This window comes from Chiloscyllium punctatum, chromosome 51 (genome assembly GCF_047496795.1).
Source record: "Chiloscyllium punctatum isolate Juve2018m chromosome 51, sChiPun1.3, whole genome shotgun sequence".
NCBI classification, from domain to species: domain Eukaryota; kingdom Metazoa; phylum Chordata; class Chondrichthyes; order Orectolobiformes; family Hemiscylliidae; genus Chiloscyllium; species Chiloscyllium punctatum.
In genome coordinates, this window is record NC_092789.1 from 23,140,018 (window position 1) to 23,212,106 (window position 72,089).

Sequence of the window (72,089 nt, forward strand, 5' to 3'; positions counted from 1 at the left end):
CCTATTAACACAGGTTTTCTTGCTGGAGACATGCTGCACTGCATAGCACACATACACCACCCTGACGAATCATATGAGAAGGATGGGTTTAGGAGATTGGTTAAACCAGGGCAGTTATTATTGTGCGAATGTTATTGGAGTGATCACAGTTGTGCAGTAAGAGTAAAATTGTCTAAAGTATTTGTGACGGCAGTATAGACCCTACCTTTTCGATGTGGAAGGCTCTTTTCGTCTCGTGTCACTGGCAAAGGCATGCAGCGACAGGTGGCAGGATTTGTGACCATGGTTTGTAAAGCCACAAAGAATGAAATGTTTGCATTCAGGAATGAAGTGGGCATCTGGTTCAATGCAGATATGTGGATATATAGGAAGAGACTAAATTGGCTAACTCAGGCAGATGGGACAGTCCAGGTAAACCCGCTAGCCCTGAAAAGCCTCGGAGGGTAGCCTGGCGTTTCCCTCAGATAGAAGTCTTGGACCCAAGATCAAATTGGTCCCTACTGAGTTGTGGGCAAAAGGCAAACATGATGTGGGGCTCATACGAAACTGTGAATCTATAAGAATAACCCCGAAGTCTGAGTATCCTCCGTGCAGAGCTCAATACCCGTTAAAATCCGAGGCCATAGAAGGAATTACTCCAGTCTTTGAATCCCTCATAAAGGTTGGAGTAATAATCTGCTGTGAAAACTCACCAGTGAGAACCCACATTTTTCTGGTCAAAAGGCAAACATTCCAGGTGAATCGGAGGAGTGGATGTTCGTTCAAGACCTGCAGGAAGTCAATAACGCTGTTGTTCCCAACCCCAATACTATATTAGTTCAAATTCCACCGGACAGTAAATGATTCTATGTTGGGGATTTAGCAAATGCCTTTTCTAGTGTACCATACACACAGATAGTCAATTCCCGTTCGCTTTTTCATTCAAAGGGAAATCATATATTTCACGCAACTTTTCCAGGTTACTATGAGTTCCCCACCACATATAATGAGGTTCGACGCAGGAGTCTGTGTTTTGTTTTAAACACAGAGTCAGCGCTTCTGCAAAATGTAGACGATTGTTTAATAGCAGCAGCGACAGAGGGACAATGTGAGAAGGATACCCTTGAGTTGCTCTGCTATCTCGCGAGGGAGGGGCAGAAAGCTCGTCTCGCAAAGCTACAATTTGTGTAACAACCTGGTGAAGTTCTTAGGTCACTGAATATCAGAACATGGGAAGGCCATTGGTCAAGATAGATTTCAATTAATCCAGCAAATTGCAAAGCCTCACACGAAGCAACAATTGTTACCCTTTTTGAGCATGTGCTCCTACTGTAGAATGCTTATCCCACATTACACAACCATTGAGGCGCCCCGAAGTGGCATAGACCACGGCAAAGGTTTGCAGAACCAATGTCCGTTGCATCTCGACCTCAGAGGCCGAGACTGCCTTTGTTAAATTGAAAATGGCACACCAAACTACACCTGCACTAGGGATTCCGAATCCACCAAGCCTTTTGCACAAATGGTAGATAGGAAGTGTGGCTGCATGACATCTGTGCTGTTGCAGGATCATGGGGCAAAATTGAGGCTGGAAGTATATTTTTCAGCTGATATAAACCCCGTCGCGGCAGGATTGCCTAAATGCCTGCGAGCCGTGGCTGTCACTGAAAAGTCTGTTGCAGCATCAAGGGATATCGTCAGCTGTGCTGGATTAACCCTATTGCTCCGACATGCAATATCCTTACTGCTTTCTGAGCAAAAGACCGCACATATGTTGGCAGCACGTTGGCTCAGATACAACACTGTGTTATTGGAGATGCCTAACGTTACAATAAAGCGATGTAATTTCCTTAACCCTGTTAGCCTTCTCCCCAGGGAAGGAGACGGAGACCCACATGATTGTGTCGCTGTAACTGATGAAATTTGCAGATTCACCGCTTCGGAATCTAGATATAGAGTTCTGGGTGGATGGGACATCATTCAGGAGCAAGGAGACAGGCTAATATTGTGTTAGGTATTGCTGTAGTCACTACCCACGAGGTAGTCAAAGCGGGATCGCTCCCTTCTCATCTGTCAGCAGAAGCAGCGGAGCTAATTGCCTTGACTGAGGCATGTAAACTGGCCGAGGAAGAGACAGTGAATATTTACACCGATAGCAGATGCACATTTGGGATTGTGCGTGATTTTGGAATCCTATGGAAACACAGGTGTTTCTTGATCTCCACTGGAAAGCCCATCACACATCGTGGCCATTTGGAAGAGGTCCTATTGCCTAAATCAATCGCTGTGTGTAAATATGAAGCCCCCATGAAAAATAACGGTTATATTTCTCAAGGCAATGCGAGGCCAGTCTCACTAGCAAGGACAGCCGCCAAGCAGCCACCAAGTGATCAGCTTGACATGTATATGACAAAAATATGTATCCCAACAGCAGACGTGCGGGAGTTACAGTCACAGGCTGCGCCAGAAGAGAAGGGAGAGTGGACAAGGGCAAGGTGCAGTGTGTGGGAATGGGTATGGTGTGGCTCCAATGGTAAACCTTGTCAACCACGATCATTATTCGCATTCTATGCCAAACTGACACACGGTACGAACCATCAAAAAGGGGGATATATGATAGCATTTCGGCACACTGGTATACTAACGGATTTATTCATTACTCCCAGAAATAATGTGAATCATGTGTTATCTTTGCCAATAAGAGCGTTGCGGGGTGGGGGAGAGATGCAGATGAGTCAGGCTGCACACCCTCAACCCCAAAGACCTTTTGAAAATGTACAGGCTGTCTGCTTGCAAAACTCAGCAAAGTCGGGCAGTCTGCATAAATATTTAGCAAACTATTAAATTTAGCAAAGTATTCTCTTTCCGATTTCGCAGTAAATGTTAATTTTGTTAATTTTCCACCACACTTCCTCATTTTTTAATCATTTTATGACAAGGATAACTGCTGGGTTGCTGTTGGCACAGAGGGCAAACGGACTCGCAATTACAGTCTTCGTTCTTGGCGATGCACAGTGCAGGCTTCCAGGAGCACCAGCGGTGGATTGCATGAACCATGCTTGTTGATCAGTGGGAAGGGAAGCAGGATGGGCGTCAGACATTGGGAAGACTGCATTGAACCGTGGAGAAGTCGTGATCCAACAGCAGAATGGGCCCATATGTTTCGGCATACCAATGCACTTGTTTGGTCAGGAAGTGCAAAATGGAGTCTGAGTTTAAAGATCCCAACATGGGCCAGCACGATAAGTGAAGAACTGCCAGTCAGACTGGCTCACTCAGCACTCAGCCATTTTTGCATCCTGGCAGCATATTTCCATGTGGATTTGTTGGGCCGAAGGGTCTGTTATTTCCACAAACTAAGTAATCTAATGTAATCTATTGTAATCGAATCTAAATCCACTACTATCAATAAAAATTTACTGGCTTACCAGCTGCCGACTATCATCCATTCTGGTCCTAGATATCTATGCATTTTCGAGGTAGAGGGTTCAGAGACGTGTAGTGTTCGTCATTGAGAGTGATGTTGATGTGTTAACAAACACATCATTATTTCTGTGATAGAAACATGGGTCGTGGTCAGGGTGGAAATGGGGAGCTCTTTAATCAATGCATCGCTTCGACTGACTTTGACTCACCAGGACCAAGATGTAGACTGATCTTACATTTCCATCGTCTGTGTGTGTACGTTTGGCGGTTGGGATATTCACGCAACAAATCTGACAATGGAATTAAGATTGTACAAAACAGCATTAGGCCCAAAGTTCATACTGAGCCCTATAATTCCCTGGATGGACGAGTACGCTCACACATGAATTGAAAATGGTAAATTCCATGCTGCAGCTGAGATGGAGTAATCGCAAGATTTCTACTGTATCTCGTCAAAGTGAGAAAGGTTTAGCTCCTGGCCGAAAGGAAAATCCATGAACCACATATATGACTCCAAATCTTTCACAGTTCTGGAAAATTGTGAAATTTATTGCTTGTCACAATTTGAGGTCTGAGGACATTATTTCCCTAATGGGATCGAAAATTTCCAGACACGGAGAAATATTTAATATTGTACTGGATGGAAATGGCGCCTGAGGCCTACATTTCCCTGCATGGAATAGAACATACACACTCGAGCAGAAAATGATAAATTCAGTGCGAGACGTGAGATGGAGATATTGCATGTTTCCTACTGTGTCTAAAATAAAAGTGAGTGAGTTTTTGCTCCTGGTCAGAAACAATAATAATAGGGATGAGCAGACCCCAAAAAGCACTGCCAGTGAGAGATTATTTTCAACAGTACCACGAAGGAGGAGGTCTCATGCAATAATCAGATTGACCATTGTAATATCTCTAAAGGGTCCCATTCACGGTTTCCATATCAACATCTGCCAAACATTAGCCAATGCGTACCAATATTCACGGTGAACATGTGCACCGTTCTGCACATACCCGCCTTCCAAACCCAGGGATACAATACTTTAGATGCACTGCCCTTTGCCCCAGGACCAGACGTAACGCTGCTTTAGACAGACTGCCCTTTCCCCTGCTGATCATGTTTCACAGTGTATTAGATACACTGTCCATAATACCATTCATGTCTGGCAGTCATAGTGGAAGACAGGATAATGAAGCAGAAAGTGAGACAGATGTAGGAGGCAGTTTTGCTGCAGACAATTTATTCAGTCAATTTATTCATTGTGGGATTTAACAATGGATAGACTTTCATGGCGAGAAGGAATGAAATGCAAAGTGACAATTGCAGTTGATGTGACTTAATGGCATGGTAGTCCCATAAGTCGGTGCAACATTGAGCACCAAAGGGTTTCAACTATGTTATAATATTCCATGTAGAATGCACGATTTACTTCCAGCTGGCGAGCAAATAAAGACTGTAAAACCCAGTGTTGAACATGGTAGCCATCGTTATATCCGGTTCACCGGCGTCCTGCACGCTGAGATTATTATATGTTCATTCTCTGTGCTCACTGCCCCAGTTTCTGTCAGTCCCAGATCTCATTGTCCTAGCCTGTCAATCCTGGAAATCACTATCACCGTTGCTGCCTGGACAAGAGTTCATTGTCCCAGCCCCTGTCAGCCTGAAAGCTCAATGCCCAAATCTCCATCAGTACCAACACTTCCTGCCACAGTCATGGTGAATCGCAGAATCATAGCATTAGGCAGAATGGAAACAGCCCCTTGTGTCCAACACTTCCATGACGAAAAAGGAATCCAAGTTAAACTAGTCAAATTCGTTTGCATTTGGAATATATCTCTATAAGCCTTTTCTGTCTTTTAAACTCTGTAATTGCACCAGCCTACTCCACTTCCTCCAGCACCTCATTCCCTGAATATACCGTACTCTGTGAGATAAAGTAGCCCCTCAGATCCCTTCAACTTTAAATCTATGCGCGCCAGCTCCATATTGCACGACATGAGGGAAATACCTTGAGTCTTGTGACGATCTGATTCTTTAACAAGATTATTTTATCCTTGGGTTTGTTTCAAGAGAGGTCATAAATGCAGAGGTGCAGAAATGTCTGAGTAAGAGCCGAGTCTAACAATGGCAGAGTAGTGGCCATTTCTCTCACTTCAAGATTTTTTCAGTTTCAATTCGGAGTAACAGTGAGTAACAAAGCTTCAATTGGCATCTTTCTCTGAATACCTTCTGCCTATAAAAACATATGTTTCAAGTCACTTTTTGCCAAAGCATATGTGTATGGAATGTTTCACTTATTGGAAAATGTCCCCAGCCAATATGCAGCATCAAATCAGTTGGGCATTAAAATAATTAAGTCATTCTAAATTCTTTTTTGTTTCTGTTTGCATTTCAACTGTAGCTGAAATGAACACTTTTTTCCACTAAAAACAACGTGCTTTGTCGAATTGCATCACATCTGGAATATACATTCACTGTTTTGTTTACAGTCAGAAAAGTTCGAGTTTGGGTGACCGTCTTAACATACTTTGAGAGAGTCTGGTCTTATGCATAATGCTATTCAGCAAACAGATTCCCCACAAGATTTATTCAGCATCTATAAGGTCATACATCAGCTTCCGACACTTCATGAGAATAAGATTATGGCGACCCACATTCCCTGATCACGGGAGAGACTGCATTGTGCGTGTTTATCAGTAAACTGTGGGAGAGAGAAGGTTTACAGAAGCACAAATGTATCACCGACACCGTGACGAAGACAGTGTGAATCGACTGTGTGTATCACTGACGTTGGGGAGACAGCAGACTGACCTCACTTGATATGTATCACTGGCACTGGTGTAAAAAGCATCCTCCCTAATATGCGTGTGCTACAGACCTGGAGGGAGATCAATGTGCCTCCACTCTGTATGCGTCAATAACTCCGATGAGAGAGCAGACTGGCACCACTATGTTTGCATCGGTGACTCTCGGGAGAAGAGCAGACTGACAAACTCTGCCTGCTTATCAAAGGCTGATGCATGTTCCTTGACTGTTTCAGCCTCTGGCTTTGACCGTATGGGAATATGAACTGCAGTGATCCTGAATTGGAAGTGTCAATTGGAATGTGTCATCTTCAAATGATGTTTAATTTTCAGGTTTTGTTTCCTTTCTCAACTTTACCTACAGACAATAGCGATCCTGTCTCACGCTAAGTGTGGTTTCGTCAAATATGTGAACAATATAACTTGTGGACAAGGCAATGGTGGGACCTTTGGTCACTAACCGTGACATCTATTTCTTTTTAAATAACTGTTTATCATTGTTCAAGCAATTTTAATAAGTTTAATTGGATGATTCAACATAGTCTTCATTTGATCCCTGAACTTATTCAACATCACAGTGTAAATACAAACATTTGTGCAGCAACTCGTGAGCTGGCAGATGTATCCAATTTCTTGTACAAAATAATGTAGGAACATTCCCGTCTTCACCATCCGCCAAACTCTTCTTGATATTACAAAGAGAGTAATGACGGCCCATGACAGGACGAAGTTGGTCGAAATGAGAAAAAGTAAAATCATGGATTTTCTTCGACTTTTAATTTTTGCATCTGTGGCATTCTTCCCCTTCCTCAGAGTCTGGAATCTCATGCGGGCACTGTTGGCCATTAGGATTTGTCTGACACATAAAGCATTAAACATCACAGTTAAAAGAATTGCTACACAAGGAGTAAGAAGATAATGAATGACTTCGACTGTTGCCCAGAACTGAGATAATGCAATATTCCATCTCAGCTGACAAACCCAAGGAATATTCTGAAGCAAATACTGACCAGTTAACATAACATACCAAAACATATTCTTTGAAAGGCTCAGTATTGTCACTGTTCCCAATATCACAAATGCAATTTTCACATTACAATATTTGCGTTTCAGTTTCTGGTGGCTGATGGCCACAAATCGATCAATTGTGAAAGCAACAATGTACCACACAGAACAGTCTGTGACTGCATTCACAAGGATGGCATGGATATTACATACAGGGATGGATTTCACGAACTGAAAATTTCTCTTATAAACAATTGCAATGTGCCTCAGTATCAGGTCAAGGCTATTGACCAGTAGATCTGCCACTGCCATGGCCACCAGATACAGGGACACACATTTGGATACACCACATTTATTTCGAGATAGGATTGCAATCGCCAATACGTTAACTGTGAAAAACAAAACAAAACCTAAAGTTATAAATCAGTTGAAGGTCAAGCGTTCCATTTCAGAGCAGAAAAGGAGCACAGTCATTACTATGAGGGAGCCATTTAATAAAGAGATGAGGATTGACTGTTTCTCTCCGAGTGTTGTATGTCGTTGAAATACTTCCTATGGAGCATTCTGAGCGTGGAAATACTTGCGTATATTTCAGTCATAGTGGGCTCAATATTTTAACCATTTTCCTTTTTTCAAAGATGTTCTCCTGGAGAACAGCCATTCTGAATTCAAAGCGCAACTCGACAAGGTCAATGCAGGAAGGATATTCCAGATGACCGCTGGAATTCAGAACGGGAAATACGGGATGTAGGTGAGGGACGTTTGTTGGTTGTGTCACAGTCATTAAATGGTGTCATTAAATGTGAACTCTATTTTTTCTCTCTTGCTTGCCAAAGATTCTGTCAGGCGAAAGTGAGGCCTACAGATGCTGGAGATCACAGTCCAGAATATAGCGGTGCTGGAAATTCACAGCTGGTCAGGCAACATCCGAGGAGCAGGAAAATCGACGTTTCAGACAAAAGCCTTTCATCGGATTCTGCCATACCTGCTGAACATCTCGAAGGTCTCTCCTAACGGTGGAAGATAACACAGGAACGTTGAAGACAGTGCATTCGCTGTGTTGAAAAAAAAAAATCACCAGTTAAGTAGGTAGTTCCTGACACCTTTGTATTCATTCCCAAAGTTGGGATTGATTTTGGATATGTCATGTTGACGGAATCCAAACAAAGATAATAAAGTCATGAGATGCTGCTGACTGAAGTAAATGCTGATGAATAGTTCATTTTGCTTCTTGGAACACTGGTAGGAATTCAGAAGAGGGATCGATTGTTCCAACGCCGTCCGTCGCTCCTGGTTTCATTGTCTGCCGTTATTTATAACTGTATTTGGCAAAATGTCATTTCTTATATATCATGTGTTGCTTTGGGATAACACAATTCTGTCAATCGTATACACCTCGCGAAGTTCGAATCATTAGTCCTTGATTGCTGTCTCTTTGCCAAGTCTACAATTCGTATTCCTCCATTTGCTTGATCCTGATCTTGGCAAGCTCTTTGGACATGTATTTTTCACATGGTTTAGGTCCTCCTTTGAGTCCAATAATCGAATGAGGGTTCATTATTTCCGCGTTCACCTTCAGAAGTCCCCTTTGGTGCTTTCATGTTTCACCCCTGATTCTTCGAAATTATAATTGATTGCCATCTTTTCTTAAACTTGTTTATTTATTTCGTATAAAAGAACATGTACCATCACTTATACACACAATGTGTGTCTGTTTGTTCCCAGTCTCCCTAAGACTGTGAAATCAAAGCAATTAACGACTGGAAATCCGAGACGAAAGCAGAAATGTTTGAAGAAATGCAGCAGTCTGGCAGCATCCGTGGCCGCCACTCCCGTTTCAAACAAGAGCACGACGCTGGCAGTGTTTCTGTCTCTGCTGTTGCTGTGAGGACCCAGTGGACTGCCTTACGAGTTTTATGCTCAAGTGGGCAAAGCCTCCTGCCTCTTAAGTGGACTGGGCAAAAGAGGAAGAATCATAAATCCCGCACAGTATTTGTGGAGTGAGGATAGTTGTGTGAGAGTGTTACATTTCACATTTTCGAGACAGCGACTGCAATCATTCATTGACACATTTAGTGTACGCGCCTTTGGCTGACTGCAAAGTTTATACTGAGTTATCATTCACACTGATCTGAACGATTCTCATAAATAGATGAGCTACAAAACGCTGGGAATGTTGCAACAAGTCGCTCAACGTATGACTTCCTCCAAAACCAGTCTGCTATTGAAAATGCACAAATCAGATGTGTGATGGAATACTCTTCACTTAACAGAATGAGTGCAGCTCCAACAACACTCAACAACCTGACGCCTTGCAGAACAAATCAATCAGCTTAGTGGGCAACACATCCGTAAACATCCTCTGCCAACGTTTAGTAGTAGAAGTATGCATAATCTACAGAATGTACTGCAGAACTTCATCAACGATCCTCAGACTGCACCTTCCAAACTCTTCCAGAAGGACAAAGTCAGCTGATACATAGAAAGCGAATTCCTGAAAGTGACTTCGGAAAAGCATTTTATTAAAAAAACATGACAGAGATAAGTACTATAATGGCATGGATAATCAGCACATTACCAACTTCCAGAAAGGAGGTTTGATAGCCGTGCTGAAACTCATGCTGGTATTCAGTGGATTTCAATTGCAATGGAGTGAGCTGAGCGAAACATTAGATCTGGGAATTGAACGACCTCCCCTCGTGTTCGGTTGCTGAATAAAATAGTTATCCAGTCAATCAAACCGACCAACGTCAGCTAACATTCAATATAAACATTTAATGTGCTCGATCGCTCGCTATTGACAGACCTCGCCTCAACTTCGGTTAAGGGACTAAATTCACTTAATAGAAGTACTTACCAACGACACAAACAACAGCAAGGAAGGGATAGTAAATAAGCTCAAAGAGCTGGAGTACATGTCGTATTCGATCGTAGACCGGCATCCAATGTTGATTTCTAATGTAATAGGCAAAATGGGAAGAGACTTTACAGTTTATCTTTGTGAACCTCTGGTCTGCTGTATACGGATTCTGTTCCATTGTTATAAAGGTCCAGTGTGTCCTTCTCGAATTGTGGTTGCTCGTCTACTTCTGTCAGAAATGCCGAACCCTGTTCATCACAGAACTGAGGCGACTCTCTGAGACAATGAGATCACAACTGGAAAAAATTGCATTATGAAGAATACAGGAGATCTCTCCAGCGACTTAACTAGGATCCCTAGAGATTGACATTAATCACAGACTCTGAACAAACAGGTTCAACTGATATCTCTCAAATCTAACATTCTTAGTATTTGGAGCGGCAGGAGCACTTTCTGTCTGCGGTCAGAGAGAGCAGCAAGGAGGCTAAGTGGTTAGTCCTGCAACATTACAGAGCTGGCTGTGTCGGCTGTGTAGTTTGTGCGTTCTCCCCGTGCCTTAATGGATTTGTTCTGGAATCCTCCTACAATACAAAGATGTGCATACGAGATGAATTAGCCATGTTAATTTTACATTCGTGTAAATGTTCAGCAGTTGAAGAATGGGCCCGGGTGGGATGTTTGTAAAGTCAGTGTGGACTTACTATGTTGAAGTGATTATTTCCACATTCGCTGAATTACAAACAAGGTTTTGATCAAAACGCAACGAACACTGGAACTCTAAAATGCCTTCTGGTTTGTTTTACCTTGATTTATGTCAGAGATGCTTTTGCAGAACTGCAACACATAAGCAGATAATTGGAGACCTAAGCCATGTATGTGCAGAATGTAGCGGGGGATGGAATTTTCTTAATCAAATAAAACACACTATTCTGCATTGCACAGAACATGGAGGCAGACAACATTGTAGCAGGACATTTGGCCCAATATATCTAAGCCAGCAAACAAAAACACTATATTAATCCCTTTTACCTGCATTTGGTGGACAACCTATTGTGTCCCCACATGGTAAATTTTCATCCAAGTTTCGGGCGTATGTGACTCATCAAAGTCTTACTGCACATCATCTCTCAACGACTTTCTCCACATGTTAACCTGATGGTCGAATGTCTCAGACATAGCTGCCATCGGTTGACAACAATGGATGTGCTCCAGATTTTTCAGAACATAACAGAGAATATTGGATAGAGGTTATGGTTACATTTGATGAAACAAGTATAAGTATAAGTAATGTGTGGTAAGAACGGTGCAGTACAATGGAGTGCTTTGGAATGAAGGGGTAATCACAACAGCGATGCGACTGACGTGAGCTGAACGACTCGCAGTAAATACACCTCGATAGATATGTTGTCAGATTGACTGGAGAGCAGACGTGTTGCGACCAATGTGTTTTTTTTTAATGACCTGGTCAGGAGCATGGGGCCCAGGAGGACAATCTTGAGATGAACAAAATGCACTAAATAATTACCGGGCGGATAATACTGTCTCAGGAAACCTTAATGTATTGGGCAGCTCAGAGTCAGGTCTAATGAAATGGAAAATATTGAATGTAAACAGGCCACACACTGAAGAAGCAGAATGCTGTAAATAGGATTGGTGAGATACAGTGGCAGATGTTTGAAACACCACACTACACCCACCACTCCCAAAACACCACCCTCCCGACAAACAAGAAGTGTAATGTCGTTGGTACATTAAAGTGTGGGTCTAAAGAAGAGAGGACCGGTTGTGACATTTCCTGATTACATAGTGTTTACGAGAAATAAGGAAATTGATGATAGTAAACCGTACAATGGTTGCAGAGAGAGAGGCAATGAGGAAGGTAGAGAGGCGTTGGAGAGAGCGAAGGACATATAAACAGAGAGAAAGAGGACGTCACGTACACAAATGGGACTGGGACCATGCATTAGCAGCAGGTCATTGTGGCGGATTAGGATTGTTGTATTTTAATGTTGAATTCAGGAAAAGACAGCACAGGGTGGGGAAAATAAACAGGATAATTTCAAGATGAACTCTGTGGGACAGACATCTCATCCCAAGAAACTGCATTCACCATCTGTATGCCTAAAGTGAACAATTTATCATTTCCCATGCTGCGTTCCAGCTGCCGGGTTTTTGTCCACTAACTCAACCTATCTCTGTACATCTGCAACCTGCTGTTTGTACGTTCCCCACATTAGTTGTCACTGCCGACCTTGGTGTTATCTGCAAGTATCACTGCACACATTTTCTCTCATGATGTTGAACTATGTTTCAATATTCCTATCCTTTGTTTCCATCTGTTTTGCAGTTGCCCATATACCTACTCCTTCTGTTATCACTTTGTAAAACTATTTATGTACGTGTCAAACATTTTGGAGCACCATTTAGATGTGACCTGCCGATCTTTTTCTCTAAATTCCTCTTCGGTTCCCTGCTATGTTTCTCCCCTGCATTTTCATACCTTGACCTCCCATTTTTTTTTCCAGACCATGTCACAGAACATCAAATTCCTGCATTGTCTAAACAGGCCATACTGCCCACGAACCCATATCAACATGCCGAAGTGCAACCCAGCCAGCATCACTGTAACTCTGCATTTTCCATATCCAATGCACACATCCCTGGACTCTACGCGGAAAATTAACAAGACCAACTCACCCAACCCGCACAGCTTTGAACTGTAGGAGGCAACACAAGCAGACACGGGAAATTTTGACGCTGCACACAGCAGTCATTAGAGGAGAGAAACGAAATCTGTTCCCTCGCAATTTGAGGCAGCAGTGATAATTGCTGAGCCATCGTGCCGTCCAGATGTGGCTTTGTCTTTCACACACCTGTCATGAAAATATTTCTTCAGCGTTCGTTCAGCTCCTTTGTCAAACACGTTGCCCTGTCTTTGTTTGTTCTCCCTTTCCAGCGTGCAGAAGAGAGACTTCGTTGCATGGAGATCATCTCCACTTTGAATTTCGCCCATTTCTTACTTGCAATCTCTCACACCAAACTCTCATTACCGTCTCTCTGGCTCTGCTTCTGTCCTTCTTCTATTGACGTTCTCTCTCTGCCAAATCTTACTCTGGGTTGAGCATTGTTCTTCTTCACCATCATCTCCATTTTCTAATAAATGGATCGTCGTCTGCCAAATACGTTTCCACTCGATCTGATGGACTCACCACATTTCAAATAGCCAGATCTACAACATAAAAGTTACATTTGAATTGGACATGTACTGATGCAATGATTTCTTCTGCATGGAATCGAAGGACACTTTCCTCTCGATGCCTTTTGTCATATAGTTGTTCCAATCAATACTGGATAACTATTATTCTGGATGCCATGAATCCTGACTCAAGCTCATTAATGCTAATTGCGCTGGACCCAACAACTTCGCCACTCCTGAAGCTTAGATTGGGCATTCTCCAGAAATATCTCGCCAAAGATGGGAGTCCTATTCTGTGCCTAACAACGTTGTCATTGCTGCAATTACGCACGTCGCCATCGTCTGCCCTAACCTCAACAACATCACCATGACTGAGGCAAACATTTATCATTCATCGCAGCAAGGCGTACTGCACTGGGCACACCAATGCCGGCATTGGAACGGCTGCTGGCTTTGGGGGCAGACCAACGTCTCTGCCATGGAACCAAATGTCGCCACTTTCTAGTGCCAATTATTGCCCCTTGATACCACTGCTGCCATGACTGCATGCTGGGCTCAACTCGCCGATGCCTCTGTATTGCGTCATTTTCCACTGCAATTAGTGTTGCCAATGGACACTTTTGAAAAAAAACTAAATAAAAACGTAAGGAAAATACACTCAAAGTAAGAACACCCTGGAACATCCTCACTCCCGAGAACGAAAATTCTCCCGTTCATTACTTTTACCACCTTTCCTCCTTTCTTGCAATCTTTGATGAACTCCTTGAACCTAGGAATATTTAATAACAGGTCGATGAGTCCTCCCCAACTCGAAGAGTCCCTCTTAGATTGTCCGCTTTTTCCCTCAGTCTGTCAGTTTCTCTTTCATTTTAACTCATTCTCTTGCTATCACTGTGTGTCTTTCTACCTCCCTCTCTCTCTATCTCTTTCATCTTTCTCCGTTCCAGTTTTCCCTACTGAACGTGTATCTCTCTCCCCACTGTCTTTCTTTGTCTATCCTTCTTTGAGTTTTTCATTGTTTCTATCTACGTTCTCTCAGTCTCTGTCTCAGAAACTCTCTCTCGCTCTGCGTCAATCATTTAGGTTTTTGTCTCGTTCTCACATCTCCATGTTATTGTTATCTGCAAAATCATCACACGTTATTTTACAATATTGAGGATTTAACCTGATGACCGGATATTCACCAATTCAGATTTTTGCATTGTCCCGACAGACAGAAAGTGAACTGCTGCATCACGATCTGTGACAGATCATTCCATACAACCTATGGAAAAGCTGAGTGATTACTGGCGAGAAGGTACAGCCATTTTAAAGAATATATTCAAAAACTAACACAGAATCAACACTGTTTAACAATTTGGACAAATGAATCATGCAGCGTGAGAGGGAGATGCATAGAGATAGCGTGAGGCAGGAGGTAGATGGTGAGGGAAGAACGAGGACAAAGTGGCAATAGCGCAAACAATTGGAATGATATCAAGAGAAAAGAGCAGTAGAACACATGTAGAGATGGTGGTGGAAAGAGACAGACGAAAAGCAGAGAGTGGGAGACAAGAGCAAGGAGGTGAAATCAAGTAAGGCAGAGCTTCAGACTGAGTGGTAGAAACAGAGGCATTTAGGAAGGAGAAGAACAAAGAGAGAAAGGAGGGAAGTGAGAGAAAGATAGAGAGAATAATGACAACGTTTGGGACAGAAGGAAATGAAAGTAATGATGAGAGGCCGAGATTTAATCACAGAATGGAAACAAAATGCAGGACAGAAGAGGCCGTTTGGAAGGTGGAATCTGCACTGTCTAAAATATGGCGACAGTCGGAATGGTACATCGAGACAGCTCAACCAAACTTGGTGGATGAACATAGGCTGAAATCATTTCCAATCTCACTTTCGCAGTTTCTGTGCAGGCAACGAATTCTTGTTGAAGTACTGTTAATTTTCCAAGCCTGCACTGTCATTGTCCATCTCTCTCTCTCTCTCTCTCTCTTTCTGTCTGTATATTTCCCTTTCCTGAAAGCTCTGTAAACTGAACAGATGGGGGAAATTTATGACCTCTTGCTGCATTCCAAGAATCGATGCACATTTATTCTAGCACTTAAGGAAATTCGGTGGTGTTCTCGATGTTGATAAAAAGTCTTTGCAAACAAAACGAACAACTCCAAACCCGGGAATCCATGGAACACTGTGGACCAAGAAAAATTGAAAATGAGACGGCAGTGGTACTAGAATTTAGCTCACTGCCAACTTGTCAAAGACAGCTAGTGCTGGGCAAAGAATGCCCGCGCCCCACAGGGACAGAGGTCGAGCCAATGAAAGAAAAACTAAAATGAACTTTACGTTATTGATAACCTCACGGTCTGGGGTATTTCCTTCAATATCTAATTCACATCGACAGTGTTTAAATGAAGAGGATATCAAACACCCAGCGCACCTCAGAAAAGAGCACCGCTCTTGCTGAATATATAATAAAGAAATACATACAATCTAAATAGTGGGAGCAGCACAGGCACGTGAAACAATGCACGGAAGTAGGTGCTACATCATCCCACACCCACCGTATCAGATCTCCAGTCCTAACATCTAGTTGTGGGAGAAAGTGAGGACAGCAGATGCTCGAGAGTGTGGTGCTGGAAAACAGAACAGGTCAAACAGCAGCCGAGTAGCAGGGGAATCGACAATTTGGGTGTAGGTCCTTCATGATGAGTGAGGCATGTTGGCCAAGGGGCTGAGAGACAAATAGGAGTGGTGTGTGGCTGGGGGGAAAGGTAGTTTAGATGCAACAGGCAGATGAAGGTTTTGAATCGGTATGAGAGGAGGGCGGAGTGGATAGCTCGGAATGATTGTGGACAGATCAAGGTGATGGTGCTGAGTCGGAGGCTTGGGACTGCGACAAGGTGGGTGGGGGAAAGCAGAAATGAGGAAACTGGTGAAATCCATATTAAACACGTGTGGCCGCAGTGTCGCAAGTTGAATGACGAGGGTTTCTTTCCTCCATACATTGGATGATCAGGGTTTGGGGAAATCTGAGGCTCTGAAGAGTTTTATAATCAAAAACCACAACCAGTTGTTGACAGTGTGGTGTTGGAAAGGCACAGTAGGTCAGGCAGCATCAGAGGAGCTAAAGATCCGATGTGTGCAAATTTCTGCAACATCTGGAAAATGTCCAGACTTGGCTGGGCGATGGAAAATCATATTTATGCCAAACGAACGTCAAACGCTGACAATCTGCAGCAAGAAAGAACCAAACTATCATCACTTGACATTCAATGGCATCACAATCACTGAGTCCCATACTGCCAAAATAGGTTGCTGGGTAGGGAGTGCAGGGGAGTAACTTTGATCAGAAAATCACAGCATTCAATGTAGTGGCACGTCAGAGACTCGGAATCCTACAGTGAGTAGGCCACCTCCTGATGCGCTATATCCTGTCGACCATCAACAAGTCAAACTTCGAGAGTCTGATGGAATGGTTTACAAATGCCTGGATAAGTACAGTTCCAATAACACTCGAGACGTTCGAAGCCATCCAAGGAAAAACATTCCACTTGATTGCCATCACATTAACAATCATTCACTCCGCCCCAACAGATGCTCAGCAGGACCAATTTTTGTTGACTTCAGATGTTCAAGAAATATCATTAAACATCACATTCGAAAAGCATAACCATGGCATTCTAGAAAGACAAGAGTGCAAACTTTGGATAAAAGGAAGACGTTTTAGAGCAGAAATAAGGTAAAACGTCTTCAGTCATAGAGTGGTGAATCTATGGAAATCACTGCTGCAAATGTCAATGAGGCCAGTTCATTCAAAATGCTATCGATTAAGTTAGCTAGGTTCTTGACACTAAAAAGGATCAAGGATTACTGGCAGAAAACCCGAGAATGGGGTTGAGAAACTTATCAGTCATGTATAATGCTTGTAGTTGTGAAAGATTGAATACGGTCGTCTTTGAGCTTAAAAGAAGTATTGTTCTGTGATTATTGAAACGATTTGGCCATTATTACTCCGCTGTTTCTTTGATCAAATATCTGAATTTGACGACACAATAAGAGCATAGATTCACAGCAGCTTCATAAAGAGGGTCAGGCAGGCTGGAGACGAGCTCCTCTTTGGAAGTAAACACTGACAAAAAACCAACAGCAAGTCATAAGACTCCTGTAACCATTCGAAGAGAATGGCTACTGGATTGACCTGATCTTCATCATACTTCAGGAAATGGGAAGGATTTTGAAGGTGGGACCTGCCTTTGTATGAATAGAGAGGCAATGTCAGATAAAGTCAATTGAAATGAATATGACAAATCGTGTATAATCTGGGAAGTGGTGACGTTATTCATTTGGCAAGGGAATCGAACTTTCATTGAAATGTGACCACCTTTCACAGATGCACCAGACAAAGCATTTTGTCTGGATGCATCGCACCTTGATATGGCAGCTGCTCAGCCGAAGACTGGAAGAAAGTATAGAAAGCTGTGATCACTGTCTAGATCAACAAACAAGCCAAGCTTCAAACCATTGACTCATCGACACTTCTTGTTGCCGTGGAAAGGCAGGCAACATTATTAAAGGCTCAACCGCCCCCCCCCCCCCCCAACCATTATAATATCTTCCAACTACTCAGAGTCATATAAAGTCATGGAGTCGTACAGGACAATGACAGGCCCTTTGGCCAAATATGATCTGTGCCGACCAGACTGTCCATCCACGCATGCATTTATTTGCGCTTATTGAATATCCTTCAAAATCTTTCCTATCCGTGTGTTTGTACAAATGCGTACTTCCAATGACAACGTATTCCATATGCGCACTACCTGCTGTGTAAACCAGTTGCTCTCAGGTTCCTTTTTATGCTATCGCCTCTAAGCTTAAACTAATGCCCTCTCATCCTCGATTCCCCAACATTGAGGAACAAAACTGAATGCATTCAATCTATTCTGTCAGACAGAAGGTATAACCAATTAAAGACACATACTGAAAGATTCATCTTATTCACCGCTGGTATCAGACTTCAGAATGGACAAATCAAATTTGAAATCTCAAGTTGAAGTTGCTTTCTGTACATTATTGCACCTGAAACTTTATAATGCTCACTCTGCTTAATCACCCTTGTGTCTTTGTGTGTTATGATGTGCCATACTGCAGGCAACACGAAGCGTTTCGTTGTACTTAGACTCATGTGAAAATAATAAGTCAAAATAAATCAAATTCATTTCGTCCACTGCTGTGCACCAAGAGCTGCAAAATCAATGCAATAGGAATTAAAGAAATGTGGGAGCTGAAAAGACTTTTGCAGGTAGTGATACATAAAAATAGACAAGATACGCACAAGGGAAGATGACTGGCAAACAGAAATGGAGACAGTGAGAAACAGAAGGACAAAGAAAATGAGATAGAGAGAGAAAACAAAGGGAGACTCAGACAGAATAATCAGGTAGAGGCTATTGAATTAAAACAATAAAAGGAAACATAAAGGGAGAGTGAGGGTGGGGTGGGACAGAGGGAGCAGAGTGAGCTGCTGGGAAATAAATAGACTGGGAAAGGTGCTGAATTGTAATAAATAACTGGCAATACTTTCCAGAATCCATGACGTCTCAGTGTGGTGGACACACATGCACTGACTATTGCCTGCTGTCAATGTTTTGTGCGGAGGGCACAAGGCAATCAGTTTGCACACAAGAAGTTCCATTGTTACCAACAACGTAACGTCTGGTCTGGTGAAGGGATATATCTTGGTGCCAGTTCACGGGGGGCAGTGGAAGCTCGTGGGGAAAACTTCAAGGTCGTTTCCGTTAAATATTTGAGGTTGGGAAGCTTCAGGAACCGGTAGAAGTATTCCAATTTGAACTGTGCGAATGCCGAGTTGAACAAAAAGATAGATTGCTTCCAAGGTTGAATAATAGCAACCTGCAATGCAAAACGGAATAGAAGCAGACATGCCATGACGCTTTGGAAGTAAGTAGATTTTGGAATGGAAAGTTGTAACAGAACTTTATGAAAAAGAGAAGTGGTGATTTACACATAATCTCCCAGCCTCTTTGAAAAACTCAAACGCATCATTTTTACCCATTTGAAATGGGTTTAAGTACAGACTCAGTCTGTTATTGCTTTTACACATGCCATTCCTGGCATCAGCAAACAAAAACCATACTTTAATCTTAAAATTACATTGGCATGACTTCAAAGTTGTTTTTGTGTGCCCTCGGATCAATGTGGAGGTAAGGTATATGAACTTAGACCTCCTGAATAAAAGGTCAGAAGATCAGAAATCATGTTTCTTTCAATCCACAAGAACTCTCAGTACTTTGCCTGTTAGCGTTGGCTCTTTGTGACAAAACCTTTGGTTAGGAACCAGTTGTAGATTAATTTCAACTCATGTTGACAAAACCAGGTTAAAAACCAGAATGCCAAAACAATTGGTAGAAATATTTCTTTGTCAGGAATGCAAGGGGAACAATCTCTGATTATTTTGGACACTCGGTCCGTCTATTAAATATTTGCTTCTTAGACGGATCTCACCGGTCACAAGACTTCATTCAGTCTCTGAGGGCACCACAAAGGCTGCAATGTTCCACTGTCAAGACTGGAAAGTATCCAGCATCTCATTATGTGTTCGATACACAGGCTTCACCCAGTTGAATGCCAAAGTACGAAATCCACACACTGCAGACATTACAACACTGCAGGCAATGTGCACGTTGATAAATGATGATTTACCAAATATCAGGGCTCCCACATTGTAGACAATGCATTACCGTAAACAATACAGACTCTGCAAGTGCCGTATGTTGAAATGACAGTCATCTCACAATGTCTACATTGCTTGACTATAGACAACACAGGTTGAACGATGATGAGTGTCCAAATATCAGAGGGAAGCACAGAAGATGTCGTATCACTGTTGGTGTTGTTTTAGTTTGTTCAATGTGAAATAACCAAGCCAAACAGTAGACATTGCATTACTGCCACCATATTTTGAAGATGCCGGTTTTCGACTGTGGTGGACACAGTTAAATATCATGCAATACTAGGTTATAGTCAAACTGGTTTATTTGGGAGCAATCGCTTCCAGAGCGCGGCTACTTAATCAGGTGGTTGCGGAGTTTAAGATCATAAGACACAGAATTTGCAGCATATGTTTGCAATGCGATGTAAATGAAATAATACATTGAGAAAAGTGAGGATTATTTGTTAAGGTTAGATTCCCTACAGTCTGTAAACAGCGCCTTCGGCCAAACAAGTACACACCACCCCACTGAAGAGCATTCCCCAACGTTTAACATGCTAATACCCCGAATACTACGGGGAATGTAGCATGGCCACTGTTTGCCCGCCTTTGGATTGTAGAAGGAAACGGGAGCACCCGCGCAGACACTGGAAGAATGTGCAAACTCCTCACAGATAGTTGCCCAAGACAGGTATTGAACACGGGGCTCCGACGCAGTGAGACAGCATTGCTAACCACTGAGCCAAAGTGGTGCCCAATAGTCTCCCATCTTTTGTAATGAACGTGTTGGTTTCAGATCTTTCGTATGTAAATCGCAGAACTGCTTTAAAGACACATTCCAAAGAGAACTTTACCAATTGGTAACATCTCGGGCCAGGAAATGCATTTGTGCTGTCAGGTGCCTTTTGCGAGATTGTGTGAGCCAGAAAGTTCAGACTGATTCTAATCTTAAAAAAAAGATTGCCAGAATCGTACATGGATTCATGCAGTTTTGGAGCAGAAGCAAATGTAATTTTCCAAGTGCATATTCACCCCACAAACTTATATGTGTGTCTGTGTAAATGTGCATGTGTCTGTTAGTGGTGTTGATGAGTGTCTGTGAGAGAGTGTGTCTGTGTGTGTGTGAGTGCGACGGTGTATGAGTCTGTGAGAGGGTACATGTTTGAGTATGAATATACGAGTGTAAATGTGAGCGTATGAGAGAGAACATGTGTATGAGAAAAGGGCTGTCTGTGTGTATGCGTCTGCAGGAGTGTGCGTGCGCACAGGAGTGTCATTGTGTATGAATTCGTGTATATTTGTGTGCCTCTCGTGGAGTGTGCGTCCGTCTCTGTGTTCGTCTGTTTGTGAGCGGGTGTCTGTCATCGTGTGTGTTTGTGTGTCTGTGTGAGAGAGAGACTCTCTGTTTCTATGTCTGTCTGTGTCTTTGTGTGTGCAGTGCAGTCGGGTGCAGTGAAGTGTTTGGCATGTAGTATAAAGAGGTTCTGCGATTTACATATGAAAGAACTGAAACCACCATGTTCATTCTAAAAGCTGAGAGACTGAACCAACAATTTGGTATTTTTCAATATATACTTTCAATTACAACACAATGTAAGCGATTTCTATAAATTATGTGTCTAACGATCTTATAATCCACAACCAACTGATGAAGGAGCACACTCCGAAAGCGAGTGATCCCAAATATCTCTGTTGGACTATTAACTGGTTTTGTGTGGCTTTTATCTTTGTAATACTGCAGGCATCACACAGCGTACTCACTTTTGGGTGTCTACGTATCTATTCTATTATACAGTAAACGTTGTATTTCCGTAGATGCTATGTACATTGCACACTGCTGATTGACGTGTCTCAGTTAGCCTAGACGTTTCCCTTGCAGTAATGTGCACAATACACTGTCTGAATAATACAGAGTACCAGAATATCAGTCCTCCCACACTGTCGACATTGTATTACCGTATCTTTTGTCTCCTTCTGTGTCTGAGATATGATATATTTATGCATGTTAATATGAGGGTGTGGGGATGCATGCGTTTGTGAGAGAGTGTGTGCCTGTGTTGTATGTAAGTGTGTAATTTTGTGCGTTTGTCTGCATTTGCAAGATGGGACTGTGCTTGTATGATTGTGAGTGAAAACATGTTTGCGCGAGTGTGTATGACTTTGTGTGTGTAGCCATGCATGTGTATGTGTGCGTTTCTGTATGTGTTCGTCCGTGTGTGTGTGTGTGTGTGTGTGTACAAAACTACGTGAGAGTGCATGTCACTGTGTGTGTCTCTTTGGATGAGAGTGTTTCTGTGCGGTAAGACGTTCATTACCGAGTCCACGTGCTTTTTTTTCCTGCAGACGTCTCGCTGGGTGAAAATGTCAGTGTGCCTCCGGTGAATTGTTTCTGGTTTGTCTTAAATGGAATTTATGTGTCTGTGTTTTCGGGCGCTTCCATTTCTGCATATGATTGGCTTTTATATTGGACTAAGTTCAATGCATTTATTTATTCAGTTCCAACTGGGGTGCAGACTTCAATGAATTCTGATGGGTGACTCTATTTTGCCTGAAGTCGGATGTTATGTTGTGCCATTTGAATTTGCGTCCTTCATTTTATGTGTGGTTGGAAATGAGAGACAGTACTGGTGGTGAATGACAATGGAGAGCAAACTTATTATTTGATTAGTACCTGGATGTATGATGATATTGTTATTAATGAAACTTGGTTGAGGGAAGGGCATGATTGGCAACAAAATATCGCCCGACACAAGTGGTTCAGGTGGGATAGAGATGAAGGTAAAAGGGGAGGAGGGCTTGCATTACTAATCAAAGAGGATATCACAGCTGTGCTGAAAGACAGCATACCAAAGATTCAAACAGTAACGCAAACAAACAGAGCTCAGAAATAGGAAGGGTGTGGTAACAATGCTGGGGTTATACTACAGGCCTCCCAACAGCAAGTGTGAGATAGAGTTTCAAATATGTAAACAGATTATGGAAAGATGCAGCAGCAACAAGGAGATGGTGATAGAAGATTTTATCTTCCCCAACATTGACTGGGATTCACTTAATGTGCGAAGTATAGAAGGAATGGAATTTGTAAGGAGTATCCAGGAGGGTTTGTGGAGAGCTGTATGTAAATTGTGCAACTCTGGAAGGATACATACTGGTTCACGGTGCTTTGGAATGAACCTGGTGATGTGGTTGAATTTTCAGTAGTGGAGTACATTTGGAATAGTGATAACAATTGGCAAGTTTTGGAAAAAGACTAGAATTGTTGAAAAGGAAAAGTGCTAAACGGGAGGGAAGCTAACTAAACCAAATGCAGCAGGAGCTGGTGAACGTTGATTGGGTTCAGCGGTTTAAAGGCAAATCCACAATTGATTAGTGGGAGGTGGATTAGCGTTCAGGATTTTTTTTTCCCATTTGAAAACCATGGATGACAGGTTAACTTGCGAGACGAGCTAAGTCGAAAAAGGAAGCGTACGTAAGGTATAGTGTACGAGTAATCTGAAACGTGTCATTCAGCGGGTTGAAAGTGGTCATGACATACCTCTAGCAAACAGGGTTAAGGACAATCCCAGAGCTTTTTCTTTCCTGTGCAAGGAACATGAGGATAACTAGAGAAAGGGTTGACCCACTCAAGGACAAAGGAGGACAATTATGCATGAAGTCAGGGAAAATGTGTGACATCCTTAATGAATATTTGCATTAGTATTCACTGGGGAGAGGGATGTGGTGGATTTTGTGGTTAGAGACAGATGTTAGATTACTCTCGGTCAATTCAGCATGAGGGAGGAATTGCTGAGTATTCTCAAAGCCATCAAGGTGGACAAGTCCCCAGATCCGGGCAGGATATATGACAGTTTTCTGTGGGAAGCAAGAAAGGAAATTGTTGGGGCCATTAAAAAAGGTATCATTGCAGCATCCTTGAACATTGTCCCGAAAGACAGGAAAATTGCTAATGTTGTCCGCTGTGAAAGAAGGATAGCAGAGATAATAGAGATAATTATAGACCAGTAAGCCTGATATCAGAAGTACGAAAGCAGCTGGGGAAGATACTGAAGCCTAGGAAGAAAATGAACTTACCAGTGATCGGCGACATGGATTTGTCTATCCAAGTTCATTTCTTACCAGCTTAATACAATTATTTGAGGAAATGGCAAAGTTGATCGATGAGGGAAGCGCTATAGATGTAGATACATGGACTTTTGTAAGGCATTGTATAAGTTCCACATGGTAGGCTGATAGAGGCGGTAAAGTCGCATGGGGTCCAAAGTATACTAGCTAGATGGATAGAGAACTGGCTGGACAACAGGAGACAGGGGGAAGCGAGTTTCTCAAAATGGAGACCTGTGACTCATGGTGTGCTGCAGAGATCCGTGCTGGGACCACTGTTGTTTGTGATAGACATAAATGTTTTGCAGGAAGGTAACGGTAGTCAGATTAGCAATTTGCACATGACACTAAGATTGTTGGAGCAACAGATATTGAAAGGGGCTGTCAGAAAATACAGCAGAATGTAGACTGATTTGGAGAATTGGGCAGATAAATAGCAGGCTGCGATCAATTCGGGAAATTGAAGGTGATGCATTTCGAAAATCCAATTCAAAATTGTTCTACACAGTGTATCTGAAAATCCTGAGGAATATTGATGTACAGAGAAATCTCGGTGTTCAGGTCTATTGTTCTGTGAATGTGGCAAAGCGGGGTAATAGAATGGTTGAGATGCCTTACGGCATGATTTATTTCATCAGACGGTGTATTGAGTACAAGAATTGGCCAGTCATGTTGCAGATGTATGCAACTTTGGATCGACCACAGTTGAAAATCTGCGTGCAGTTCTGGTTGCCACATTACGAAAGGATGTGGACTTTTTTGGAGAGAATGCAGAGGAGGTTCACCAGGATGTTGATGGGTATGGAGGACGTTAGTTATGAAGAGTTTGAGGAAATCAAGATTATTTTCATCTGAAAGAAGGAGATTGTGGGAGGAACTGATTGAGGTCTCCAAAAGCATGAGAAATATCGACAGGTAGGACAGGAAGAAGCTTTTTTTCCAAGAGTGGAGGCAACCAAATTACGAGGATTTACCAGTTCAAAGTGAGAGGGCAGACATTCAGGAGAGATATGCGTGGAAAATTCTTCACACAAAGGGTGGTGGGTAACTGGAACACTTTGTCGTGGAGGTGGTGGAGACGGCACAATATCACCATTTCAGATCTATCTCGACAGGTATGTGAATGGGCAAGAAGCAAAGCGATACAGACCCTTAAGAAACGGGAGACAGGTCGAGATCGAAAATCTGGATTAGAGCAGGCTTGGATATCCGAAGGATTTGTTCCTGTGTTGTAATTTTCTATGTTCTTTATTCTTTGATCGAAACAAAAACTATTAAAAGTCTGCGTCCCCTTGTTTTAACTAACCACTATTTAATCCCAACTCTTTAAAAATGCTGCTCCAATAGCACAATTATTAAACATTAAATCCAATTAATCTCCCCAAGTCCATATAATCTCTTACCCTGAATTCATTCTACTCTTCCGAATTTGTTACTTCCGTATTTCCTTCTGATTCTGTTGTCTTCTTCCCAGGACCTTTTTCCTCCTTTTTACTGTTTTTACTGGAAAGGTTAGTTTTAATAGATAAACCCTTCTGATATTTCTTTTAGAGACAGCATTTCAGATGACGTATACTCGCGTATGTGATGTTAGTTGCTCTGACCAATTTTTAAACTGCCAATGATGAAACGTGAAATTCTTGTAGACTGCTTTCCTTCTGGCTGTCGAGTACATCACATTTTAAATTTGATTGACTTTGAAGAGTTGAGCCTTTGTTTTAAATGAAGTGGTCAAATTTGAATTTTTGTAAAAATAGCAAACTAAACTCACATGTCCATTTATCAACAATTTGTTACATTTTTCTGTTTTGGACCATCTGATTCAGCTAGCTATTCTCTATACGGACAGAGACTCTTGCACATGAAACTCAGGGAAGCACTTTCTGTTAAAACTGACCATACACTCTTTGGGGAGAAAGTAAGGACTCCAGATGCTGGAGATCATTCCTGAAACTGTGTTGCTGGAAAAGCGCAGCAGGTTAGGAAGCATCCAAGGAGCACAAGAATCGACGTTTCGGGCATGACTCATGCCCGAAACGTCCATCTCCTGCTCCTTGGATGCTGCCTGACCTGCTGCGCTTTTCCAGCAACACATATTCAGCATACACTCTTTGGACTTGGTAACCTAGGGTACTAAGGAAGTTTAAGGAGGAGATACAAACATTTTCAATTCTTAACAAGTTGAAGGAAACAGACAGGAAGGTGGAGGCAGAGGTAACATCAACAATGATCGAATTGAATGGCAGAATAGTCATCAGGAGCCGAACGGCCACTCCTGCTCCTTGTTCATACATATTTAGTGAAGAAAGGATGTGAGTGTGTCTCTGCTAGAAATTTCGTGCATGGATACCTGCGATGAGTGGGTTGTTTTCTGAAGAACCAGCTCGAGATTTGAAGAGTGGGAGAAGGTGGGGTGGCTGACTTGATTGATGCGCATGATATGTTAAACAGTGTGGACAAGTGGACGTGAGAGGGGCTGTATACTGGTGTAGGGCAGTATAGACCGAGAGGGCAATGATTTACAATGGCTATGGTGGTGGGTGGAGTGTGAAAGTTCGGGAGGGGCTTAATGTGGGAAGGATTTAGCGGTTTTGAGCAATGGAACTTTATTGGAGGCAGAAGCAAAGTGAAATTAGAAAGAGAATTGAATCAGCCAAGATCTTATTGAATGGAAGTGCACGGGTGTGAGAGGGGTTGAAAAATTGCAATCTGCTCCTACCTGGAATGTTTACATAACTCTTAACTGCGATCAAATGTGCTATTCCTTAACCACATCCCGTTTTGTGGCCTTTGATTTTCAAAGACAACACTTACAGTTTTTTTTTCGTTAATATTCCTCCCAGTCACCCTATCTTGGCCCCTCATAGTTATTCGAGGCCATTGCCATCCGGAATCTTATGATACAACACACCTCAATCCTACACAGTGATATGCTGAAAACGCACAGTCCGAATCCATTCTGTGCATGGGGCAACTTTCTCTCTCTCTCTCTCGCTCTCTCTCTCTCGCACACACACACACACATACACACACTATTTCTCTCTCTATCACACCAAATATTTACCGCCATCAATTTTCTTACGTTTCTGAACACCATATAAAAAGCAATATATCATTTCCACTGCTTCCTTCACAAAGGCGCAGACTTTAAAACACCAACAATATAATATCTGCTTTTTTGGGATGATCCGGAAGGATGATGAAAACCTGTGACAGTATCTTTATAATTCTATTTACCATAGACATTCTTTCTTATTTCTATGTTACTCCCTTCCTGACAGGTTATTTAACCTGCATTGATGGGCCAAATCACCTGTTTCCACTCTGTAGGGATTCTTTGATTCTAAGACGCTATGGGTCTGGAGTATTACTCAAGCCAAACAGTGGATCTAGAGTCAAAAGTGGAGGTAGTGCAAGTCATTGGTATTCACAATGCAGTGCTGTAAGTCTAATGTGCACGATGGACTGGGCATGTTCACGACTCTGAGTCATCTTTTGCGGTTTTGAGCACAGCAATTAGTGTAGCAAGTTATGATGCGCATCAATAGGATACTTTCTATTGTGCACCTACCAGCAATCGTAAGAGTCTTGATGGACATATGGAATATCCATAGCTTTCTGAACAAGTAGAGGCATTCTTGTGCTTTCTTTACCGTAATATCGGTGAGGGAGGATCAGGACAGTTTGTTGGTGATTTTACTGCTGGTAATGCCCCCAACCATCTACACCACAGCATCATTGATGCAGATGAAAGCATGCCCTGCGCTCAGCCGGGAGGTAATATCAGACAATTTTACTGGAATTCACAGAGAAAGTAGCAATCTGGACTAATAAAGGGAAAGCAATAGATACTAAATATTTCTATCTTTAGAATTGCTGGATAAGATACCACAGAGTAGGATACTAAACTAGCTAACATCCCAAACTTCAGCTTAGGCAGTTGGGAGTCGACCACTGTGGGAGTGCAGTTGTGGGTGCTCCAGACTGCCTGAGGACGGCAGACTTCATTCCCGAAAGTGAGTCAGTCAGATTGTTTTAAAAAGACTCACAGTGAACAGATTCGACCAGTTTTAAATTCCAGATTGTTTATAATTAAAATATGACGATTTATCAATCGAATGGCAGAACATGCTCAATGGGCTGAATAGCCTGATTGTGCTTCTACACATTCTGGTCTTACCTCCTGTCTCCCTGAGATTCGAACCCATACTTGACCCCAAAGTGTTAGCCTGGACTGATGGTTGCAGTAACGAGAGTACTGTGCCACTACCGACAGAAGCAAGCTCTAAACAGTCGGTGGATAAATACTGGGCACACACGAAAACGTATCAGGAGTGGGGTTGTTGCTGCTTCCCAAAGTTTTCCCTGTGTCGCAAAAAAGTTGGAAGAGCTCTGAAGGCTGTAGATGCCGTCACCAGCGATAGAGTTTTGCCAGGGTTAAGGAGCGCGATAGAAGCTTACAGCCCTTCGGCCCATTGTTTGTCAAAAACAAAATATGAGCTCCAGCAGTTCCGCTTTCTTCCCCTGCCTCTCTGCATTGCTGAACATCTTCTTCATGGGGAAACATTTCTGCTTCCCCCGCTCCCCACCCCCCCCGCGATTCCAGTGGAATCACATCCTTCTTGTAACAGGGGGAACAGAACACAAGAAAAGTCACGGATGGGAAATCATTACAGAACTATTGGCTTGGTGGTATGTGTGAGGAATGAGATGTTAACATCTCTTATTAGGGTACTTGACCTACCCCACTTGAACGAAGATGCGATATGGACTGTTCTCTGTTTATGGACTGTCTCCTTAACAAGTCGAGAGCAAGGGTGCGGGGGAGGTGTTGTGCAGAGAGGGTGGAGGTGCTGCTCCTTGCCGAGAATTTGGAACATTATTAACAACAAAGAGCCTTCGAGCCAGCTGAAGAGAGCTCCTGTGTTTCATCAATCTCACCGGCGCTCTGCGGAACTTGTTGGGTGCAAATGAACGCCCCGCTCTTGCTCCTCGCAACATGGATGCTAAGAATGACTGACAACAGGAAGCTGAATGTTACCTACCTAACCACAGCTGATTGCATTAGTCAGGAATTGATGTGGAGAACCTATCATAGAATGAAGACAGCATTTACCATTTCCACACAGGCCTGCTGCAGAATGAGATCTTTCAGAGCTTGGACATTAAATCTGTGTCACGAATGGAGCCAAGGAGAAAAGTTAAGACATCCAAATGAGGAGTAACAGACAGAGAGAGAAAGCGAAAAATAAAGGTCGAGTGAGTAATAAGGGAGCAAGAGAGAGTTATAATGGATATTGTGAGAGGAACAGGGCAAGGGTGAGGAAACAAATAGATACAGTAAATAAAGGAATAAGAGAGAAGTAGAGATGGAGACAGAAAAGAGGGACAGAGGCACAGAAGATCAAGATGTTAGAGTGAGAGTAATGAAGGACGCAGAAAGAAGGGAAAGGAATTAGAAAGCGAAATAGGGAGCGAAAATAATGAAGGTTAGGGATAAAGAAGAGAAGGGTATTAGCTTGGAATGTGGAGCAGAGAGAGAAGGGAGAAATTGTACGTCAGAGGGAGTAAAGAGAGACAGAAAAAGAAAATGAAGTGGTTTGAGGGGGAAAATAAGTTAGACAGTAATAAGAGAGAGATATATGGAAAAAGAATTCGAGAATTAGAGATTGACTAATGAGGACGGGATAGTGCTTAAATAAAGATGTTCGAGAGAGCGCTAGACAGATATTGGATGAAATGGGAGAGGGAATATAAATAACAGCGTTCGAAATAGAAATAACGACTGAGAGATTAATGAGGAAGACAGAGAAAATAATAAAATGTGAACGGAAAACCACCAACGTAAGTAGGCAGAGAGAATCCCAACGTGATCTGTTTTGTTGCAGATATCCTCAGACGTAGTTCAGCAAATGTCAGCTTGAGGATTGCACATTACACTGCCATCCTCAGGATCATTGTTTCTTACTTTCATGCCTGAATGCTAGTATACAGCTATCAGTTTAACATTCAGGTCTCGTAAGTTTAGCAAAACAGAATAATGGAAATTCCTTCAGCCACAGGAGGTGGCGGTGGGGCTCTCAGAAGGCAGAGGAGGCAAGAAGGGAATTCCACAAATTAGGTACCCATGAAACCACCTTACCATTGTCTTCATTCAGCTTTCATTACTTTGCATTCATAGGAAGTGTTCGAAATTGGCCCTTCCGCAATTTGTTGCCCATCCATAATTGCACCTCCCGAGAAAATAGTAGGGATGAACTCCTTCTTGAACTGTCACAATCTCTATGCTATAGACAGACCAACAATAAACTATCAGGGAGGGAAGTCCAGGATTTAAACACAGTGAGTGAAAAAACTCGATATATTTCACTCACCCTTCATTTCTATTCATTCACTGGACGTCGGAAGCGCTTGTTAGGCTAGTATTTATTGCTCATCCCTTGTTGTGCCATTGAGAAGGTGATAGTGAACTGCCTTTTTGAACTAGAGCAGCCAGTGTGCTCGAGGTAGACCCATAATTCCGGCAGGAAGGGACTTCCAGAATTTTGACCCACTGAAGGGGCAGTGACATATTTCCATGTCAGCATTGTGAGTGGCTTGGAGGGCAACCTGCAGGAGGTGGTAATCCCATGTATCTGTTGTCGTTGGCCTTCGATATGGAGATAGCCGTGTGTTTGGAATATACTCACTGAGGATTTTTGCTGAATTTCTGCAATGTGTCTTGGAGATAGTACACAATGTGACTGAAAATTGATGGTGGAAGAGTGGATGCTGAGCAGATGTTTTACCAATTAAATGAGCTGTTTTGTCCTGAATCGAGTCGAGATTCTTGAATTTAATTGCAGTTGCAAACTCCAAGCAAGTGAATTTCACTTGTGTCACTTGTGTCTTGTCGACGGTGAGCAGAGATTTTGGGGAGTGGGAATTGGAGGTGAGGGGATGGGAAAGTAATGAGCTGAGTTAGTCACTGCACGATTCCTCGTCTCTGACGCTCTCTTCACCACTATATTTATATGCTGGTCCAGTTTACTTTCTAGCTCAATTTTAAGCCCCACGATATTGAGAGATGCAGGTTTGTGGAATGGGCGAGGCTTACAGTCATGATGTTAACACTGAAAATCAAGGGGTAATCGTTAAGTTGTCTCTCAGTGGTTACCCTCAAGACATTGATAGTTGGCAGAAAGCAATTCAGTGAAGGCCATGCTTTTGAAGTTAAGGCGTGACAATTACTGAAGGAGTGTGAAGGGGTCAACTCGTGAAGCTATAAGATAGTTTATGCAGTGCAAGTGTGAAAGGTTAACCTGAAAGAATATGAAAGTGTTGATGAGATCCTCTCGAAAAGGGAGTGAGTTGGGCTAACGGCCAGTGCCAGCAGTGCATTTTCTGCTTGTCATTTTCAGGAATGAAGCTAGCGCGTGTGACGATGGTATATAGTCAACACAGTTATGTTGTCTTTGGTTACACACAAGACGGGTCGGAAATGCATATGTTCTGATATGTCTGGAGAGGGCAACTTTCAATAATAGAAGCGGAGTGGCCAATTCTCCCAGTTCATGTATTCTTTTTCTAGTTTGGTTTAGTTTTAGCAGGTAGTTGAAACCCTCCTTGTAACAGAGAAGCAGCTACAATGAAAATTGCTTAAGTGTTTATGAGAGAGTGTCTGCCTGACGGTGTGAGAAAGTACTTTGGAGCCGCTACAGAAAAAGATTTTTTGGAATGTTGCCTGATATTCGGCAATTCTAGCCATGAAGAAAAAGCACGAAAAGAGTTTTAAAAAACACCTGGGATAACTGGCTAATATTTTTGCAACATCATTCGTCACGGATGAGTTCCCAGAAGACTGTTGTGCCCTTACTAAAAAAGAAACTGCAAAAACACTATCCTGGGAAATGTAAACCAGTAAGCCTAACATTTGTGGCAGACAAGCTACTCGAAAAGAATCTGAGCAATAAAAACATACATTTGTGAGAGGTCATGCATCACAAATTTGTTAGCGTTCTTTGATGAAGTGATGAGAAATGTTGATGAGGACCGTTCAGTAGAGTCATCTTTTTGAATTTCAGTAAGGTCTTTGACAATGTTCCTTATAGCTAACTGCTCTGGATTGTTGGAGCTCTTGGAATCCTGGAGGAGTAGGGAAATTGGATATACAACAGACTTGATGGTAGGAAGCAAAGGGTATTAAAGGAAGAATGCCTGTTGGTTTGGATGCATGTGACTGGTAGAGTGTCTGAGGGGTTGGGGTAGGCCCATTGCTGTTTGTTATCTATATCAACGATCTGGCCGAGAATGTTCAAGGCAAGGTTAGGAAGTTTGCAGATGACATCAAAATAGGCTGAACCTTGGACAGTGAGGAATATTATGAGAAATTGCAGTAGTACCGTAACAAAAATTGAGACTTGGGCTGAGAAATGTCAAACGAAGTTTAAGATAAATAAGTGTGAGTTCTTGCATTTTGGAAAGTTAAATGATGTTCAGAATAGTGGGGCCTTAAGAAGTGTCGTGGTATAGTGGAGCCACGGAGATCAGATGCATGATTCTCTAAGGTGGAATTACAGATAGACTGGGAGATGAATGACACGTTTGGCACAATGATCCTCATCAGTCAGCGCAATCATTTTCGAAGCTGGAAAGTTATGTAGCATTTGTGCTCGAGTTTGGTAAGGCCGCAATTGGAAAGTTGTTGTTATATGAAGGATTATATTCAACTGGAACGAGTACAAAAGAAATTTACAAGCATGTTGCCAAACTTAAGGGTCGGACTTAGAGTGAGAGGTTGGACAAGAAATGACATTTTTTTCTTTACACTGAAGGATGCTGAGGTGGGATCTCATGCACATATATAAGACCATGAAGGAATGACCTGCCTGAAGAATGGTGAACGCTGTTGCACTTGAAGCAGTCAAAGGCATTTGGATGGGTATATGATTAAGAGGGCTTTAGAGGGATATGATCCAAGTGCTGGCACATGGGACTGCATTAGGTTAGGGTATGTGTTCGGTATGACGAGTTTGTCGAAAGGTCTGTTTCTGTGCTGTACATCTCAATGACTCCATGATTCTATGAGATATATGGATAGATGAATGCACTCACTCTGTTTCCCAGGATTGGGGAATCGAGAACTAGAGAGCAGCAATTTAAGGGAAGGAGGGTTAGAATGAAAGGAAATGTTTGCAGCAACTTCGTATTCTAGTGCTAAGACGCATATGGTCTTAGCAGCAGGTGGAAGTATTTGAGGTAGTTACATTAACAAATTTTAAAAGACATTCAGTTAATTACTTCGCTAGGAGTGGATTAGAAACATATTAGCCATGTGCAGAGAAATGGGGCTACTGTGAATGGACATTATTGCCAGCATGGAGCAGGTTGAAAAGAAGGCCCCGTCTCCATGCTGTAAAAGTCTATTACGGCCAGCGCTTATGGTTACACAGCGCTACAACATTTTGATTAAATTATGCTTCCGGTCACTTTTTTTACTTTTCAACAATCTATCCACGAACTTAGAAGAGGTGGAATGAAGGTTAAGACATTTGAATATTCCTCCTGCACAATGTGGGAGAGAAGGTTCAGTATACATGTCCAAAATGGGAAAAGTGCACACAATTCCAGCTCTTCAAAATCAGCGTTACGTAAATGGAGCTGGGCTGGAGCTACTTTGGAACATTGGAGAGGCTGAGGGAGCAATTATGAGAATTTAATGAAAGATAGTCACAATTCAGGTACAATAAAAGGTACCTGGTGTATATTCAGGGGACACAAAATGTAACACGCAGACAATGCAGAGATCCCATGTGGCTGTTGCTCTCACTAATAAGTATACAGTTTTGGATACTGCTTGGGGTGACGCCGTACCAGATGTCCGCCATGTTGTCCAGATATCTGACACAGAGTCTCTTCATGTTGCTCAGAAGGGAAAGGTTTGAGGTGCAGAGCATAAGTCAATGGTGATTCTATAGCTGGGGGACAGATACGAGGTTCTGTGGAAACGACATCGATTCACGGTCGGTGTGTTTCCTCCAATGTGCCAGGGTTCGCAATGTCTCTGATCGTGTTTTGGGGATCCTTCAGGGGGAGGGAGAGCAGACGCAAGACGTGGTCCACATAGGCACCAACGATGAAGGTAGGAAAATGGATGGAGATTTAAGACAGATATTCAGAGAGCTAGGGTCGAAGCTGAGAGCTAGAACAAACAGAGTTGTTACCTTTGTTTTGTTACCTGTGCCATGTGCTCATGATGCGTGGAATAGGGAAAGAAACCAATTGAACACATGGCAACAGAGATAGTGCAGGAGGACAGGGATAATTGCGTCTCATTCTGGGAGAATCGCCACCTTCAAAAATAGGATGATCTAAAAATCAACCAAAAAAAAGGACCAATATCCTGAGAGGTGGGGGGAACGACGTAGTCCTTCTGGACCTTTTAAACAATTGAGCCGGAAGATGGGAACATAAATTGAAACTTCTTGTTCAGGAGTTTGAGAATAGTGAGGTCAGAAATATTTTTTCTTCGTCGCAAGAGAGCACAGGCAAGCAAAAATGTAATTTCAAGAGTATCTACTTCTATGGCACGAGCATCCGGAAGAAAACGGCTGAATTTGAGGCAAAGGTTGGTACGTGGGACTTCGATGTTGTGGACATTTCGCAGATATGGACAGAGCTGCGACAGGGCATGGTTTCTGCAGATTTTGGGGTGTATTGCTTCAGGAAGAACAGGGAATGCGGTAAAAGTGGGAGAGGAGTGGCTTCGTTAATCAAGGACAGTATTACGGAGGCGGAAAGGACATTGAAGACTCGACTACTGAGATAGTATTGTCGGAGGTTAGAAACAAGAAAGGAGAAGTCACCCTTTTATGGGTTTTTGCAGGCCTCCAAATGGTTACAGGGAAGAAGAGGAAAGGAGATCAAAGGTGGTTCTGGATAGGAGCTCGAACAACTGGGTAGTTGTTATGGGGGCTTTAACTTTCCCAAAATTGACTGGAAATGCTTTACTTCCAGAACTTTAGACGGACAGTTTTTGTCACATGTGTGCAGTATCAGCTTCCTGACAGAGTATGCAGACAGGCCAAAAATGGGAGAGGCCACATTGCATAAGATACTGGGTAATGAAACTGGCCAGGTTTTTGTTTTGGATGTCGGTTATGACTTTGGTGATACTGACCACAATTTGGTTATGTTTACTTTAGCGATGAAAAGGCATAGTTTTTTTTTAAAACCACAGAGCATGAGGTCTAGTTGGGAAAGACAATTATGATGTGATTTGGCAAGATTTAGGATGCATCAGATGGGGAAGTAAACTGCAGATGATGCGCAAAATTGAACTGGCGATCTTATTCAAGTACAGCTGTGCCGTACCTTTAATAAGAATGCAACTGCCAGGCAAGGAGGTTTTGGTCGAACGAGGGAGCCGGGTTCACTAAAGAAATGAATCACTTGTCAAAGAAAGCAGAAGGGAAATGAAAGAACCAGATGTGAAGACTCAGTTCAGGCCCTTGAGAGTAAGACATTAGCCAGGAAAGACCTTAAGAGTGAACTACGAACAGCCAAGAGGGTACACTAGAAGTCGTTGGCAGGTTGGATCAAGGAAAACCTAAGGCGTTTTCTAGGTATGTTTGCAAAAAACAAATAGTTTGACAAAGTTGAGATTAGAGCCAATCAAGGAGAGCAGTGGGAATAGATACGTGAAATCCAGGAGAAAGGAGAACTGTTAAATGAATACTTTTCTTCAGTATTCACACAGAAAACGACAAGCTCGTCGAGGAGAATATTGGGATATGGGCAACTAGATTAGACATGATTGAGCTTAACAAGGAGGAGGTCTTAGCAATTCTGGCAAGTGTGAAATACAAATGAATAGAGTCTATCCAAGGATTTGCTGCAGAACCAGGGATGAGATTGTAGTGTCCTTGGTTTTGATCTTTCTGTCGTTGTTGTCTTTTGGGATAGTGCAACAAGATTCGAGGATAGCATATGTTGACCCGTTGTTAAAGAAGGGAATTAGAGATCCACCTCATAGTTGGATTCCAGTGAGCTTTACTCCAGTTGTGGGTAAATTGATGTATTGAGTATTAACTTACAGGGTTTTTAATCATACAGAAAGGAATACGCTGATTAAGGACAGACGATATGATTTTGTGAAGGGTAGGTGCTGCCTCAAAAACCTTTTAGAGTTCTTTGAAAAGGTAACCAAACAAGTCTATGAGAGTGAAGCGTTTGATGTGGTGTATATGGATTGCAGTCAGGCTTTTGATAAGTTTATCCACGGTAGGATGTTGCCGTAAATACGGAGACATGAGATTGGCATTCCTTTTGCGGCTTTGATCACAACTTGGCTAGCTGGAAGAAAACTGAGATTGGTGACTGATGCGATATATCCACCCTGGTATTCAGTGATTGGGGTGTACTGCAAGGATCTGTTCTGGGGAAACTGTTGTATGTCATTTGTTAAAATGTCTGGGTGAAGTCGTAGAATCATGTGTAAGAAAATTTGTAAATGACACTAATATAGCTGCAGCTGTGGATAGTTTACAGAGCTGGGTTGAGAGGTGGCAATGGAGTTCAATGCAGAAAAGTGTAAGAGGCTTCACTTTTGAAGGAGCAACAGGAATGCAATTTACTGGGCAAATAGAGAAATTCATTAGGGGTGTAGATGAACTGAAAAATCTCGATGTTCATAGAAATATAGATCCCTTTAAGCTGCCACCCAGTTTGAAATGGTTAATGTGAAACCATACAGTGTGTCAGCTTTTATTGGTATAGAGATTGAGTTTCAGAGCTATGAGGTGACCTTGCAATTGTGCAAAACTGTGGAGTACTGAATACACTTCTGTTCACCTCATTATAGGAATGGTGTGGAATCTTTGGAAAGGATTGCCTCACGAGGAAGTAATGTCTTAAGTGGAAAGGCTGAGGGATTTAAGATTGTTTTCGTTCGAGACACGAAGGTTAAGAGTTGACTAAATTGAGACACATTCGATAATCAGAGGATTACATCAGGTGGACAGTGAGACCCTTTTTTTTTCATCAGACGATGATGGCTCGCACGAGGTGATATAGATTTAATTTGAACTGTGACAGCTGTAGGACAGGTGTCAGAGGGAGTTTCGTCGGTCAGTAGAGTAAGGGCGTGGAAAGCTTTACCTGCAACAGTCGTACAGTCGGCAACTTTAGGTGCATTTAAATGGTCATTGCATAAACATAACAATGTAAATGGAATAATGTAGGTTAGATGAGCTTTAGATTGGTTTCACAGGCTATGAATATTGTTGGCCGGCCAAATCATATTGTCATTTCATAACTATGTCACGTTACATCAGCAATGTTTCTTTCAAGCGATTCAGATTTTTTGAGCGAAGTAAATATTTCTCAAAAAAGGTTTTGTTATCAATTAGAGGTTGACACCTCTCCCTCTGACAAATCAAGCAAAAACAACCAAAGAGAAGCGCCTGGCTCAATAATCTGTAAAAGGGTTTGCTAAAATGGAGTAATTTACTTGCAATTGATTAAATGAAATAAATCCGTGAGTCTGAATTGATTATAAAGAAGCAAAAATTTAGTTATATAACTGTAACAGTGACAGAATTAATTAAAGTATAAACACACCATCAAACTGCTGAGTATTCCTGGATAGAACAATTTTGGAATGGTATGCTGCTCCACTAAAAAAAGCAAATCCCACTCATATAACAAAAACAAACAAAAATTATTCTCTCAAATTTACCGCCAGGTTACATGTCTTCTGGAATGTTCTTGGTCACCTCTGTCGATCTGTCATGAATCCTGTTTCCCCCATCGATTCTTTATTATGTGTATAGTGTTTTCTCTAAATCACTACTGATTGTGAGAGCCAACTTTTCTCTCGTGAGCTGAGGGCTGTTGGTTATGTCCAATGGCAATTAGTTTAGTGGCATTTGCCCAATTACTCCATTTTTAGATACCCGAGATAACATATCAATATTTCTTATAATAGGATTGATCCTACGTAGTCACCCGACCAACATTTGTGTCTCATTGCATTATTCTCCGCCATTTCAGCCACCTACAAACGGACCGCACCACCAGAGACATATTTCCTTCCCTACCGCATTCACTTCCTGTAAAGACAGTTCCCTACACGACTACGATGTCAGGTCTACTTCATCGCCCAGCACCTTCCCTCGCCACCGCAGAAATTGCACAACCTGCGCCCACACTGGAATTGCACTCACCTCCGCCCAAGGCTCTGAAGGTGCCTTGCACATCCATCAAAGCTTCACCTGCACTTGCACACATACCATGTACTGTGACAGTTGCTTCTGATGCGATCTGCTATACGTTGAGGAGATAGGATGCCTACTCACAGAACGCTTCAGTAAGCATCTTGTGAAACCCACACCAACCAACCTCACCACCCCGTGGCCGAACAATTTAACACCCCTTCCCACTCCACCGAGGGAATCACCAATTCTTTACCACGCGAAGTCTGGAGAAAGAAAGCCTCATCTGCCACCTCTGGACCCTCCAACCCCATGGCATCGATATGGATTTCACCAGTTTCCTCATTTTCCCTCCCCCCACCTTATCCCAGTTCCAACCTTCCAGATCAGCACCGCCCTCATGAGCTCTCCCATCTGTCCATCTTCCTTCCCACCTATCCACTCCACCATCACCATCGACCTATCACCTGTACTCCCAGCTATTGCACTTTCAGCTACCTTCCCCCTCCCATTTATCTCTACATCCCCGAGGATCCCAGTCTCATGAAGAGCTGAAGGCCTTTTTGCCCTAAACGCCAATGTTTCTGCTCCTGGGATGCTACCTGACCTGCTGTGCTTATCCATCACCACACACTTGACTCTAATCTCCACCATCTGCAGTTCTCACTTTCGCCTAGATACATTGAACTGACTGTCAATTAGTGGATGAAATATACTGCAGAGAAATATTAGTCACATTTTCGTGAAAATAGGAAGAACGTCTATTGCTTTTTATTTTGACATGTCACGAAATCTTGCAATATATACATAAACAATTAACACGCTTTAGAAACAAGAAAATGTCTGCCAGGTCACTCTTTAACTTTCTCTTGGTGGGACAAAATGGCTGCCATCTCCAATCTTCGATGATATCTGTTGTTTATCAGCTATCGTGTTGTCAGTTGCAATGAAATGTTGATAACTTCAGAATCAGACTTGGAAACAATGAGTACAATAAATTTTAAACAATATGTCAAACACCTGAAAAGAAGCCAAAGCTCAAGGAATAGATTAGGTTGTCCATGAAGGGACAGTGAGCATTTATTTCCCTGAAATGTCCATTATGGGATTACGGTTAATGCATAAGCTGTAATTTCAATTGTATATTGGAACCATTGCACACGTCAATATCGGATTCATTAAATTGTTTATGCTGAGCGAACTAATCAGAAACGCAAAGTTAGCCTACCTGATTGATGTTCTGTCAGAGTGAGAATTGGAATCTCGTCTACCTGACATGAATGCTACACTAAGAGAACGAATGAGTATCCGATGACCCAATGACAGCTTGATTGCAACGTGATCCTCCGAAAAGCTGCACTGTCCATTTACCCTGATAGTGTGGTTAACTCTTTGACTTCAGCAGACCGCTGACACCTATCACAATGACCAGTTTTAAAGGATGACTAGACCGACCTACACAGAGAGAATTAACATACAGCATGTCATTTGAATCTCCAATTACTCAAAATCACTCAGATCCTCCAAGAACAATAACTTTCAGTCCTTCAATCAGGCAAACTCCGATGTGCATCACACAACTACTCACTTCCCTAACTCATCCACATCGCCAGCACATGCAGTCAATTCACGTGACCAGGTCAAATAGCTTTGCCCCTGAAAATCACAGGCTACCCATTCATTTTTCAAGAGTTCAAGTATAGCATTGCACTTTTTCGACATGAGAAGAGTAAGATTTAAAAACTATACCATTGACAACATGCTTTGCAAAGGGAGAGTTTCCTGTGTGGAATGAACGTCTGAAGGAAGTGATGGATGCGAAAGAAGTTCCAAAGTTTAAATCAACATTTGGATTAGTATATGAGTAAGAAAGATTTGAAGGCATATGGGCCAGCGGAGGCAGTTGGAACTAGTTCAGATTCGGAACACGTTTGGAAAAGACTGGTTAGTTCCAATTAGTTTTTCCTTTTGTGCTGGATGACTCAATGACTCGAAACTTTTGGACCACTGATTTGTTCACTAATCTATTAACGTTTTCAGAAAAAAGAGTCTTGACCAAGTAATCCTATACACTAGATAGCATGCTCAACACAGTGTCTATTACATCTTCGTCTACAAATCCTGTTAAAAATGTTCAGACTGCACTCAGTCTATGATAACAGAGCCAGAGCTTGAAGGCTTTTTTTGAAGAATCGTAAATCTGTCTCGTCAATTAACCCTTGGTGAGCAGAGTATAAACTGTCAGCAATGACTGAGATTTTTGGAATAGTTTCGATGTTCCAGCTCACGCTGGTTGGGGTAACCTGGCAGCTGCTGAGCAGAGAACGTCAGGTGTAGAAATACATAGAGGAATACGGCAACACTGCGCAATTCTGGACGATCAGAAAAATACCTGATGGTGTTCCAAACAACTTTCATCCGAGAAAGAATACCACTCGCCAAAAAGATGTGCTCGTAGTGTTATCCATGAGCGAATGAAAGTGTGATGCTTGGTGGTGTCGTCGAAATTAAATAGACTTGACTCAACTGCGAGCAAGAGCAGAGAAAAACCTTTATTTTTAACTTCTGCATGCAGGGGACCAATGGGCTTAGCAAGTACGCCTTGTGTAAGTGCCCTGAACAAATTTCACATATTATTTTTATAATATTCTTATAACACGCTCAAGGACAAGAGCTGGGAAGCATTCCATCTCTTATTTTCCCATTCCCTTGTTGTGCATATAATTGCTTCCTGTCTTTATGTTTCCCTGAGCGTTTTTGCTGAATTCGACTGCTCGCAAGAGCAGGTTGAATGTTTGCAAAGTTCAGCTATGCCAAGCTGTATCCTCGACTGCAATATTCAGCAAAACATTTTATTTAGAAAAGCATTCTCTTTCAGATTTCAGAGCAAATGTTTATTTTGTTAATTTTCCATTACAGTGGGGATTCACAAGCCAATGAGAGTCAGAGAGTTAAATTTGAAGAATGCTGTCAAAGAGTTAAATAATTGAAAACAATTCGGAGAGTAATACAACACAACCATTACATAAACTATCTATCCAAGAGTGTGCACAGTGATGTAGTATCACAGAACCACCCGGGTTAGAAGGAATGTTTTGGCTCATCGAATCTGCATCGGCATAACAACTCTAAATCGACATTTATTCAATTTCCCTTTTGGTACATTTCTTTGAACGGTACGAAATTTTAAGAACTGACACAAGTATATTTCATAGATTGCGAGTTTTACGCACCACCTACTTTCTCCAATCCCATCCAAACGTCTGACTTGCTCCTTCTATGCATGGCCCCGTGTTATTGACCAGACGACTACAAGGAACAACTCCTTTCTATTCATTCTGTCCATGCCGTTCATCATGTTACACCGCACAAACTTGTTCCCTCTCAATTTTGTCTCGTCAAAAAAAACACAATCCGAGTTTATCTAATCTCCTTTTAAAACTGAAATTCTCCATCTTCCCCAACCTGGGGTGGTGGGGTGACTACTTCGATAGCATCACTACCTCACAGTGCCAGCTACACGTTTTCGATTCCAGCCTTGATTGACTTTCTGTGTGGAGTTTGCACATTCACTCCGTGTTTGCTCCAGTTTCTTCACACAATCCCAAAAATGGCCGGTTTCGGTGAAATGGTAATGCTAAATGGCCCACAGTGTTCAGCGATATGAAGGCTTGATGCATTAGTCACTGGTAAATATGGGATAATGAAATATGGGAATTGGTGTGGCTCTATATTAACTTTACAGAGAAAAGGTTTGAACTTGTTGGGCCGAAGAGAATGTTTTCCACACTGCAGAGATCTCAAAACACCCGAGTGAATCTGCAATGCATGCTGCCCAGTTGCACACAATGCTCCAGACTTTAGTGGCTGAACTAAAGTCCAATTCATATCCAACGTAAACTGCCTGCTTTAATAATCTATGGCACGGCTGATAAAAGTGATTGGTTCATGTACCTTCTTAAAAATCATTTTCTATCTTGTCACATCCAGGGAACTGTGGATATGCACAGTCAACACTTCAGAACAAAATATTAAAAGATCGTTTTACAGGAATACAGTAAGAGCTCCAATTTCAGATCAAATCATTTTGTTTATTTACATAATTTAGCAAGTACATCAATAGAATACATGAGTCCATTCTTTAACTCCTCCCTGAATTTTGTCTGGGTCAGTGCATAAATGCATGTGTTTGTACAAGAACTTAGAAGTCGCAGCATGAATCCAAATTCTTGAAGGATAAATATTGGATGATTATATGTCTTGTCTTTATAGTTATAATTGACAATTTGCCAGCCCAAAGAATGTACTACATTTGTCATCCACAACAATATGAAATTAGCAGATAACGTGAAGAGCAAAATTAAGGATTTTCTACGGTTTACAATTTCAAGGTCGATTCTACCGTCTGTTTTTTTATGGCCCTGAAGACTCAGGCGGACTCTATTGGTGACTATTACATTCCTGGCCGTGAGAACGTTGAACACCAGAATCAATATAATTGGAAGCAAAGGTGTAATAATGCTATGCATCCACTCATAGATAGTCCAGAAGAATACATTATAATATTCTGGTGCTAAGATACAAAACCATGGTACATTATTAGAAACAAATTCAGGGACAAATATGAAGTACCAGGGAATTGAGCGTAAACAGCTGACAATGCTTACAGCTCCTATAACCAATGCCGCCATTCTCTTGTTGCAGTATCTTGACTTTAATTTCTGACAGCAAATAGCTATAAACCGATCAAATGTGAAAGCAACTGTGAACCAAACAGAACAGTCCATGGCCATAACAAACAGAACAATTCTAACTGCACACAGAGGAGTGATGTACAGAAACGTAACTGGAAAATGAATATTGTTAATTCTGTCCAGTAGGACATTGAAAATTACCAGTGTTACATCTGCTGCTGACATTGCCAATAAGTAGAACGTGATGCATTTAGAGAGGCCACAGTTTCCTCGATACAGAATTACGATCGCCACCACGTTAACTGAAAGAAAAATCGCAGAATACTGTCATTGATTTTGGCTGCTGCGACACAGAAAGCATCAATAGAATATGGTTACAAAAACACAACACTTGCTACAGAATAATCAGAACTATGTTTTCATGGTATAATCTGCAACTCAATTGAATGAGATAATTCATTAACATCTATCACTACTTGATTTTTTTGGAAGGAAATATGTCAGCACTTACAGATTCACAAGTCCGTTTCCTAGATTTTTTAGTCATTTCTGAAGGAAAAATAATCTTATGAAGAAAGGTTCTCATGTGAGGATCGAAGCTGGGAACCAATGGGGGGATAAATGGAGAGAGAAAATGTGAAATACAGGCTTTGGACATCAGATACCTCGCCAAATGCACATCATTTTGCTGGACGTGATGCAACAAGGAATAATTAGATTACTTACAGTGTTCAAAGTTTGTAGCTTGGGTGCTCGTTGTTGTGGTTGGGTTTGCCAAGCTGGGAATTTGTGTTGTAACAGAAATTTCACAGCTCGGCGAACATCACTCAGAGTGTGAAAAAAGGCCCTTCGGCCCAACAAGTCCATACTGCCCTGACAAAGCAGAACCGACCCAGACCCCTTCACCTAACACTGCGGGGAATTTAGCACGGTCAATTCACTTAACCTTCATATTTTTGGACTGTGCGAGGAAACCATGGCCCCCGGAGGAAACCCATGCAGACACGGGGCGAACATACAAACTCTACGCAGTCAGTCGCTTGAGGCTGGAATTGAACCCGGGTCTACTGGCACTGGGATGCAGCAGTGCTAACCACTGTGCCACCGTGCTGCCCATTCAAAAGTTGCAAGTAAGAAGGAACACAATGTTTAGCTTCTTTATCTATTGTGACACTGACCAGGATCTGTCAGTTCACTGTTCAACATTTATGCTCATCACATTTTTCCAATCAATTTCAGGAGTGACAAACAAAAAGTTGGATAGAAGCATATAAAAAGCGTTATGGGTCTGAGTATATCGAATAATCCAAATGAAGTGCAGAAGTGTAGAACGTTTTTGTCGACAAAACTAAAACTTATCGACTGGAAAAGATAGGACAGTGTATAAATGAACATTACTGCGGTGGATTGAATATCACCTGATTTCCATTATTTATTAAAATAATCATTCTCTGGTCGTGTTGATGGGAAGTGTACTTTCTTATAAGTTTTGATTTGGCATGAAAGGAAAAACCACAACTACATAGCAATGTCCCAAAGTTCTTGCCGAAGAAACCAACGTTGCTGCACATTTCCATTCATTCTCTTTTACATGCAGAGAAAAATTGTTGAATGCAATTTAACAAAAAGAAGAAAACAAAGATGGTGGTGAATAAAAGTAAGATTGCATCTAAATTCATTGTTTTAATTGTGAAAGGGTCTAAAGTCAGAGATTTTCTCCAAGGCTTATGTTAGGTCTCACGTGGCTACGTTTACCAAATAATTCTCTGAAGAGAATTAACTTTCATTAGTTCTTCTTGTCCGTTACACAGATGATATGATATTTACTGAGCCCGCCTTCTCAATACTCTTCAGGAAAGTCATCTGCACCTTATTGACAGCAGAAACACTCAGGGACAGAAAGTCATAGTGAATGAAAATAAAAACAAAACTGCATCTTTATGGTCAGCACGTTTTCAGCAGAGCCTACTATTAAACATGGATAAAAATTAAGGTAAATGCCAGATGCTGTACACAGTCAACTGTAGATATAATATAACACATCTTGCTAAAATCATCGGAAGTTTTTTCTCACCGTCATATTGTGCAGCTACATTCTATGCAGCAACAGATGAAATGCAGAATGAATATTTGCACCGGTGGAAACAAAACTTCAAATCGCTTGCACGATGCATCTGAACTTAACTTTAGCTGTGTCACATTTTCGTTTGACAGAATAAAATATTTTTTGAAAAGATGTTGTTCAGTGTACTCAGACTGCAGACAGCAAATATTGTACCAAATAAGAAGAGGTTCAATGGGCCACCCAGAATCGAAAGTACATTTGTGCATCGTAATCACTCGACATATAAAATAACAGTATCAAAAAAAGATAATCAACTATTGGCATGCATTTCCAACCAAAAAATAAAAGACACCCTAAAAGTTATTTACCATCGAATTCATTTTTTTTAACCAATAGATGCCTCTGTATTCGAGAAAGAGAGGAATTCAGAAGAAATGTTTTGTTTTGGATTGAAGACCAATTAGAATGTTTATGAATCTACTTGTTTCATTAGGCAAGATAGCATTTTTTTCCAGACTCTGGTAGAAAGCATGAACTTGAAAATAATGCAGTTTGGTAAGTATGTTGAATATTAAAAATAAACATAAACATGACCTAACATGTTAAATATTACGTTACGTAACGAACACTGTAGTGAATCCCTTACCAATAACACCTACAGCTGCAAGTATTGGGTAGTAAATGCTTTCTATCTGTAAAATTACCGTGTTCGCCATTTTTCCAAGTCAGCTGTGATTACGTTCATTCAACGAATCCTACTGCTGCAAGATAGCCAAGTATTCCATGCAACCACCTATTTTATATCGTACGAAAGCCCCGGTGAGACTATTATTTAATGAGAGTAACCGAAAAATCAGGTAATCAAATGAACTCATTCCAAATTCTAATAAGCGCTAAGTATTTTATTTTTATTTGAGGAACGCATAAAAAAAGCAACAAATTACTTATGCTTGAGTGACAGACACTACACAAGACATTAAAAAATGTGCAGTATATTGGAAGCATAGCATTCTGGGATATATCGGAGCAGGAGTGGGCCATGTCGCCTTCTGGCCATGCTTTAACAATACAAATTTACATAGTTGCTCATCCAAATCTGTACTGTGATCCTGCATTATCCAAATGAGTTTTGCTATTTTTTACAGTTGAAATAGTTACATATATTTGAATATATTCAGTGTTTTGATCGCAACAGTTTTTTTGTTGTGGAGAATTCCACAAGCTCCTCATTCTCTGGCTGACATAATTTATTCTCATCTCAGTCCCAATTGATCTTTCCCTTATTATGAGAACATGGCATTCTGGTTCTACATTCCCAGGCAATAGGGAGCATCTTTTCTATGTCTACCCAATCAAATCCTGTTAGAAATTTTAAAGGTTTCTTGCACATCCATCCACACAATCTTTAGAACCCAATGAAAATAATGCTAACTGTTCCAATCTCACCACATACATCTGTCCCACCATCTGACTACTGCAACAGAGAAAGCGATTTTGAAATATAAATGTTTGAATGTATACATAATCGACTTTCTACTCAAATAATTTTACACAGTTTTTAGGTCCGATCAGGAAGGATTTTTTTTTAGTTGAAGTTACCGTTTCGTTGCTGTAAGTTGCAAACATGCACAAAAGACGATGTTACGAAAGAAGAGTGACAATAAGTAGATTATTGTCTGTCTTACCATTGGTTTTGTTCTCTGCTGCTGTTGCTTCACGGCACGTAATGGTCAAGATATTTAGAATAGACTAGAAAAGCACTTCCTGGAATGGTTTACGCACGAATGTTTAACATTGGAATTTCACGAGCAAACCTATAGCAATTTAAACACTGGCATCATTTTCTACTACGAATGAAAATTATATTTAATACATAAGATCTGGGAACAAAGTATGTGCAATTGCTTTTGGAAAATGATGGAAAGAATTCACGACAATATTACATTTTCACATTATGTTTCAACTTCTCCCACCACACCAATTCCCAATCATAACTTCACAGTTGCAGAGTGTCTCAGGAAGTCGTCATGGTCTTAGGAACAGAGTTGTAAATTCCAGGGAGTTCGGAATAAAGCCTCCATCAAGCATGCAAAACCTACTGACGTGTAAAGTTACAGAAATAATAGATCTGCTGCAGGAATATCTATTTCAACTTTCCAAAAGCAGACATGGATGAGGAGTCAGGTACGAACGACTGTTCACTTTACATTTCCACTCTTTACCATACTTCCAAATGCAGAGAGTAATTGAGGGACATAATAATAAAAGGGCCAGTGTTGAATTGTGGACAAAATAATGTGAGAAAGACAAAAATGTATGCAATATGATTGTCAGTAGGAATTGATTAGAAATTCTGGAGTTGGCTCTCTGGAACTTGGCATGGTCTCCCAAACTTTAATCCAGAAATCTACACCAAAAAAGTCGGAAATACTCATCAGTTGCAGTAAATTCACTGGAGTGGAAAAGAATCCAGTGGATAATCTTTTACTGGGACAGTACACGTGGCTTATTTCAGATTTGCAGCATTCTCGGAAATTCACTCTTCATTTGTGCTTTCGACAGATTTAGAAAACAAATATTCCCACCACTAACGTTACCAACACAAACCACTAACCTCCACGATCTTCCATTTACTCCATAGTCCCGACAATAAAAACAACCCGGTTGCAATAATAAAGGAATTGTTCATACTCAGTGAGCAGTAGGCAATCACTTGCAGATTGTCACTTTTGGAAGCAAAGATGAAACTTGAAAAGAGACAGACATGTTATTTTGGTTTGAAACATCGTTTTTTTTTCAGAATCCATGCACAGATAGAAAGTAGGTGAATATATTTGTACCTGCATACAATGAAGGTACTGAAATTCGGGACTGTTAATACATCCTGATACAACCAACTGACTTTGTCCTACGAGTGATTTTCTTTTCAAAAATCTCTCCCATGTATCTCTTTCTGTGAATCCTATCCTACCCAGATCACGTACACATTTTCATGAATCCACTTCAAAATCAGGGCTAATGAGTCGTGATTCCTCAGTTAATGAGTCCAAAACGATTCAGAAAATTTCAGCAGTGGTCCGACTATTTTTTTTAAAAGTTTGAACAATCTGCCTTTACACACTGTAACTTCTTAAATATCGGCCTACATTCTATTCACATTGTGTACTACCCGATGAAATTGAATGCTGAACTTCGAACTCGACAAGGAGAAGTTCTTCCCGCCCGTAAAATGAACAAGAACGAGAATGGGGCAAGTATTTACAGCATTGCAAACACAGCCAGGGCGATACAAGGAAAACCTTATTCAATCAATGAGGAGTCAGGGTGTGAAATGCAATACCTGGAAATATGATGCTTTAATTGAGAGCCTCAATAGGGACATTGGGTTGTGATTTGAATAGAAAGGCCATGCAAGGGATATGATGAAAAATACAGGAGATTGGCACTGAGGGTTAGTTTATTCATCCTAATGGCTCCTTACTGTACCGTAACTGGGCAGTAATTTAGTGACTCTGTGTCAATCGCCACTTTCACTGTCGGGGCATGAATCCGTGGCTTCACTTCTATTACATGAGCAGCGTTTGAGTATCACCTCGGACAATACTTGAAGGATGAACGGCTTAAAACGAGTGTAATGATTACAACGAGGTCGGTCAGATAGACCTCAGAGAAGGGTGCTCCCTGAATGGGGCTTTTAATCTGTCTCAGTTATGAAGCCTGACAGATAGAATCATAGAACTATGAAGAGCGCAAACATACCTTTCAGTCCAACACATGCGTGCCGACCAGATATCTGAAGCTAATCCAGTGCCATTTGTCAGTTCTTGCCACATTTCCCTCTCAACCCATCCTATTCATATACAGATTCAGATGCAGCTTAAAGGATGCAATTATACCAGACTCTACCACGTTCTCTGGCAGCCCATTCCACAAAGGCACCACCCTCTGCGAGACAACGATGGCCTTTATGTCCCTTTCATTTCTTTCACATCTCAGCCTAAAGTCTGCTTTCTTATTCTGGACTGTCCCATACCTGGGAACAGACTTTGAACATTTTTTTCTATCCATGCCCCTTATGATTTTCTTAAACTCTGTAAGGCCATCCCTCAACATCCATATTTCCAGGGAAAACAGCCCCAGCTTATCCAGCCTCTCCCTCTCGTTCAAATCCTCCATTCCTCGCAAACTTGTACATCATTTGTGAACCCTTTGAAGTTTCTCAACATCCTTCCGATACGAAGGAGATCAAAATTGCACACAATATTCGAAAAGTGGCCTAACTGACGTCCTGTACATTATCTGCATGACCTCCCAACTCCAAAACGCAATACACTGAACAAGAAAAGAAAGCATACCAAAAGCCTTCTTTCGTGTTCTCACTATTTGTGAATCTACATTTAAGGAGTTATAAACCTGCACTTCAAGATTTCTTTGCTCAGCAACACTCCCTTGGACCTGACCGGAAAACTGTTCGATTCTAACTTGGATGTTGTAATTTTTAACTTGCCCCATACCCCCCTCCCAACCCCCACGCACTACAACATCTGCTCCACCACATATTAATTACAACAAAACTGTATGTACTCCTGAACAGAACTTGTGTTCAGTTCTCATTCTTAAACACGGGTTTGATTGTTTGTTAATTGTATCAAGTCGTTTCTTTGAGCAGTGTCTCAATGGATCAGAAAGGTTAGCTTTGTGCAAGATTTCGTCATAACTTCCCACGCAGTGAAAGGCAGTTCGGCCGATTGTGCTTCTGCTAGCTCTTTAAGAGCGATATCTTATTTCACGACCAGTCAAAATTTGGAGTACGTTTCTTGATTTATGTAGAGATACAGTTCTAACTTTAAAATGAAACTTACAGGACATTGAAACTTCGTTTTCTCACCTTTTCAGGTAATTAGCATCATTCACTGTGAGAAAAATACATCTCCGCATCTTGTCTGCTCCAGTATCCGGTTACTGTCATAATAATGATTTGAAGTTGAGTTGAATGCTGCAGAGGTTTCATTATTCTTCCTGGTCTTCGTTGTGAATCTTCCCTGATGTTTGTGGAAGGATTCACAGGTTGACACGAACATCGAAAAAATTAGCAATCTTCCATTTGCAAAATGCGACACTTTGCATTTATACAAATTAACCTTCACCTGCGATTGTTCAGATCATCGTTCTGTCTTATAAGGGAAAAACAAAATGTTAAGCCATTAAAAACATCCATGATCCCCTCACAAAAGTTAAAGACCCGACACACACAATACAACAGGTCAGAGGTTATGTGCAGAACACGGCGCAAAGACTGAAAAAGCACGGCTACATTGGACAACTGGAAGAAAACAGTTCATACAAGTGCATAATCATCGACTTGTCACTGCCAGGTACAACCATCACAACTTCCTTTCCGAAAAGACAGACAGTGAATGAAACGAGGTCAAATACGGATAAGGTAGCCATCCGAGCTCAGGCAAACATAGAGCATCAGAGTCGCTTAGAATAGTATTCACTCGAGATCTCGGAGAAAACTATAAAATTCCAACACTACTTAACAGCTTGGATGCAGAAGGATGTTGCCGATGGTGCCGGAGTTCAGAACTGTGGGTCACAGTTTTAAGATAAGGGAAAAACCTTTCAGTACTTAAATATACTCAATGACGTGGCATTCACAGACTTGTGCAGAAATCCGTTCCGCTGGCTGAAGATATTGTTAGATCACGGGCGAACCCACTTCTTAATTTAATCCAGCAATACAGAAAAGATTTATCACTAGTTGTGATCTGCGAAAATTTCGAGAGGACAAGAACAATTTAAATTAAGAATAAACAACTTTATTCCTTAAAGTATAATAGAGAATAATTAACATACCATGATTCACAACTCCTTGCTCTAACCTATATCTAACTGAGCCTTCTATCATACTCGACCTACAAAATCCCGATAAAGATTGATAAACAGTAAAATTTCAAAACAAGCCAATGATTGAACTTTTTCTGTATATTTTCCTGTGTAGATTTGCTCCTCAGGTGGGTCTCGGTTGTTTTTTTCTCTCTGTGTCAAATTCTTCTCGAGACAGGTACATCTCAGAGAGTTCTCACGAGCAGCCTCCATCTATTGGTCCTTTTGGCATTTCTCCCCCAGCTGGTCTGTTTTTTTCAGTTTCCGATCCCAAAGCATCAGACCATTTCATTGGTGTTAATGTTGTCCAAATACTCAGTTGGGACTTGTTTGGAGTTTGATATTTTGGGGCATAATTTACACTGAGTGGCCGATTGCGATTTTGATTTTTTTTGGTCGCAAGTCAAGCAACTACACTAGCCACTGGACCAAATTATACATTTTAAATTGTTCAGAACATTTGATGCTCTCAGGTAGTTCAGCTAGTTTTTAACATTCTTAAAGCGAGAAGATACTTCTCCACCTCCGACCAGTGGAAACAGCTTCTCATGGCCACTCCATCCCAGACTGTCAGTATTCTCTAGGTCTCAAAGAAATACACCCCATGTCTGATCTAATTCTAACCTCATTCCTGTGCACTAAAAATGAACTTTCATCCAAGTGGTTTTTACTAATCTATGAATCAATCTGTCTGTCTGTCTCTCTTTCTCTCTCTCTCTCTCTCTCTCTCTCTCTCTCTCTCTCTCTCTCTCTCTACAACCCCGCCCTCTCTCTCTCAATTCGCCTCCACCATCCACAGTTCCTGTTAGGTCTGCTGAGCTTCTGTCTGCAGGGGAGTCGATCTAGACTGGAAACGTAAACTCTGTTTCGGTCTCTCTCTCCATAGACACTGTTAGGCAAGTTAACTGAAGCCCAGTGTTCTCTCAGCGTCTGATGACAAATGGGATATGAACAAGAGATAGTCAACAGTGCAGCCGGTTTGAAGTATTAAGTTTAGGAGTCACACCTCACACAGCCTCCACAATCAATTCAAACATCAAATGTCATCAGTGTTACGTGAGCTCCGAGATAGCCCTCTCGTCTGAGATCGCCGATTCTGATAACAGCATTGTCTGGACAGACACAGACTCAGGTGAAATTCCATATTAATAGCTGGGCACACACTGAGCATAATATCCCACCAGCAGGCGATTTTACACTTCACAAAAAAGAAAATAAAGTGTTATTCCTCTTTGCTGTTCAATGGTGGCATGCATATATCGGTGCCAATGTACTCCAGCAGTGATAGTAGTCAGATACATGAGGGACAGTCAAGAGACTCTTGGACAGGCACATGGAAGATAGTACTGTGACAGGCATGTTGGTTAGTCTGCTCTTAATAAAACATCCTCGAGGTCAAACGGTCTGGACTGCGCTGCACTATGTTCTATTCTCTTAAAAACACTTCACCTCCTTATGGGACGTCACAAGGCTTTACACCATATTTAAATTTTTAAAATCTTTTAAAAATGTGTAAATGTAATAAGATCCATGATTTCCTTTGCATGAAGAAATTATTACAATATACTTATTTAGCTCTAACATTGAACATTAACAAAACTATTAACATAGCGAACACTGTTTCCCCGAGCTATCCACTATCCCTGAGATGAGCACAATTCAATGAATATGTTGCTCCAGGATCACAGCATTAGGCAATAGTAACTTGCAATTAATCTTTTAATGTGCACACAGCTGCCCTTATCGCCCTCCTTAATCCTTCCTACTTTCCCCGAATCTGCTGTCTTCTCCTGGGCAGTCTTATTACTTTCTACTGAGAGTATTTTTAGTGATCAAATGCCTTGCATCTTTTCAATATATGGTGCCTTCGTAGAGATTTCTTTGAGAGCTTTTAATGTCAAAGAGGCATTTAGCTCTGTCTCTGTTTTTCAAGAATCCTGTTTTTTTTAATATGTTCTTGGTGATGCACCAGATTCTTACAACATGATTGCTTTCAGTCTTGTTATGAAGTTGAAGGCGTGTACTGTGCCTTTACAAAAGAACAAACACTATTCAGAACTGAGAGCTTGCAAACACCTCTATATATGACGAGATAGCAGTCCCAGAATGTACTGGAAAATTGAAAATAAGCAATATTTGGCTGAAAAATGGATGTCTGAGGCAGTGGAAAAGCACAGCATGGCAGATAACATCTGAATAGCAGGAGAGTCGAGGTTTAGGGCATCGGCCTTTATCATCCCTGAACTGCTGACCTTTTCCAGCACCACAATTGTCGACTCTGTTATCCAGCATCTGTAGTCCCTACTTTCTCCAAATGGATACCTGAGTGTTGTTCGCTGTTTTGATAACGATTTCGATTTAATAATCAGTTTAAATTACTAAAAGCCAATCGAATTTGAATTTATTATTTTGCCAATACGGAATCAAAGAGATGATCTGATGTTGGGAGTATGAAAATGCAGGCATTTTGAAAATTGGAGAGACATCAATTGCCATCGGGACAGTCCCAAAAAATTAGGAAACACTGTATCTAAGGTACCTTGTCACTCAAAATATACTTACACTAAAACGAAAGATGGCCCAGGTAATTCAGCGGCCTGAAGAGTGAAGTCATAGAAGATGAAAGTGGCTGTGTGGTTTTTGAAATTAAGTTGATGGAATTTTAATAAGGGTTTGAAGAAGAACAGTATCTCAGGTTGTGGATCAGGTTTTAGATTTGTATACTGAGCTGGTGGATTTGTTCTTAGATATTTCATCACTGTGCTAGGGAACCTCCAGTGAAGCGCTGCTGTTCTCTCCCAATTGTTGTTTATATATCTTTGTCTGCTGTGATGGGTGGTATCAGTTCCGGTTCTTTTTCTGCGAGGTTGGTAAATGGGGTCCAAATCGATATGTTTGTTAATGGAGTTTCGGCCGGCTTCAATGTCAGGCCTCTATGAAGTTCCTTGCATGCCTTTATTTGGCCTGTCTCAAGGTGGTTGTATTGTCCCAGTCAAATTGGTGTCCCTCTTTGTCTGGGTGTATGGATATGGGTGATAGTTGGTCATGTCTTTTGGTGACTTCCTTCTCCCCAGCCAACCTCCTTGCCATTTATCTCTCCACCCGGGAGGGTCCCTGTCTCATTCCTGATGAAGGGCTTTTGCCTGAAATTTTGATTTTCCTGCTCCTCGGATGCTTGCTGACCTACTGTGCCTTTGAAGCACCACTCTAATCTTGACTCATGTGGTGGCTAGTTTCCTGCCCGTCTGTCCAACGTAATGTTATTTGCAGTCCTTGAAGGGTATTGTTATATGACATTCGCTCTGCTGGTTGTTGGTGCAGGGTACTTTAATTAATCAAACACTGCTTCATTGTGGTGGTAGCTTTGTGAGCGAGCATTGTACCGAGCGACTTGAGTAGTCTGGTAAACATCTCCAATATGTCTTTAATGTGTGGCAGGGTGGCTAGAGTCTTCTTGTTTGGGAATCGGCAATGACAGCAGAAACATTACATTGAGCAGACGGGCAGAAAACAGATGAAGAGGGACACCTGTTCAACTGGGACAAGACATCCACCCTGGGACCGACTAAATAAAGGCATGCACAGGACTTCCTAGATGCCTGGCATTGAAACCAGAACTCCATTAACAAACATTTCGATTTGAGCCCCATTGTCCAATCTCCCAGAAAAATAACGGAATTAATCTACCCATCACAACAGACCAAGACAAACAACTGGCAAGTGGGACAGAACAGCAGCGTTTCACTTGAAACTCACTGATAGTGTCACCTAGCATGGTGACGAAAGGTCGGAGAACAAATTTACCAGCTTTGGAAGCAAACTTACAACCTGATTTAATATGTGTCTTACTGGAACAGCACAATGTTACCACATTGGAGGCAGGTAATAAGCAGCGGAAGAGGGGGTTAGAGTTGTGAATAGCTGTTGTTTGGTGTTCATGTTTCGAATTAAAAAGTAGTTTGCATTATTTTCTTTAAATCGTGCAATTTATGAGTTCTCTGTCACTCGTATTTTATGAGATTGTGAGGCGAGGTGGCCTTTTCTGGGTGTTGGTTCAACTAACAGCAGGGTTCACCCTCAGTGTTCTAACAATCAATAAACACCGTCAGTTTTCAAGTTCGGTTGGCTTTGAATGGCTGAATGTTTGGTTAAATTAATTGCTCAATTTCGACTTGTCATTAAAACAGCAGTGAATCCCAGGTATCCACTAACGGAGCCAACAGTTGCATATTTCCATTTTAGAATATTCTGTCTTTCCCACTGCTCACCGACTCCCTTTTCTGCTGAACTCTGAGCTTAAAAGTATATGTTTCCATTTAAAGAGACTACACTCTGCTTTTCAAATCCCAGTAATTCTCCCAGCTTGATAACAACATGAACGAACAGTTTCCTGAGGAAAGGCCACTTAATCTGAAGCATTAACACTGATTTCTCTCCACAGATGCTACCAGACCTACTGAACTTTACCAGCAATGTCTCTTTTTGTTTCTGATTTCAAGCATCATCGGATTGTTTGGTTTGTAGAAAAGATTCAGATGCCCAGTTGGTATATTCGGGTCGAGTGACTCTCCCATTCCCACAGATGCGAACTGACATGCAGAGCTTTTAACAGCAATCTTGGCCCTGAATTTTTAGGCCCTGAATTTAACAGAGTCTTTTGTCAAGAACAGCGGGTCGTGACAGGCAAATCAAACGACTACTCCTTTCGACTACATCAGTGTATCTTCACACAACTTATCAAATTTCCATCGTTGTCTCACAAAGTTGAAGATTCAGCTCCCACCGCATAATGGTGCTGAGACAGATGACAAAACCCTGTGCCTTTGAGGGTGATGTATCGCCGCCCAGCGGGCAGTGGGAATGGCACACGTGTACGTGCTGCGTGATCAGCTTCTCCAATGGGAGACCCTGGAGGACTGGAATCAAACTGGACCACCAGCTCTCCACTAGTGTTTTACTGTGGAAGGCGGATAATGTGTTTCTGAAGCTGCTCATTCCTGCCCAAGGTGGCTGCTGCAACTCATCTCTCTCTGAATGACGACTGAGCTTCCCTCAGACTGAAGCATCCTCCTCTGTGATGGAACCTGTCAGCATTCCACTGCTTTTTCAGTTCTTTTCTCACTCGGGGTTAAATTGTTGATTTGCAAGAAGTGAATCCAAGGAAGGGGCAGATTCTGGAAAGGTTGGCCCAGGTCTCCCGCTCAGTAAAAGTCGGTGACATTGTTTACTGTTCTGAACATGGGTCACTCGACCTGAAGTATTATGGGCGGCTCAAGCTTATGATTAAAATGTCACTGGACAATAAGAAAACCTGGTTTGTGTGTACAAATGTAGCTGTAACCGCCTGTGTCAGACTCGTCCCCACCCCACCCCGCTGAGCGACTCTCCTTGCATGCGAGTAACAAAGAATACATTGAGCAGCAAAAAGACATCTGACTGGTTGTTTTTTTTTACCACAGACGCTTTTCTTTATTGGTCAGAGTATTGAGTACTGGACTTGGGAGGTCATTTTGCGGCTGTACAGGACATTGGTTTGGCCACTGTTGGAATATTGCGTGCAATTCTGGTCTCCTTCCAATCGGAAAGATGTAAAACTTGAAAGGGTTCAGAAAAGATTTGCAAGGATGTTGCTAGGGATGGCGGAGTTACAGGGTGCACCTGAACAGGCTGAGGCTGTTTTCCCTGGAGCGTAGGAGGCTGAGCGTTTATAAAATTATGAGGGGTATGGATAGGATAAATAGGCAAAGTCTTTTCCTTGGGATCAGGGAGTCCAGAAGTAGGGGGCATAGGTTTTGGGTGAGAGGGGAAAGATATACTGTGAAAGAGACCTACGGTGCAACTTTTTCATGCAGAGGGTAGTACGTGTATGGAATGAACTGCCGGAAGAAGTGGTGGAGGCTGGTACAACTGCAACATTTAAGAGGCATTTGGATTGGTATATGAATGGGAAGGGTTTGGAGGGATATGGGCCGAGTGCTGGCAGGTGAGACTAAGTTGGGTTGGGATATCTGGTCGCATGGACGGGTTGGAAAAATGGTTTCTTTCCATGCAGTACATCATTATGACTTTTTGACATTCCCCATCAGGTACAATGGTCTGATACCAACTATGGATGGACTTTGGAGAGGAGACGATATATAGATTGGGACTGCACTTTTTTGGAACATAGAAGTAACACATGGTATCATACGTTCCATTATGGAAATCGACAAGATGACACAGAGATTTGACAGAGCAGCTGCCTAACGGTTGTTTCCAATTGCGTGAGTGTTTAGGACCAAGTGTGTAATGCAAAAATATTTGGTTTAATTTAATTAAGACAGAGATGAGGAACAAGTTCTTCTCAAGCATCGTGAATCTGGAATTGTTATCACCAAAGACATTGAGGATGGCTTATTATGGAAACTGAAGGCTGAAATAGATAGCTTTATAATCTGAAAAGCAATCATAGATTTTGGGAAAAAAGCAGGGTCGTCGAGTTGAGGATGATCAGATCTGTGGGGAGTTTGTTGAATTCCTGACCAGACTTGATGGGCTGAATGCTTCTGCACCATTGCCATTATTGGCTGTACTCGGAGTACATTGAAATTAGACTCTGGACGTTGCTGATTAATCAAGTGAATCCACCAGAGGAAAATAATTTTGAGTGCAGTTTCCGGTTTTGACAAGCTTGGACAGAGAGCAACGGTTCAGAATTTACTCCTGTAAGAAAAATCGCCTCGACATTTGGAATCTGCTTGGCTTAGAACTCTTTCAAATAAAAGAAAACAAAAGCATCTAATCCCCGAACGGACAGTGCAGAAGGTGCAAAACTACCTGCAGAATCTCAAGCTCAAAACTGTGAGTGAGAGAGTGGATCACAGAGAGAGAGTGACCAACACACAACAGGTACAATGGCCACAGCCCCGCTCTCCTTCCTGTCTTCTCCGCTTCCTCCCATTAGACTGAATAGTCAGGGTCTGTTTTCGCTGGAGCATCGGAGGCAGAGGAGTGACCTCATAGAGGTATATAAAATCATGGCGGAATAGATAGGTTGGGGGTAGGGATTCCAGACTCGATGGCATCGCTTTAAAGTGAAAGGGGAAAGATTTAGAAGGGGCCTATGGGGTAACTTTTTTCACACAGAGGGTGGTGCGCATTTGGAATTAACTGCCAGATGAAGTGGCGAAGGCTGGTACAATGACAATATTTGAACGGGATCTGGATGGGAATATGAATATGAAGGGTTTAGAGGGATATAGGCCAAGTGCCGACAAATGCAACTAGATGAATCTAGGGTATCTGGGATAGGAGTCGATGACTACCGCAAGGACCATCACCTGTTCCAAACGAGGGTCAACATTAATATGGCCCTGGCGCAGCGGGGAAAAATAGAATCATTGCCCTGAGAAGTTCAATATTGAAGACCCAGACCACCAGTTACTCTCTCCAAGCCTAACAATCTTCGACAACTCAAGTTTGTAAGTTTCACACAATCACTGGTCATCAATGTCCGCAGAAACTTGGTTGGTCACTTTACAAGGAAATAACAAGACTGGTTTGAAGAGAATGATCAGCAGATCGAAGACATGATAAACCAATAATGCATGGAATTTCTGATTGTAAAACTGCACTTAGAAGAGAAAATGCAGAACAACATGCGACTGAAGGCAGAAAGACCATGACACACAGGTGCAGAAATTCGACTATTCAGGCCAACGAGACTGCTCTGCTATTCAATAATGTCTGATATATTTCTCAAACACATTCTCCTGATTGCTTCCCGTAACCTTTGATCCCCTTGATATTCAAGAACCTATCTATCTCAGTCTTAAATGTACTCAATGACATGGTCTCCACTGCCTCTGTGGCATTAGATTCCATAGATTCATCGCTCTCTGGCTCGCGAAGCTTCTCCTGATCTCCATTACAAAAGGTCTTCTGTTTACTCTAAGCCTATGCCCTCGGTTCCAAGTATCCCCTACCAATGCAAGCATCATCCCAACATGTACGTTTTTTAGGCCATTCAGTATTCTGTATGTTTCAAGTAATACTACCTCATCTTTCTAAACCCCGTTGAGTACAAATTCACGCTGAGGTTGAAAAGGTCCCCGAAACGACCTAAGTTTACATGCACACGTAAAACCACAGGAGATGGGCGAAGTCCTCAATAAATAATTCTCCGTACTTACTTTGAAGAAAGACATGAAAAGTTGGGAACTTGAGGAAGGTAGTGATCGCGTCTTAGGGACAGTCCATATCACATTAGAGGAGGCGTTGATGATATTAGAATGTAAGAAGGTGGATAACTCTTCTCACCCTGACCAGATATATCCATGTACACTGCAGGAATCCAGAGAAGACATTGCGGGGACCCTAGGCGGTATTCTTGAATCATCGTTAGCCATGCGTGAGTTCCTGGAAGACTGGAAGAGAGTGAATGCTGGGCCCTCATTCGATTATGGCTGCAAAGAAAATCCTGAGAATTATTGACTAGCAAGCCTGAGATGTGTGGTAGGTAAGTTAATTAAGAAGGTTCTGAGAGATAAGACAAACATCAATATGGGCAGGCAAGTTATAATTAAGAATAGTCAGCATGGTGTTGTGTGTGGGCGATCATGCCTCATAACTTTGTTAGCGTTCTTTGATGAAGTGACCCGCAAAGTTGATGAGGGTAGGGCGGTCGAAATGAGTGAGTTAGCAAATGGTACCAAAACAAGCGTTATCGTGAACAGTGAGGAAGATTATCAGAAATTGCAGCAAGACCTTGATCAGCAGGGGAAGTGGAATGAGAAATGGCAAATCAAGTTTAATATAGATAAGCATGAAGTCCTGCATTTTTGAATGTCAAAGCAAGGTCGGAATTTCATGGTGAATGGGAGGGCCTTAAGGAGTGCGGTGGAACAGAGAAACATTCGAGTTCAAAAACATGGTTCTTTGAAAGTGGGGTCACAGGGAAACAGGGCAGTGAAGAATGCTTTCGTCAGTCATGGTATTGAATAAAGAAGTTGGGAAGTTATTTTACAGTTTCCCAAGATGTTGGTGAGGATGCACATGGACTGCTGTGTTCTGTATGGGCCACCTTGTGAGTGGAAGGATGTTATTAAACGAGAAAGATACAGTAGAAACTGAGAAGAATGTTGCCAGGACCAAACGGTCTGAGTTATAGGGAGAGGTTGGACAAGCTCGGGTATACCTCTTTAGAGTATAGGAGACTGAGAGCGAATCTTCTGGAAGTGTGTGAGATCAGTTACGGCATGGAACAGTAAATGCGTTTAGTCTTTTTACCAGGTTTGGGGAATCGACGACTACAGGCATCAGTTTAAGGGAGGAAAGACCAAAAATGAACTTGGGGGCAACTTTTTTCCACAGAGGATGGTACACATACGCAATGAGTTACCAGCAGATTTGGTTGAGATGGGTACCCTACCAACATTTAAGAGGCATTTGGACAAATGAATGGATATGAAAGTTTTAGAAGGATGTCGGTCAAATGCACGGAAATGGGGTGAGCGTGGTTGGGCAGTTTGGTTGGAATGGATCAATTTAGAATGGAGGCCCTGTGTCCATCCTCAAGGACTTCAAACCATCAATGGAGTTGAATCCAGGCAAATGTAAGGTGATACATTTTGGAAATCTAATTCTTGAGTGAATTATACAGTAAACGGAAGTGTCTTTGGAAAATTTGATGAGAAGGGAGATCTGGGAGCTCAGGTCCATTATACCATGTAGCTTGCTGCACTGATGGATAGAGTGGGCAAGAAAGCATATGGGATGCTTGCCTTCATCGGACTGGGAAGTAAATACAAGAGCTGGCAGGTCATGCTAAAATTGTGCACAACGTTGCTTTAGCCGCACATAGAATACTGTTTACCGTTCTGGTCACTAAATTACCAAAAGGAGGCCTACTCGTTGGAAAGGGTGCGGAGAAGGCTTACAAGGATGTTGCCTGGTATGGAAAGTGCTTGCTATGAAGAGAGGTTGAGTATGTTAGGTTTGTTTTAATTAGAAAAAAAAAGGAGATTGAGAGGAGGACCTGACTGAGGTCCACAAAATAATGAAGGGTATAGACAGGGTAGATAGAGATGAGCTTTTTCCCACGGTGGAGGACTCAATAACGAGAGGTCACGCTTTCAAGGTGAGAGGAACAAAATTTAAGGGTCTACAGGCGGAAAGTATTTTACACAAAGGGTGTTAGGTGCCTGGAACGCGTTGCCAGCACAGGTAGTAGAGGCAGGCACGGTATATTCATTTAAGATGCATTTGTATAGATGCATGAGAAGGTTGGGAGCAGAGGGATACAGACGCTCAGGAATTGGCCGACAGGTTTAGACAGTAGACTTGGATCAGCTTTCCTTTCATCTTTGACTGCATGATCCACGATGTCAAAGAAAGGATCAACCATCACTGGTGAGGCGTGCTGCAGAGATAATCTCAAACAAGCCCTGTTGTCATTCTGAGCATCCTTGTCACATCCCTCAACACGTTCGATGTCACGACACAGTCTGGTATGAAGTGGGGAAGGCCGTCTGTGAGCTCAAGAACAACAAGGCGGCTGGGAGCAGATGGTATTCTAGCTGAGGCTTTGAAGTCTGGAGTCAAAATATGTGGACCCAAGGAACTCCCCATTACAGCTACACATTACAATCTGTCTCACCTGGATGAAGGAGAGCATCCCGGGTGAGCAGCGAGATATTCCAGTCATGGATATTTTTTTTCAAAAATGAGAAACCTGATTGTGAAAACGATAGGGAAATCTCCCTGCTGTGGAAGAATTATCACTGAGGTCATTCTCACCCATCTGAAACCCTGTGGCTGCGAATGTCCTCCTGGAACAGCAGCACGACTGCAGGCCACAAAGCCAAAAAATGGACATGACTTTCGCTGTATGACAGCTGCAGAAGAAATGCAGGCAAAAAAAAATGTTACACCGTACATGGCCATCTTTGACGTAAAAAAGGCCTTTGCCATGCCTCAGCTGGGAAGCATTATAGCTTGTAGAGTCATAGAGATGTACAGCATGGAGACAGACCCTTCAGTTCAATCCGACCAGATGTGCCAACCCAATCTAGTCCCACCTGCCAGCACCCGGCCAATGTCCCTCCAGACCCTTTCTATTCATATACCCACTTAAATGCCTCTTAAAAGTTCCAATTGTACCAGCCTCCTTCACTTCCTCTGGTAGCACATTCCATACACGTATCACCCCCTGTGTGAAACACTTGCCCCTTAGATCCCTTTTATATAGTACCCCCTCCAGTTCTGGACTCCCCCACGCCAGGGAAAAGACTTTGTTTATTTATCCTATTCATGCCACTGATAATTTTACCAACCTCTATAAGGTCACCCCTCAGTCTCCTACGCTCCAGGAAAAGGAGGACCTGGCTGTTCAGACTCTCCCTATAGCTCAAATTCTCCAAACCTGGCAACATATTTGTAAATCTTTTCTGAACCCTTTCAAGTTTGACAACATCTTTCCGATAGGATGGAGACTAGAATTGCAAGCAATATTCCAAAAGTGGCCTAACCAATGTCCTGTACAGCCGCAACATGACCTCCCAACTCCTGCACTCAACACTATGGTCAATAAAGGAAAGTATACCAAACGCCTTCTTCACTGTCGTATCTAAATGCGACTCCACTTTCAAGGAGCTATGAACCTGCAGTCCAAGTTCTCTTTGTTCAGAACGCTCCCGAAAACCTTACTATTAAGTGTATAAGTCCTGCTAAGATTTTTTTTTCCCAAACTGCAGCATATTGCATTTATCTGAATAAAATTCCATCTGCAACTTCGCAGCCCATTTGTCCATCTGGTCGCAATCCTGTTGTAACCTGAGGTAACCCTCTTTGCTGTCCACTGCACCTGGTGTCATCTGCAGACTTATTACCTGTACATCTTCTGCTCATATCCAAATTACTAGTGTAAAGGTCAAAGAGTAGAGGACCTAGCACCGATCCTTGTGGCACTCCACTGGCTTAAGGCCTGCAGTCTGAGAAACAATCCCCCACCATCACCCTCTATCTTCTAACTTTGAGTCAGTTTTGTATCCAAATGGCTAGTTCTCCCTGTATTCCGTGATGTCGAACATTGCGAATCAGTCTCCCATAGAGAACCTTTTCGAACTCCTTACAGAAGTCCATATCGATCACATCTACCGCCCTGGCCCCCTCAATCCTCTTTGTTACATCTTCAATAAAACTCAATCAAATTTGTGAGACATGATTTCCCACGCACAACCCCTTGTTGACTATCCCTAATCAGTCCTTGCTTTTCCAAATACATGTATATCCCGTCCCTCAGGATTCCCTAAAACAGCTTGCTCATCACCAACGTCAGGCTGACTGGTCTATAGTTCCCTGGCTTGTCCATACCTCCGTTCTTAAACCTAATTCCCCCACCAATTGAACCGAACACACCGCATGTCTTCTTAAAAAGCTTATCAACCTGCGTGACAAAACTCATGAATCAATACACATGGACACCGAGTGCTCTCCGGTCATCTACTCAATCAAGAATCTTACCCTTAGCCCCAGTACACTGTATTCCAGTTTCTCCTTCCGAAGTGAATCACCTCACACTTTTCTGCATTATACTTCATTGCCCAGCTCGTCAGCTTATTTATGTCCCTCTGAAATCTCCAATATCCTTCCACATTGTTATCAACTCCTGCCAATTTGGTGTAATTAGCAAATTTATTCACCTGTCCTTCTATGCCCCCATCTTCGTCATTTATAAAAAAAAGAAAACAGCAGTGGCTCCAAAACAGATCCTTTTGGTACACCACTCGCAACTAAACTCCAGGATGAATATTTTCCATCAACCACCAACCTCTGTCTTCTGACAACTCGTCAATTTCCGATCTACACCGCTAAATCACCCTCAATCCCATGCCTCCGTATTTTCTGCAGTTGCCTACCGTGGGGATCCTTACCAAACGCTTTACTGAAATTGTTACACACCACACCAACGGCTTTATCACCATTCACCCTTTTCTTCCGAAGCTAGGAATTAAGAGATTTAAAGGGGTCATGAATTATCTTTCGCAACCAGGTTTAAGCAAAATCCCAGTCTTTAATTCATGTCTAAGAAGCAAGAGGGTAACTAGAGAAAGTGCTGTCCCACTCTAGGGCAAAAACAGGAAAGTCGTGCATACAGTCAAGGAAAATAGGTGAGATTGTTAATGAATACTTCACATCAGTATTCACCAAAGATAGGATTATGTCAGATGTTGAGGTTAGGGAAAAATGTTAATTATGCCAGGTCAAGTCGGCGCAAGGAGGGAAGAAGTGTTGGGTATTCTAAAAGACCTTAAGATGGGCAAGTACTCAGGCCCAGAAGTGATCTATCCCGGATACTGAGGGAAGCGAGAGAGGAATGCAAGTTTTGTGAAGGGTTGTAGTTCAGGTTGAGGTTTAGGGTGTCGGTTTGCTCGCTGAGCTGTAGGTTTGATATCCAGACGTTTCATTACCTGGCGAGGTAACATCAGCAGTGGCGACCTCTAAGTGAAGCGAAGCTGTTTTCTCCTGCTTTCTATTTATATGTTTGTCCTGGATGGGGTTCCTGAGGTTTGTGGTGATGTCATTTCCAGTTCGTTTTCGGAGGTGTTGATAGATGGTATCTAGATCTATGTGTTTGTTTATGGCGCTGTGGTTGGAGTGCCAGGCCTCGAGGAATTCTCTGTCATGTCTTTGCTTAGCCTGTCACAGGATAGATGTGGTGGCCAGTCGAAATGATACATCTGTGTGTCGGGCTATGAAGGAGAGAGGGTGGTGTCTTTTTTGTGGCTAGCTGGTAGTCGTGTATCCTGGAGGCTAACCTTTTTCCTGTTTGTCCTACGTAGTGTTTGTGGCAGTCCTTGCACAGAATTTTGTACATGACGTTGGTTTTGTCCATGGGTTGTCCTGGGTCTTTTATGTTTGTTAGTATTTGTTTCAGAGTGTTGGTGGGTTTGTGTGCTGCTAGGATTCCGAGGGGTCTTAGTAGTTTGGCTGTTATTTCTGAGACTTCTTTGATGTACGGTGAGGTGGTTAGGGTTTATGGCTGTGTTAGGTCTGCTTGTCGTGGTTTGTTACTGAGGAATCTGCGTACTGTATTTTTTTGAGTATCCGTTCTTCTTCAATACGTTGTATAAGTGGTTCTCCTCTGTTTTCCGAAGTTAGTCTGTGCTGCAGTGTGTGATGGCTCGTTGGAATAGTGCTCTGATCCAGCTTCGTTTGTGTGTGTTGGGATGGTTGCTGGCACAGTTACATATTTGGCCAGTATTAGTCCGTTTTCTGAATACGCAATTTTGTAATTCTCCATTTTTCTTTCTTTAGACTGTGACGTCAGGAATGCGAGTTTGTTGTCGGTTTCTTCCTCCTTGGTGAACATTATGTCTGTGAGGGTGTTGTTGATGAAATAGAGAGGAAATAGCTGGGACGTTAACAGATATCTCTGCAGCATTTTTAGACACAGCTGAGGTCATGGAGTTCTGAAGAATTGCTAATATCGTCCCCTTGTTTAAGAAGGATAGCAGGGATAATCCAGTTAATTATAGACCGCTGACCCTGACGTCATTGATAGGGAAGCTGCTGCAGAAGATACTAAGGAATGAGATTTGTTCTGCTTTGTAAGAAAGTAGGCTTATCAGTGAGAGCCAACATGATTTTATGCATGGCGTTCATGTCCTGCCAACTTAATAGAATGTTTTGAGGAATTAACACCGTTGATTGAGAGGTAAAGCCTGGAGCTGTCATCGATAAGAACTTCAGTAAGACAGTTGATCCGGTTCTCCATGTAGGCTGATGGAGAAGGTGAAGTCACATCGGGTCTGGGTGTAATGGCTAGATGGATAGAGAACTTCTTGGGCAATAGGAGATTATAAAGTAATCGTGGAAGAGAGTTTCTCAAAATGAACAATTATGACATGTAATGTTACATGTAGGTATCCGTGCTGGGACCATTTTTATGTGTGATATACAACAATTATCTGGAGGAGGGTATAAATGGTCTGGTTAGCACATTTCCAGATGGCACGAAGATTGGTCGGGAAGTTGATAAAAGGGGACTAACAGTGAATTCAGCACAATATAGATAGATTGTAGTGTTGATTGGAGAAATGACAGATTGAGTTCAATTCGGGCAAATGCGAGGTGATGATTTTTGGAAGATACAATGCAAGAGAAAACTATATGTTAAATAGAAAAGTCTCTGGGAAAATTGATGTACAGAGAGATCTGGGTGTTCAGGTTCATTGTACCCTGAACGTGGAAGCACAGGTCGACAGAGTGGTCAAGAATGCATATGGCATGCTTTCCTTCACTTTACAGGATATTGAGTAAATATGTTGACAGTTCAAGGTACAGTTTTATAAAACTTTAGTTCGGCCACGTTTGGAATACTGCATACAGTTCTGGTCACCATATTTCCAAAAGAATGTAAGTGCTTTGGAGAAGGTCAGAGGGAGTCCACGAGGATATTGCCTGGTATGGAGGGCTCCAGCTGTGAAGAGAGGTTGAGTAGATTAGGATTATTTTCATTCGAAAAACGGAGATTGAGAGGGGAACCTGATTAATGTCTACACAATCATGGGAGGTATAGATAATGTAGATAGGCGGAAGCCTTTTCATAGAGGACGGGACTCAATTACTAGGGGTCATGATTTCAAGGTGAGAGGAGATTAGTAAATATGCTTGAAAGTTTCTTTACACAGGAGGTGGAGGGTGACCGCAACATATTGGCAGCGGAGATGGTAACGGTGGGCACGATAGCATCATTTAAGATGTATCTCGACAGATACATGATTGGGAAAGGAGCAGAGGGATACAGCTCCTTCGAAATGAGGTGACGAGTTTAGATTGAGGATCTGACCAGCCAATGCCTTGAGGGTCGACTGGCTTGTTCCAGTGCTGTAATTTTCTTTCCTCTACTTTGTTCTTTGGTTTGCTTGTCAAATGACTCAATAAGGTTTGTGAGGTAGCACCTTCCCTTCACAAAACTGTGCTGACTACCTCTAATCAAATTATTCCTTTCTTGATGATTATGACTCCAATCACTATAACCCCTTCCAAGACCTCACCCACAATAGAAGCAAGGGTCGCTGATGTATGATTTCCAGGAATGTCTTTACTCCCATTCTTGAACAAGAGGACAATATTTTCAATCATGATCTCACTATTCCTGTAGACAATGGCGACATAATGGTCAATGTCAAAGACACTGCAATCCAGAAAATCCGAGGATAAATCCCATCCAACCGAGGGTATTTATCTGTATGCTCACTTTCCAGAATTGTTAACACCTCCAAAGTATGGAGGTCAATTCCATCTATTCTATTATCCTGTTTCTTAATCTTCTCCTCGACAACGTTGTCCTTTGATCCGTTGTGAATATTGACAAAAAATAATTCATTCTGCACCTCTCCTATTTCTTTAGACTCCGTATTCATTCTTTCATTCCTATATTACCTAGAGAAAGGTATTGGCTTTTCTTTGGTCCTTCTACCACAGTCTTCTCATGTCCCCTCCTGGCTCTTGTTAGCTATGTCTTTTGATCTTCCTTGCTAACTTGTATTTCTCAAGCGCCCTATCTGAGCATTCATGTATCATCTTTACATGAGCTTCCTTCTTTCGCTGGGCAAAAGATTCAAAGTCTTTAGTAAACCTAAGTATCCTTGTTCGATCACTTATTCTCCTGCCTGACTGATACATACTTATCAAGGACACACTTTAGTTGTTCCTTGAAAAGGTTCCATATTTCAAATGTGCCCATCACCTGCAGTTTTCTTCCCCAACCGATGGACCGTCAATATTGCCAAATCGCATCATAATTGCCTTTCCCGAGCTATAACTCTTGCCATGCGATATGTTTCCTTTCCACTGCTGAAGTAAACGTTACATGAATTTTGGTCACTATCACCAAAGTGTTCAGCTACCTCTGAATCTAACACCAACCGTGTTTCATTACCTCGTACGAAATCCAGTTTGGCTCCGCTTCTTGTTGCTCTATCGACAGACTACATCAGAAAACCGTCCTACGCAACTTGGGCAAAAAGGTGTAACATCTAACGTTAACGGACTATCGCGTTTTCAGTCAATATTTGGAAAATTAACGTCCCCTATCACAAATACCTTGTTACTTTCGTTCGTACCCAGAATCGTCTTTGTCATGCATTCCACTACTTTTCTGGAACTTTTCGGAGCACTGTGGAAACCTCCCAATACGATTACCTCTCCTATCCTGTTTCTAACCTCAGCTCATAGTACCTCAGTAGCCGAGTCCGCATCAAACATCCTCTCTGCCACTGTAATGCTGCTCTTGACTAACAATGCCACACCTCCCATCTTTTACCACCTTACCTAATCTTGCTGATATGTCTGAATCACGGCACCTGCAGCACCCATTTCTGTCCCTGCTCTATCCATGTCTTGGAAATGGCCACAACATCGAATTCCCACATACTAACCCATGCTGAAAGTTCACCCACTGTATTCCGGATATTCCTGGCTTTGAAACAGTGACACTTCAAACCAACTTCATGCCTGCTGCTGTACTCCTGCGACCTGGTCACATTATTCATGATCTTGTTACTCTCAACCTTCTCTTCACTGTAGCTGAATTCAGTTTCCCACCATACGCTGAATTAATTCAAAACCATCGAAATTCTAAACCCTCTGGATTTTCTTACCCCTCTGATTCAGGTGTAGATCAATCTGTTTGTAGAGGGACCACCTACTCCAGAATTAGCCCCAATTATTCAGGTATTTGAATCCTCCATACTGTACCCTCCCTGTAGCCACTCGTGCAACAGCTCTCTCCCTATTCCTCCCCTTGTTAGCAAGTCGCAGCAGAGATAACATCTCTGTTTATTTTACCTATGGGTTTCCACCCTCGCTACCTGAATTTTTGCCGTACATCCCCAACTCTTTTCATACCTATGTTATTGGTGTGGATGTGGACCACGACATGGGGCTGCTCCTTCTCCCCCTTAAGGATCCCAAAAACAATAGCTGAGACATCACACATCCTGGCAGCGGAGAGGCAACTCACCATTCGCGACGCTCCCTCATCCCCAAAGAAAATCATATCTTTCACCCGAACTAAGGAGTCCCCAATAGCTAATGCTCTGCTCCTCTCCACTTCCATTCTGAACAAGAGGGACAGTCAGTGCTGGAGACCTGTGCGTATCAGCGTACCCCCTGTTCCTGCCCCCAAACATTATTCAAAATGGATTACATGGTAGAAAGGGGAACAGCCACAGGTGTCCCTGCAGTGACTGCTTCATAAATCTTCTAACAGTCAACCAATTATCTTCATCTTCAGTACCGGGAGTGGTGAAGCGAGCACTGTGTGCTTCCGGGAAGACAAAGCCCTTCTTTAAAACATTACTTCTTGCATAGGAGGAGCGCATGCTCAGCAGGAGCAGACAGGGGACGGCGAACTAAGTGAGGTGATATTTCTGAGTGTTTGCTTTACCCGAGAAACTACTGAGGTAGTGTCTTCCACCCGTCCAACTCCTCCAACCAGAAAAAAGGATTCTGTGCGCCGGACGAGTAAAGTTACGAGCTTTTTTTTCAGTTCTCCCTCTGGGAATTCCGAACAGAGGGAATGGATGTTATGGCAGTTGAATGCTCCTCCTGGAGATTGTGGGAAGCGTCACCACAAGTATCACCACTGAATTCATCTACGGGAAGTGCACTCAACTTCACCTCGTTGGAAACTGCGATAGGGAACTGGAGCTAGAGCTGCATGAACATCGGATCATTCAGCAGTCTGTTGGGCGAAGGGGGAGGGGGCGCTGTTGGCGTGGTACTTGAGAGGAGTTACAGAGAGCTCACACCACAGGTGCAGGAAAAACGGAGATGGAATACTGTCAGGGAACCAGCAGACTCCACAGGAATCCTATGTGGCTGTTCGCCTCAATGACAAGTATACAATTTTGGATACTGTCGGGAATAGAGGGACATCATACCGGGGTAAACCATGGTGTCGAGGTCTCTGACACAGAGTCTGTCTCTCTTGCTCAGAATGGAAGGGGTGCGAGTAGTAGAACATTATTCATTGGGCAGTCCATATTTAGCGGGACAGTTAGGAGATTCTGTGGGAACAACAGAGACTCGCATTCGGTGTGTTGCATCCCAGGTCTAATACTCAAGAAGATTGACACCATCCAGGACAAAGCAAGCGCTTGGATGGGCACCACATCACCAAACATTCAATCCCTTCACCACCGGCGCTGAATAGCAGCTGTGTGGACTATCTACAAGGTGTACTGCAGAAATTCACCAAAGATAATGAGACAGCACCATCCAAACTCCGCACTTCCCTAGGATATATCTGAGAATGCTGGGAAGCAGATCGCGGTGCCTTTGGCATTGATCGTCATGTGGTCATTGTCTACAGGAATAGTGCCAGAACACAGAAGATTGGTAAAAGTTGTCCCCATGTTCAAGAAAGGGAGTCGAGACATCCCTGGTAATTATAGACCAGTAAGACTTACTTCGGTTGAAGGTAAAGTGTTGCAAAGGTTTTTAAAACTTAGGATTTATAATCATCAAGGAAGGAATAATTTGATTATGGTTAGTCAACGCAATTTTTTGAAGAGTAGGTCGTGCCTCACCAACCTCATTGAGTTATTTGAGAGGGTGACCAAACCGTTGGATGAGGGGAAAGCGGTTGATTTGGCGTATTTGGATTTCATTTAAGTGTTTGATAAGGTTTCCCACGGTAGGATTTTGCAGAAATTGTCGAAGATCGAAATAACCTACATACCCTTCATTTGCTATCATCCATGTGCATATCCAAGAGTCGCTTAAATGTCCCTATTTTATGTGACTTCACTATAACTGCTGCGAGTGCATTCCAGGCATTAAACACTCTCTGTGTAAAGAATCCACAGCGGGCATCTCCCGATAATTCCTTTTATCACCTTAAAATTATGCCCACCACTCCTCCACCCCTACTGCTCCTGATAGCCATTTCTGCCCTGGGAAATAAGTCTCTCGCCATCCACTCCACCTGTCATCACCTGGCACACTTCTATCAAGTTGTCTCTCATCGCTCTTTGCTCCAATACGAAGAGCCCGAGCTCCTTCAACCTTTCTTATAGGACTTACCATCCAGTCTGGACAGTATCCTGCTAAATCTCCCCGAAACCTGTCTAAAGCCTCCACATCATACCTATCGCAAGCCGACCAGAACTGAACCCAATATTGCAACTGTTGTCCAGAGAGGAAGCATAACCTCCCAATTCTTAAAATCAGTCTCCCGTGAATGAATGCCAACACACCATTCGCCTTCTTAACAACCCTATCAACCTGGGTGGCAACATTGAGGGATGTATGGACATGGACCCCCAAGATCTCTCTGTTCTTTCACACGGCCAAGAATCCTGCCTTTAACCCTTCTAACATAAAACGTCTTGCAATTTTCCAGATTGAACTCCATCTGCCATTTCTCAGCAAATGTCCTGTTGTAACATTCAATAACCGACCACAATATTCACAACTCCACCAATTATCGTGTCATTGGCCATCTTACTAACACACCCTTCCACTTCCGCATTCAAGTAATTTATTACAATCACAAGCAGAAGACGTCCCAGAACAGATCCCTGCAGAACACTTCTTGTCAATCGAGGTGCAGACTGAATACGTTACCATCTACTCCCACACTCTGTCTTCTAAGAGTCATCTAATTCAGTTCCTAAAGAGCCAAATGTTCCTATATATTCTACCTTCTTACTTTCTGAATGAGCCTACTATGGGGACCATTATCGAATCTTAATAAAGTACATGCATACCACATCCATTGCTCTACCATCATCAAAGTGTTTTGTACAGACTCAAAGAATTCAATCAGGCTTGTGAGACATGAGCTGCCCCTCACATAACTGAGTATGCTTTTCTGAATGGGAGGCAGGTAGATGTAAAGTCCAACTGGAGCTGTTCATAGGGCCTCATTATTCTCAATATAAGCTGATGATTTCGAAGAGGAAGCAAAAAGTAAAATATCACAATTCCCAGGTGACACAAATCGTTGTAAAAGGATGGCTGTGAGGAGGATGCAGAAATCCTGCACTGTAATTTGGATAGACTGAGTGAATGGACAAATGCACAGCTGACGCAATATACTGTGAATGTAAGTTAGATTGTCCACTTTGATGGCAAGAAAGAAGGTGGTGTATTATTTCGGAAACCCAC